This window comes from Bombina bombina, chromosome 1, assembly GCF_027579735.1.
Source record: "Bombina bombina isolate aBomBom1 chromosome 1, aBomBom1.pri, whole genome shotgun sequence".
NCBI classification, from domain to species: domain Eukaryota; kingdom Metazoa; phylum Chordata; class Amphibia; order Anura; family Bombinatoridae; genus Bombina; species Bombina bombina.
In genome coordinates this window covers 5,169,360-5,241,448 of record NC_069499.1, presented here as the reverse complement: position 1 = coordinate 5,241,448, position 72,089 = coordinate 5,169,360, and the positions used below count along the sequence as shown (strand labels likewise).

Here is a 72,089-nt window from a genome sequence, read left to right as displayed (position 1 = left end):
GACTAATGGATCAGAACTCTGAGCCCCTGGACTAATGGATCAGAACTCTGAGCCCCTGGACTAATGGATCAGAACTCTGAGCCCCTGGACTAATGGATCAGAACTCTGAGCCCCTGGACTAATGGATCAGAACTCTGAGCCCCTGGACTAATGGATCAGAACTCTGAGCCCCTGGACTAATGGATCAGAACTCTGAGCACCTGGACTAATGGATCAAACTCTGAGCCCCTGGACTAATGGATCAGAACTCTGAGCCCCTGGACTAATGGATCAGAACTCTGAGCCCCTGGACTAATGGATCAGAACTCTGAGCCCCTGGACTAATGGATCAGAACTCTGAGACCCTGGACTAATGGATCAGAACTCTGAGCCCCTGGACTAATGGATCAGAACTCTGAGCCCCTGGACTAATGGATCAGAACTCTGAGCCCCTGGACTAATGGATCAGAACTCTGAGCCCCTGGACTAATGGATCAGAACTCTGAGCCCCTGGACTAATGGATCAGAACTCTGAGCCCCTGGACTAATGGATCAGAACTCTGAGCCCCTGGACTAATGGATCAGAACTCTGAGCCCCTGGCTAATGAAAAACCAGGGAAAGGGACAGAAAAGCAAAAGGATGAACCTTTTATGTTTTTGTTGCTTTGTTCTATGTATTTGTATCACATGAAGCTAAGGATTAGATGACCCTGACCCAGACATCGGGCCTATTTGTGAAAGGTCTTGTGGACCTGGTCCGACAGACATCGCTGAATGCAGAGAGTAATACGCTCTCCGTATTCAGCATTGCGCCAGCAGCTCACAAGAGCTGCTGGTGTAACGCCGCCCCCTGCAGGCTCGCAGGGGGCAATCATTCCGATCGTACTCGATCGGGTTGAATTGCGGCGATGTCTGACCGCCTGCTCAGAGCAGGCGGACAGGTTATAGAGCAGCGATCTTTAGACCGCTGCTTCATAAATGCTGCTTCTGGCGAGTCTGCACGCTCACCAGAAACACGGGGCCTCATGCACCATTCAGAGCTTGATAGTTAGGCCCATTAGCTCTATTTAAGTAAAGCTACAATCAGCACCTGGCTGACATTTTCAATTCCTCCTTCCTATTTACCAAAGCTCCCCTTCTTGTATTGTATGTAGTGATGGCGCGAGCATAAAATTTTGCGTTCACGTATCGCGAATGCGAACTTCCGCAAAACTTCGCGAACGGGCGTACCGGGCAAACCGCCATTGACTTCAATAGGCAGGCGAACTTTAAAACCCACAGGGACTCTTTCTGGCCACAATAGTGATAGTTGTTTCAAGGGGACTAACACCTGGACTGTGGCATGCCGGAGGGGGACCCATGGCAAAACTCCCACGGAAAATTACATAGTTGTTCCTGACATAAAAAAGCAGACTGATGTTTCACAGTCCAAAAGTTTTTTTTTTGTTTTTGTTTAATGTACACTTACACTACCATTTAACAAGATATGAGTGGTGGCACTGGGCAAGTGGGCACAGTATACGCTGTGAGCCTGACACAAAAAAGCAGACTGATGTTTCACAGTCAAAAAAGGTTTTATTTTTTTAAATGTACACTTACACTACTATTAAACAAGATATGAGTGGTGGCACTGGGCAAGTGGGCACAGTATACGCTGTGAGCCTGAAACACACACTGACAGGCATGCAACTGCAATTAGATTACACTAGCAGACTGATGTTTCACAGTCAAAAATGTTTTTTTTTTTTACATTTACACTACTGTTACACCAGATATGAGTGGTGGCACTGGGCAAGTGGGCACAGTATACGCTGTAAGCCTGACACACACGCTGGCAAGCAGGCAACTGCAATTAGATTACACAAGCAGACTGATGTTTCACAGTCAAAAAAGTTTGTTTTTTTAAAATTTACACTACTGTTACACCAGATATGAGTGGTGGCACTGGGAAAACGGGCACAGTATACGCTGTGAGCCTGATACACATGCTGGCAGGCAGGCAACTGCAATTAGATTACACAGGGGGAAAAAAAAAAGCAGACTGATGTTCTAGCCCTAAAAAGGGCTTTTTGAGGTGCTGTCCTTACAGCAGAGATCAGATGAGTCCTTCAGGACTGTAGTGGACACTGAATACACTAGCCTAGCAATCAATTTCCCTATTAAATCACCAGCAGCTACACTGTCCCTCCTCTCACTAAGAATGCAGCTTCCGAATGAATCTAAAATGGATGCTGTCCAGGAGGTAGGAGGGTCTGGGAGGGAGGGTCTGCTGCTGATTGGCTGTAATGTGTCTTCTGACTGTGAGATACAGGGTCAAAGTATTACTCAATGACGACGAATAGGGGGCGGATCAAACATCACTATGTTCGCAGGGAACTATTCGCCGGAGAACTATTAGCGACATCACTAATTGTATGCAGCCCTGAATGAATGGAATAGGAAGAAGGGAGGCAGACTGCAACCGGTTGTAGGGTACATAAGAAGAGGTTCCAGGAAGTGAGGTCCTTTTGTTCTGGAACAGCAAGTGGTAAAGAAGCTCCCACCCTCCCTGAGAATCTCTTCTAGGGCTCAGTTCACGTTGGTGGAGAGCTTGCCTGTGTACAAGGGTAAGTTCTTTAAGTGGGTACCTCCTGGTGAATCAGGAGAGGCTTAAGTGGGTGTTTGGGGTAGCACTTAAGGTGTTACTGGGCAAGCACTGTGGGGTTTTAAAAAGATGTTCAGTGTTTATATCGATAATGTTGTTAATTATTATGTTGTAGCTAATAAAATAGCTGTGGCCTTTGTTACCAAAGTTATTTGTGTGGTTATCTTTTATTTGTTAATTTGAGGGGTGGAAAGTTTTGCCTAATTAGGGGGTCAACATTTTTCTATTTATTACATTTAAAGCTTAAGTTGAAAACTGTATTCCAGAATTCCAAGTAAAAAATGTTTCCAACATATCTATCTACACACTTACTTAAGATATAATTACCTATCAATACCCAAAAAACAATACTCCTAACTGCCCCTAACCAAATACATCTAACTCCACTCCTAACTGCCCCTAACCAAATACATCTAACTCCACTCCTAACTGCCCCTAACCAAACACATCTAACTATACTCATAACTGCCCCTAACCAAATACATCTAACTATACTTATAACTGCCCTTAACCAAATACATCTAACTCCACTCCTAACTGCCCCTAACCAAATACATCTAACTATATTCATAACTGCCCCTAACCAAATACATCTAACTCCACTCCTAACTGCCACTAACCAAATACATCTAACTATACTCATAACTGCCCCTAACCAAATACATCTAACTCCACTCCTAACTGACCCTAACCAAATACATCTAACTATACTCATAACTGCCCCTAACCAAATACATCTAACTATACTCATAACTGCCCCTAACCAAATACATCTAACTCCACTCCTAACTGACCCTAACCAAATACATCTAACTCCACTCCTAACTGCCCCTAACCAAATACATCTAACTCCACTCCTAACTGCCCCTAACCAAATACATCTAACTATATTCATAACTGCCCCTAACCAAATACATCTAACTCCACTCCTAACTGCCACTAACCAAATACATCTAACTATACTCATAACTGCCCCTAACCAAATACATCTAACTCCACTCCTAACTGACCCTAACCAAATACATCTAACTATACTCATAACTGCCCCTAACCAAATACATCTAACTATACTCATAACTGCCCCTAACCAAATACATCTAACTATACTCATAACTGCCCCTAACCAAATACATCTAACTCCACTCCTAACTGACCCTAACCAAATACATCTAACTATACTCATAACTGCCCCTAACCAAATACATCTAACTATACTCATAACTGCCCCTAACCAAATACATCTAACTCCACTCCTAACTGCCCCTAACCAAATACATCTAACTATACTCATAACTGCCCCTAACCAAATACATCTAACTCCACTCCTAACTGCCACTAACCAAATACATCTAACTATACTCATAACTGCCCCTAACCAAATACATCTAACTCCACTCCTAACTGCCCCTAACCAAATACATCTAACTATATTCATAACTGCCCCTAACCAAATACATCTAACTCCACTCCTAACTGCCACTAACCAAATACATCTAACTATACTCATAACTACCCCTAACCAAATACATCTAACTCCACTCCTAACTGACCCTAACCAAATACATCTAACTATACTCATAACTGCCCCTAACCAAATACATCTAACTATACTCATAACTGCCCCTAACCAAATACATCTAACTCCACTCCTAACTGACCCTAACCAAATACATCTAACTATACTCATAACTGCCCCTAACCAAATACATCTAACTCCACTCCTAACTGACCCTAACCAAATACATCTAACTATACTCATAACTGCCCCTAATCAAATACATCTAACTCCACTCCTAACTGACCCTAACCAAATACATCTAACTCCACTCCTAACTGCCCCTAACCAAATACATCTAACTCCACTCCTAACTGCCCCTAACAAACACATCTAACTCCACTCCTAACTGACCCTAACCAAATACATCTAACTCCACTCCTAACTGCCCCTAACAAACACATCTAACTCCACTCCTAACTGCCCCTAACAAAATACATCTAACTCCACTCCTAACTGCCCCTAACCAAATACATCTAACTATACTCATAACTGCCCCTAATCAAATACATCTAACTCCACTCCTAACTGCCCCTAACCAAATACATCTAACTCCACTCCTAACTGCCCCTAACAAATACATCTAACTCCACTCCTAACTGCTCCTAACAAATACATCTAACTATACTCCTAACTGACATGGGTCGTGAGCACTAGGTAACAATGTAACTACACACGGTACGTATGACATGGGTCGTGTGCAGTAGGTAATAATGTAACTATGTACGGTACGTATTACATGGGTCGTGAGCACTAGGTAACAATGTAACTACACACGGTACATATGACATGGGTCGTGTGCAGTAGGTAATAATGTAACTATGTACGGTACGTATGACATGGGTCGTGTGCAGTAGGTAATAATGTAACTATACACGGTACGTATGACATGGGTCGTGTGCAGTAGGTAATAATGTAACTATGTACGGTAGGTATGACATGGGTCGTGTGCAGTAGGTAATAATGTAACTATACACGGTACGTATGACATGGGTCGTGTGCAGTAGGTAATAATGTAACTATGTACGGTACGTATGACATGGGTCGTGTGCAGTAGGTAATAATGTAACTATACACGGTACGTATGACATGGGTCGTGTGCAGTAGGTAATAATGTAACTATGTACGGTAGGTATGACATGGGTCGTGTGCAGTAGGTAATAATGTAACTATACACGGTACGTATGACATGGGTCGTGTGCAGTAGGTAATAATATAACTATACACGGTACGTATTACATGGGTCGTGTGCAGTAGGTAATAATGTAACTATACACGGTACGTATGACATGGGTCGTGTGCAGTAGGTAATAATGTAACTATACACGGTACGTATGACATGGGTCGTGTGCAGTAGGTAATAATGTAACTATGTACGGTACGTATTACATGGGTCGTGAGCACTAGGTAACAATGTAACTACACACGGTACGTATGACATGGGTCGTGTGCAGTAGGTAATAATATAACTATGTATGGTACGTATGAGATGGGTCGTGTGCAGTAGGTAATAATGTAACTATGTACGGTACGTATGACATGGGTCGTGTGCAGTAGGTAATAATGTAACTATGTACGGTACGTATGACATGGGCCGTGTGCAGTAGGTAATAATGTAACTATGTACGGTACGTATGACATGGGTCGCGTGCAGTAGGTAATAATATAACTATGTACGGTATGTATGACATGGGTCGTATGCAGTAGGTAATAATGTAACTATACACGGTACGTATTACATGGGTCGTGTGCAGTAGGTAATAATGTAACTATGTACGGTACGTATGACATGGGTCGTGTGCAGTAGGTAATAATATAACTATGTACGGTACGTATGACATGGGCCGTGTGCAGTAGGTAATAATGTAACTATACACGGTACGTATGACATGGGTCGTGTGCAGTAGGTAATAATGTAACTATGTACGGTAGGTATGACATGGGTCGTGTGCAGTAGGTAATAATGTAACTATACACGGTACGTATGACATGGGTCGTGTGCAGTAGGTAATAATGTAACTATGTATGGTACGTATGACATGGGCCGTGTGCAGTAGGTAATAATGTAACTATACACGGTACGTATGACATGGGCCGTGTGCAGTAGGTAATAATGTAACTATGTATGGTACGTATGACATGGGTCGTGTGCAGTAGGTAATAATGTAACTATGTACGGTACGTATGACATGGGTCGTGTGCAATAGGTAATAATGTAACTATACACGGTACGTATGACATGGGCCGTGTGCAGTAGGTAATAATGTAACTATGTACGGTACGTATGACATGGGTCGTGTGCAGTAGGTAATAATGTAACTATGTACGGTACGTATGACATGGGCCGTGTGCAGTAGGTAATAATGTAACTATACACGGTACGTATGACATGGGTCGTGTGCAGTAGGTAATAATATAACTATGTATGGTACGTATGAGATGGGTCGTGTGCAGTAGGTAATAATGTAACTATACACGGTACGTATGACATGGGTCGTGTGCAGTAGGTAATAATGTAACTATGTATGGTACGTATGAGATGGGTCGTGTGCAGTAGGTAATAATGTAACTATGTACGGTACGTATGACATGGGTCGTGTGCAGTAGGTAATAATGTAACTATGTACGGTAGGTATGACATGGGTCGTGTGCAGTAGGTAATAATGTAACTATACACGGTACGTATTACATGGGTCGTGTGCAGTAGGTAATAATGTAACTATGTACGGTACGTATGACATGGGTCGTGTGCAGTAGGTAATAATATAACTATGTACGGTACGTATGACATGGGCCGTGTGCAGTAGGTAATAATGTAACTATACACGGTACGTATGACATGGGTCGTGTGCAGTAGGTAATAATGTAACTATGTATGGTACGTATGACATGGGTCGTGTGCAGTAGGTAATAATGTAACTATACACGGTACGTATGACATGGGTCGTGTGCAGTAGGTAATAATGTAACTATGTACGGTAGGTATGACATGGGTCGTGTGCAGTAGGTAATAATGTAACTATACACGGTACGTATGACATGGGTCGTGTGCAGTAGGTAATAATGTAACTATGTACGGTACGTATGACATGGGTCGTGTGCAGTAGGTAATAATGTAACTATACACGGTACGTATGACATGGGTCGTGTGCAGTAGGTAATAATGTAACTATGTACGGTAGGTATGACATGGGTCGTGTGCAGTAGGTAATAATGTAACTATACACGGTACGTATGACATGGGTCGTGTGCAGTAGGTAATAATATAACTATACACGGTACGTATTACATGGGTCGTGTGCAGTAGGTAATAATGTAACTATGTACGGTACGTATTACATGGGTCGTGAGCACTAGGTAACAATGTAACTACACACGGTACGTATGACATGGGTCGTGTGCAGTAGGTAATAATGTAACTATGTACGGTACGTATGACATGGGTCGTGTGCAGTAGGTAATAATGTAACTATGTACGGTACGTATGACATGGGCCGTGTGCAGTAGGTAATAATGTAACTATGTACGGTACGTATGACATGGGTCGCGTGCAGTAGGTAATAATATAACTATGTACGGTATGTATGACATGGGTCGTATGCAGTAGGTAATAATGTAACTATACACGGTACGTATTACATGGGTCGTGTGCAGTAGGTAATAATGTAACTATGTACGGTACGTATGACATGGGTCGTGTGCAGTAGGTAATAATATAACTATGTACGGTACGTATGACATGGGCCGTGTGCAGTAGGTAATAATGTAACTATACACGGTACGTATGACATGGGTCGTGTGCAGTAGGTAATAATGTAACTATGTATGGTACGTATGAGATGGGTCGTGTGCAGTAGGTAATAATGTAACTATGTACGGTACGTATGACATGGGTCGTGTGCAATAGGTAATAATGTAACTATACACGGTACGTATGACATGGGCCGTGTGCAGTAGGTAATAATGTAACTATACACGGTACGTATGACATGGGTCGTGTGCAGTAGGTAATAATGTAACTATGTATGGTACGTATGAGATGGGTCGTGTGCAGTAGGTAATAATGTAACTATGTACGGTACGTATGACATGGGTCGTGTGCAGTAGGTAATAATATAACTATGTACGGTACGTATGACATGGGCCGTGTGCAGTAGGTAATAATGTAACTATACACGGTACGTATGACATGGGTCGTGTGCAGTAGGTAATAATGTAACTATGTATGGTACGTATGAGATGGGTCGTGTGCAGTAGGTAATAATGTAACTATGTATGGTACGTATGACATGGGTCGCGTGCAGTAGGTAATAATGTAAATATACACGGTACGTATGACATGGGTCGTGTGCTGTAGGTAATAATGTAACTATGTACGGTACGTATGACATGGGTCGTGTGCAGTAGGTAATAATATAACTATACACGGTACGTATGACATGGGTCATGTGCAGTAGATAATAATGTAACTACACACGGTACGTATGACATGGGTCATGTGCAGTAGGTAATAATGTAACTATACACGGTACGTATGACATGGGTCGTATGCAGTAGGTAATAATGTAACTATGTACGGTACGTATGACATGGGTCGTGTGCAGTAGGTAATAATGTAACTATACACGGTACATATGACATGGGTCGTGTGCAGTAGGTAATAATGTAACTATGTACGGTACGTATGACATGGGTCATGTGCAGTAGGTAATAATGTAACTATACACGGTACGTATGACATGGGTCGTGTGCAGTAGGTAATAATGTAACTATGTACGGTACGTATGACATGGGTCGTGTGCAGTAGGTAATAATGTAACTATACACGGTACATATGACATGGGTCGTGTGCAGTAGGTAATAATGTAACTATGTACGGTACGTATGACATGGGTCGTGTGCAGTAGGTAATAATGTAACTATACACGGTACATATGACATGGGTCGTGTGCAGTAGGTAATAATGTAACTATGTACGGTACGTATGACATCGGTCGTGTGCAGTAGGTAATAATGTAACTATGTACGGTACGTATGACATGGGTCGTGTGCAGTAGGTAATAATGTAACTATGTACAGTACGTATGACATGGGTCACGTGCAGTAGGTAATAATATAACTATGTACGGTATGTATGACATGGGTCGTGTGCAGTAGGTAATAATATAACTATGTACGGTATGTATGACATGGGTCGTGTGCAGTAGGTAATAATGTAAATATACACGGTATGTATGACATGGGTCGTGTGCAGTAGGTAATAATATAACTATGTACGGTATGTATGACATGGGTCGCGTGCAGTAGGTAATAATATAACTATGTACGGTATGTATGACATGGGTCGTGTGCAGTAGGTAATAATGTAAATATACACGGTACGTATGACATGGGTCGTGTGCTGTAGGTAATAATGTAACTATGTACGGTACGTATGACATGGGTCGTGTGCAGTAGGTAATAATGTAACTATAGACGGTACGTATGACATGGGTCGCGTGCAGTAGGTAATAATATAACTATGTACGGTATGTATGACATGGGTCGTGTGCAGTAGGTAATAATGTAAATATACACGGTACGTATGACATGGGTCGTGTGCTGTAGGTAATAATGTAACTATGTACGGTACGTATGACATGGGTCATGTGCAGTAGGTAATAATGTAACTATACACGGTACGTATGACATGGGTCGTATGCAGTAGGTAATAATGTAACTATGTACGGTACGTATGACATGGGTCGTGTGCAGTAGGTAATAATGTAACTATACACAGTACGTATGACATGGGTCACGTGCAGTAGGTAACAATGTAACTATGTACTGTACGTTTGACATGGGTCGTGTGCAGTAGGTAATAATGTAACTATACACGGTACGTATGACATGGGTCGTATGCAGTAGGTAATAATGTAACTATGTACGGTACGTATGACATGGGTCATGTGCAGTAGGTAATAATGTAACTATACACGGTACGTATGACATGGGTCGTGTGCAGTAGGTAATAATGTAACTATGTACGGTACGTATGACATGGGTCGTGTGCAGTAGGTAATAATGTAACTATACACGGTACGTATGACATGGGTCGTGTGCAGTAGGTAATAATGTAACTATACACGGTACGTATGACATGGGTCGTGTGCAGTAGGTAATAATGTAACTATACACAGTACGTATGACATGGGTCACGTGCAGTAGGTAACAATGTAACTATGTACGGTACGTTTGACATGGGTCGTGTGCAGTAGGTAATAATGTAACTATACACGGTACGTATGACATGGGTCGTATGCAGTAGGTAATAATGTAACTATGTACGGTACGTATGACATGGGTCATGTGCAGTAGGTAATAATGTAACTATACACGGTACGTATGACATGGGTCGTGTGCAGTAGGTAATGATGTAACTATACACGGTACGTATGACATGGGTCGTGTGCAGTAGGTAATAATGTAACTACAGGGAGTGCAGAATTATTAGGCAAGTTGTATTTTTGAGGATTAATTTTATTATTAAACAACAACCATGTTCTCAATGAACCCAAAAAACTCATTAATATCAAAGCTGAATAGTTTTGGAAGTAGTTTTTAGTTTGTTTTTAGTTATAGCTATTTTAGGGGGATATCTTTGTGTGCAGGTGACTATTACTGTGCATAATTATTAGGCAACTTAACAAAAAACAAATATATACCCATTTCAATTATTTATTTTTACCAGTGAAACCAATATAACATCTCAACATTCACAAATATACATTTCTGACATTCAAAAACAAAACAAAAACAAATCAGTGACCAATATAGCCACCTTTCTTTGCAAGGACACTCAAAAGCCTGCCATCCATGGATTCTGTCAGTGTTTTGATCTGTTCACCATCAACATTGCGTGCAGCAACAACCACAGCCTCCCAGACACTGTTCAGAGAGGTGTACTGTTTTCCCTCCTTGTAAATCTCACATTTGATGATGGACCACAGGTTCTCAATGGGGTTCATATCAGGTGAACAAGGAGGCCATGTCATTAGATTTTCTTCTTTTATACCTTTCTTGCCAGCCACGCTGTGGAGTACTTGGACGCGTGTGATGGAGCATTGTCCTGCATGAAAATCATGTTTTTCTTGAAGGATGCAGACTTCTTCCTGTACTACTGCTTGAAGAAGGTGTCTTCCAGAAACTGGCAGTAGGACTGGGAGTTGAGCTTGACTCCATCCTCAACCCGAAAAGGACCCACAAGCTCATCTTTGATGATACCAGCCCAAACCAGTACTCCACCTCCACCTTGCTGGCGTCTGAGTCGGACTGGTGCTCTCTGCCCTTTACCAATCCAGCCACAGGCCCATCCATCTGGCCCATCAAGACTCACTCTCATTTCATCAGTCCATAAAACCTTAGAAAAATCAGTCTTGAGATATTTCTTGGCCCAGTCTTGACGTTTCAGCTTGTGTGTCTTGTTCAGTGGTGGTCGTCTTTCAGCCTTTCTTACCTTGGCCATGTCTCTGAGTATTGCACACCTTGTGCTTTTGGGCACTCCAGTGATGTTGCAGCTCTGAAATATGGCCAAACTGGTGGCAAGTGGCATCTTGGCAGCTGCACGCTTGACTTTTCTCAGTTCATGGGCAGTTATTTTGCGCCTTGGTTTTTCCACACGCTTCTTGCGACCCTGTTGACTATTTTGAATGAAACGCTTGATTGTTCGATGATCACGCTTCAGAAGCTTTGCATTTTTAAGAGTGCTGCATAATTCCCAAATATATTTCTGCCCCAATATATAACATAAACTTTCAAGATAGCTTTACCAATTTCTTGTTCGCCTAACATACAAAAGGTCCCAAGTTCGAGTCCAGTGGAGTCCCAAATATATATATACATATTATTAATCACATAATTCCTAACATATTTCTGCTCCAATATATAACATAAAAATAGCCCTTCAAGATAGCCTTATCAATTTCATGCTCGCTTAACATACAGAAGGTCCCAAGTTCAAGTCCAGTGGAGCCATAAAATAAAATATATATATACATATATATTTTTTACAATTTTTATATGTCACTTATTTATAGTAAGCATTTGTCACGAACATTTCTTTTTTAGTTTTATATTTATAAGAAAATTCCTTTTAGTTTGGTTTTAAAAATTAGAGTCATTTATTAAAAAGACCAAATAAGATTATCTTCTAGACATTGTGAGACATGTAGATCAATTTATATATTTTGTATCAATACTAATCCTTTTTGCAAGAAATTCAAACAAGACATAAAGGTAGCCTTTTGATTTTTCCATTGCCTAGCACACATTAGGTCCTGGGTTCGAATCCAACCAGGAGATGAGATATACATATACACACATGTTAATATATGTCCAGTTTACTATGAGATATTTTATTTTTTTCCAGTTATATTTGGTAATTGCGAATAGGGTTTTTTATATACTTTTTATTTAAGTGTTATCTGTGTGGTCACAATTGTTCAAACCAATTTATACAATGTATCAAAAGTTAAATGTTTTTGCAATTGCAACATTGTTAATAGAGTTGACCTTTTGTTTCAATTCCGGGTCACTGTGGGTTTAAATAGATCTCTATTGTTAACTATGATTATGCCTGATGAAACGGTCTGGAATAGACTGAGAAACGCGTTGCAAAATAAATACTGTTTGTTTTATACCACGACCCGGTATTTTTGCTTCTTTCCACGATCCACTTGTTTTTGAAACAGGACTTTTACCACGGAACCTTTCATACACTGACACTGTCGTTTTTGGAGAAAAGTCTCGGTGGCGTGAGTGCAGCAGGAGAACACCTATCAGCTTGCAGCTCACCTGGTCCGGCCATTGGCCCTGAAAAACGTGGGTGCTACTTTCTAGACGCCTATCTGGATTCCACAGGTCCTCTGGGTGAGACCTCCAGCGTACTGACTGCTGGAATTTGAATGTCAGCCTGCTTTATCGCACCTTATTCATTTAAGGTGCCACTTTCCTTGTGAGTAGTTTTTTGCACATCACTTTTATATTTGTTGTTTGAACGATTCACACTATGTTGGCGCCCCTTGTTTATCTTCCATTCTAGACACCCTGACCCATCGCACCGCGGGACACAAGAGGAGCACGCCAAACACCTGAACACATCACTGTTCACATATTAGGATTGGACACTTATTTTTTACATCACAGCAATTTTTGGGACATTGATAAGTACTTTTTTTATATATTTTACTAATCGCCACAAATATCATTGTTTATCTGTGATATCTGATTATTTCAATGTATCACTAATATTATACACAAATTGTCCTGAGCACTTGTTTTACACACAATTTATTTTCGTCATTATTATAATTTTTTACACATACCAAACACTGTGCTGTTTTTAAAAAAAGAAAAAAAGAAGAAAAGAGAAAAAAAAAAAAAAAAAAAAAAAAAAAAAAAATATATATTTTTTTTTTTTATTTTTTTTTTTTTTATTTTTTTTATTTTTTTTATTTTTTTTTTATTTTTTTTATTTTTTTATTTATGCATACGGGTACAAACCCAATCATAAAGTGGTAGGTCCCACTTTGATAACCTGTGTTCCAAGCGCATCCTCTTAAGTTTTTTCCTCCTCAGGAATTTCTTTTTATAATAATGTAACTATACACGGTACGTATGACATGGGTCGTATGCAGTAGGTAATAATGTAACTATGTACGGTACGTATGACATGGGTCATGTGCAGTAGGTAATAATGTAACTATACACGGTACGTATGACATGGGTCGTGTGCAGTAGGTAATAATGTAACTATGTACAGTACGTATGACATGGGTCGTGTGCAGTAGGTAATAATGTAACTATACACGGTACGTATGACATGGGTCGTGTGCAGTAGGTAATGATGTAACTATACACGGTACGTATGACATGGGTCGTGTGCAGTAGGTAATAATGTAACTACAGGGAGTGCAGAATTATTAGGCAAGTTGTATTTTTGAGGATTAATTTTATTATTGAACAACAAGCATGTTCTCAATGAACCCAAAAAACTCATTAATATCAAAGCTGAATAGTTTTGGAAGTAGTTTTTAGTTATAGCTATTTTAGGGGGATATCTTTGTGTGCAGGTGACTATTACTGTGCATAATTATTAGGCAACTTAACAAAAAACAAATATATACCCATTTCAATTATTTATTTTTACCAGTGAAACCAATATAACATCTCAACATTCACAAATATACATTTCTGACATTCAAAAACAAAACAAAAACAAATCAGTGACCAATATAGCCACCTTTCTTTGCAAGGACACTCAAAAGCCTGCCATCCATGGATTCTGTCAGTGTTTTGATCTGTTCACCATCAACATTGCGTGCAGCAACAACCACAGCCTCCCAGACACTGTTCAGAGAGGTGTACTGTTTTCCCTCCTTGTAAATCTCACATTTGATGATGGACCACAGGTTCTCAATGGGGTTCAGATCAGGTGAACAAGGAGGCCATGTCATTAGATTTTCTTCTTTTATACCTTTCTTGCCAGCCACGCTGTGGAGTACTTGGACGCGTGTGATGGAGCATTGTCCTGCATGAAAATCATGTTTTTCTTGAAGGATGCAGACTTCTTCCTGTACTACTGCTTGAAGAAGGTGTCTTCCAGAAACTGGCAGTAGGACTGGGAGTTGAGCTTGACTCCATCCTCAACCCGAAAAGGACCCACAAGCTCATCTTTGATGATACCAGCCCAAACCAGTACTCCACCTCCACCTTGCTGGGGTCTGAGTCGGACTGGAGCTCTCTGCCCTTTACCAATCCAGCCACAGGCCCATCCATCTGGCCCATCAAGACTCACTCTCATTTCATCAGTCCATAAAACCTTAGAAAAATCAGTCTTGAGATATTTCTTGGCCCAGTCTTGACGTTTCAGCTTGTGTGTCTTGTTCAGTGGTGGTCGTCTTTCAGCCTTTCTTACCTTGGCCATGTCTCTGAGTATTGCACACCTTGTGCTTTTGGGCACTCCAGTGATGTTGCAGCTCTGAAATATGGCCAAACTGGTGGCAAGTGGCATCTTGGCAGCTGCACGCTTGACTTTTCTCAGTTCATGGGCAGTTATTTTGCGCCTTGGTTTTTCCACACGCTTCTTGCGACCCTGTTGACTATTTTGAATGAAACGCTTGATTGTTCGATGATCACGCTTCAGAAGCTTTGCATTTTTAAGAGTGCTGCATCCCTCTGCAAGATATCTCACTATTTTTGACTTTTCTGAGCCTGTCAAGTCCTTCTTTTGACCCATTTTGCCAAAGGATGCACACCTGATATAGGGTGTTGATGTCATTAGACCACACCCCTTCTCATTACAGAGATGCACATCACCTAATATGCTTAATTGGTAGTAGGCTTTCGAGCCTATACAGCTTGGAGTAAGACAACATGCATAAAGAGGATGATGTGGTCAAAATACTCATTTGCCTAATAATTCTGCACTCCCTGTATACACGGTATGTATGACATGGGTCGTGTGCAGTAGGTAATAATGTAACTCCACTCCTAACTGCCCCTAACCAAATACATCTAACTCCACTTCTAACTGCCCCTAACAAATACATCTAACTCCACTCCTAACTTCCCCTAACAAATACATCCAACTATACTCCTAACTGCCCCTAACAAATACATCTAACTGCACTCCTAACTGCCCCTAACCAAGTACATCTAACTATACTCCTAACTGCCCCTAAAAATACATCTAACTCCACTCCTAACTGCTCCTAACAAATACATCTAACTATACTCCTAACTGACATGGGTCGTGAGCACTAGGTAACAATGTAACTACACACGGTATGGATGACATGGGTTGTGTGCAGTAGGTAATAATGTAACTATGTACGGTACGTATTACATGGGTCGTGAGCACTAGGTAACAATGTAACTACACACGGTACATATGACATGGGTCGTGCAGTAGGTAATAATGTAACTATGTACGGTACGTATGACATGGGTCGTGTGCAGTAGGTAATAATGTAACTACTCATGGTACGTATGACATGGGTCGTGAGCACTAGGTAACAATATAACTACCCACGGTACGTATGACATGGTCTTGAGCACTAGGTAACAATATAACTGCGCACGGTACGTATGACATGGGTCGTGAGCACTAGGTAACAATATAACTACCCACGGTACGTATGACATGGTCGTGAGCACTAGGTAACAATATAACTACCCACGGTACTTATGACATGGTCGTGAGCACTAGGTAACAATATAACTGCGCACGGTACGTATGACATGGGTCGTGAGCACTAGGTAACAATATAACTACCCACGGTACGTATGACATAGTCGTGAGCACTAGGTAACAATATAACTGCGCACGGGAAGTATGACATGGGTCGTGAGCACTAGGTAACAATATAACTACGCAAGGTACGTATGACATGGGTCGTGAGCACTAGGTAACAATATAACTACGCACGGTACGTATGACATGGGTCGTGAGCACTAGGTAACAATATAACTACGCACGGTATGTATGACATGGGTCGTGAGCACTAGGTAACAATATAACTACGCAAGGTACGTATGACATGGGTCGTGAGCACTAGGTAACAATATAACTACGCACGGTACGTATGACATGGGTCGTGAGCACTAGGTAACAATATAACTACGCACGGTATGTATGACATATACTCTCGCTAGCTGCGTATTTGCAAGTCTCTACAACTGCTCAGTAGATCACAGTATTTTATTTCTGACATTTCTTTTCTCTCTATGGTCAATACAAGAAAGATTGCAAGAGCAGCAGGAAACAGACAAACTATACAAATCTCCAGGGCTGTTAGTTTTTTATTCTTCAATAACTTTTTATGGTATTTATTTTATAAAAATTGCTGTATTCTTCATCAGCAGTAAAAGACATCTTGCACGTGAGTGTGTGACATAAAAAGCTTTTACAACTGGCTCTTTATAGCGGCTTCTGCTGTCCTGGAATGAAATCTGAATAATGCAGCTCTGTGTTCTTAGCAAATTGTTGTCAATCTATAATTTATTAATAAATAAAAAGCGTCCATCTGTTCTCTGTGCAGATTTTTGGGGAGAGGGAATGTGATTATTGAAATACTCAGCAGCCGTAAATTAAACGCTACAGCCGGAATTAATAGAGAGCGACACTATAAACCTTTGCTGGTTTCAGGGCACAGAATATTCAGCCTCATCCCCAGAGGGACATTTGGTTTATGCGACTTCTTATGTAGCCAGGAAATAAACCACAGGATCACAGTCTTTCATCTCTCACAGCTCCTTTACGCATCCTAGAGAAATAGCGTAATCCATAAATATTGTGCGCTCCAGAGCCTGCTCATGTAAAGGGGACTTGTCAGCCGGTAGCTATTTCATTAGCTCGCGACCAGCTGACAAGCATCTCAGGCCTTTAACTCTTTCAATTTGCTGCAATTTCTGATCTTCTACTTATGTGAAGGTGCAAACGACTGGTGCATTATGTCCGTACAGTGCAGAGAGGTAAAGGGAGCCACCACCATATTGTGTGATCTTCATATGCGCAGGAGCTCATGGTATGTCTATACATAAAGTGACCATACGTATTGGCTTTACCAGTACAGTGCAGAGAGGTAAAGGGAGCCACCACCATATTGTGTGATCTTCATATGCGCAGGAGCTCATGGTATGTCTATACATAAAGTGACCATACGTATTGGCTTTACCAGTACAGTGCAGAGAGTTATAGGGAGCCACCACCATATTGTGTGATCTTCATATGCGCAGGAGCTCATGGTAAGTCTATAGATAAAGTGACCATACGTATTGGCTTTACCAGTACAGTGCAGAGAGTTATAGGGAGCCACCACCATATTGTGTGATCTTCATATGCGCAGGAGCTCATGGTATGTCTATAGATAAAGTGACCATACGTATTGGCTTTACCAGTACAGTGCAGAGAGGTAAAGGGAGCCACCCCCATATTGTGTGATCTTCATATGCGCAGGAGCTCATGGTATGTCTATAGATAAAGTGACCAAACGTATTGGCTTTACCAGTACAGTGCAGAGAGTTATAGGAAACCACCACCATATTGTGTGATCTTCATATACGCAGGAGCTCATGGTATGTCTATACATAAAGTGACCATACGTATTGGCTTTACCAGTACAGTGCAGAGAGTTATAGGGAACCACCACCATATTGTGTGATCTTCATATGCGCAGGAGCTCATGGTATGTCTATACATAAAGTGACCATACGTATTGGCTTTACCAGTACAGTACAGAGAGGTAAAGGGAGCCACCACCATATTGTGTGATCTTCATATGCGCAGGAGCTCATGGTATGTCTATACATAAAGTGACCATACGTATTGGCTTTACCAGTACAGTGCAGAGAGTTATAGGGAGCCACCACCATATTGTGTGATCTTCATATGCGCAGGAGCTCATGGTAAGTCTATAGATAAAGTGACCATACGTATTGGCTTTACCAGTACAGTGCAGAGAGTTATAGGGAGCCACCACCATATTGTGTGATCTTCATATGCGCAGGAGCTCATGGTATGTCTATAGATAAAGTGACCATACGTATTGGCTTTACCAGTACAGTGCAGAGAGGTAAAGGGAGCCACCACCATATTGTGTGATCTTCATATGCGCAGGAGCTCATGGTATGTCTATACATAAAGTGACCATACGTATTGGCTTTACCAGTACAGTGCAGAGAGGTAAAGGGAGCCACCACCATATTGTGTGATCTTCATATGCGCAGGAGCTCATGGTATGTCTATACATAAAGTGACCATACGTATTGGCTTTACCAGTACAGTGCAGAGAGTTATAGGGAGCCACCACCATATTGTGTGATCTTCATATGCGCAGGAGCTCATGGTAAGTCTATAGATAAAGTGACCATACGTATTGGCTTTACCAGTACAGTGCAGAGAGTTATAGGGAGCCACCACCATATTGTGTGATCTTCATATGCGCAGGAGCTCATGGTATGTCTATAGATAAAGTGACCATACGTATTGGCTTTACCAGTACAGTGCAGAGAGGTAAAGGGAGCCACCCCCATATTGTGTGATCTTCATATGCGCAGGAGCTCATGGTATGTCTATAGATAAAGTGACCAAACGTATTGGCTTTACCAGTACAGTGCAGAGAGTTATAGGAAACCACCACCATATTGTGTGATCTTCATATACGCAGGAGCTCATGGTATGTCTATACATAAAGTGACCATACGTATTGGCTTTACCAGTACAGTGCAGAGAGTTATAGGGAACCACCACCATATTGTGTGATCTTCATATGCGCAGGAGCTCATGGTATGTCTATACATAAAGTGACCATACGTATTGGCTTTACCAGTACAGTACAGAGAGGTAAAGGGAGCCACCACCATATTGTGTGATCTTCATATGCGCAGGAGCTCATGGTATGTCTATACATAAAGTGACCATACGTATTGGCTTTACCAGTACAGTGCAGAGAGTTATAGGGAGCCACCACCATATTGTGTGATCTTCATATGCGCAGGAGCTCATGGTAAGTCTATAGATAAAGTGACCATACGTATTGGCTTTACCAGTACAGTGCAGAGAGTTATAGGGAGCCACCACCATATTGTGTGATCTTCATATGCGCAGGAGCTCATGGTATGTCTATAGATAAAGTGACCATACGTATTGGCTTTACCAGTACAGTGCAGAGAGGTAAAGGGAGCCACCACCATATTGTGTGATCTTCATATGCGCAGGAGCTCATGGTATGTCTATAGATAAAGTGACCAAACGTATTGGCTTTACCAGTACAGTGCAGAGAGTTATAGGGAACCACCACCATATTGTGTGATCTTCATATACGCAGGAGCTCATGGTATGTCTATACATAAAGTGACCATACGTATTGGCTTTACCAGTACAGTGCAGAGAGTTATAGGGAGCCACCACCATATTGTGTGATCTTCATATGCGCAGGAGCTCATGGTATGTCTATACATAAAGTGACCATACGTATTGGCTTTACCAGTACAGAGCAGAGAGTTATGGGGAGCCACCGCCATATTGTGTGATCTTCATATACGCAGGAGCTCATGGTATGTCTATACATAAAGTGACCATACGTATTGGCTTTACCAGTACAGTGCAGAGAGTTATAGGGAACCACCACCATATTGTGTGATCTTCATATGCGCAGGAGCTCATGGTTTGTCTATACATAAAGTGACCATACATATTGGCTTTACCAGTACAGTGCAGAGAGGTAAAGGGAGCCACCACCATATTGTGTGATCTTCATATGCGCAGGAGCTCATGGTATGTCTATACATAAAGTGACCATACGTATTGGCTTTACTAGTACAGTGCAGAGAGTTATAGGGAGCCACCACCATATTGTGTGATCTTCATATGCGCAGGAGCTCATGGTATGTCTATAGATAAAGTGACCATGCGTATTGGCTTTACCAGTACAGTGCAGAGAGTTATAGGGAGCCACCACCATATTGTGTGATCTTCATATACGCAGGAGCTCATGGTATGTCTATACATAAAGTGACCATACGTATTGGCTTTACCAGTACAGTGCAGAGAGGTAAAGGGAGCAACCACCATATTGTGTGACCTTCATTTGCGCAGGAGCTCATGGTATCTCTATACATAAAGTGACCATACGTATTGGCTTTACCAGTACAGTGCAGAGAGTTATAGGGAGCCACCACCATATTGTGTGATCTTCATATGCGCAGGAGCTCATGGTATGTCTATACATAAAGTGACCATACGTATTGGCTTTACCAGTACAGTGCAGAGAGGTAAAGGGAGCCACCACCATATTGTGTGATCTTCATATACGCAGGAGCTCATGGTATGTCTATACATAAAGTGACCATACGTATTGGCTTTACCAGTACAGTGCAGAGAGTTAGAGGGAGCCACCACCATATTGTGTGATCTTCATATGCGCAGGAGCTCATGGTATGTCTATAGATAAAGTGACCATACGTATTGGCTTTACCAGTACAGTGCAGAGAGGTAAAGGGAGCCAGCACCATATTGTGTGACCTTCGTATGCGCAGGAGCTCATGGTATGTCTATACATAAAGTGACCATACGTATTGGCTTTACCAGTACAGTGCAGAGAGTTATAGGGAGCCACCACCATATTGTGTGATCTTCATATGCGCAGGAGCTCATGGTATGTCTATAGATAAAGTGACCATACGTATTGGCTTTACCAGTACAGTGCAGAGAGTTATGGTGAGCCAGCACCATATTGTGTGATCTTCATATGCGCAGGAGCTCATGGTATGTCTATACATAAAGTGACCATACGTATTGGCTTTACCAGTACAGTGCAGAGAGTTATGGGGAGCCACCACCATATTGTGTGATCTTCATATACGCAGGAGCTCATGGTATGTCTATAGATAAAGTGACCATACGTATTGGCTTTACCAGTACAGTGCAGAGAGTTATAGGGAGCCACTACCATATTGTGTGATCTTCATATGCGCAGGAGCTCATGGTATGTCTATACATAAAGTGACCATACGTATTGGCTTTACCAGTACAGTGCAGAGAGTTATAGGGAGCCACCACCATATTGTGTGATCTTCATATGCGCAGGAGCTCATGGTATGTCTATAGATAAAGTGACCAAACGTATTGGCTTTACCAGTACAGTGCAGAGAGTTATAGGGAACCACCACCATATTGTGTGATCTTCATATGCGCAGGAGCTCATGGTATGTCTATAGATAAAGTGACCATACGTATTGGCTTTACCAGTACAGTGCAGAGAGTTATAGGGAGCCACCACCATATTGTGTGATCTTCATATACGCAGGAGCTCATGGTATGTCTATAGATAAAGTGACCATACATATTGGCTTTACCAGTACAGTGCAGAGAGGTAAAGGGAGCCACCACCATATTGTGTGATCTTCATATGCGCAGGAGCTCATGGTATGTCTATAGATAAAGTGACCATACGTATTGGCTTTACCAGTACAGTGCAGAGAGTTATAGGGAGCCACCACCATATTGTGTGATCTTCATATACGCAGGAGCTCATGGTATGTCTATAGATAAAGTGACCATACGTATTGGCTTTACCAGTACAGTGCAGAGAGTTATAGGGAGCCACCACCATATTGTGTGATCTTCATATACGCAGGAGCTCATGGTATGTCTATACATAAAGTGACCATACGTATTGGCTTTACCAGTACAGTGCAGAAAGTTATAGGGAACCACCACCATATTGTGTGATCTTCATATGCGCAGGAGCTCATGGTATGTCTATACATAAAGTGACCATACGTATTGGCTTTACCAGTACAGTGCAGAGAATTATAGGGAGCCACCACCATATTGTGTGATCTTCATATACGCAGGAGCTCATGGTATGTCTATAGATAAAGTGACCATACGTATTGGCTTTACCAGTATAGTGCAGAGAGTTGTGAGGAGCCACCACCATATTGTGTGATCTTCATATACGCAGGAGCTCATGGTATGTCTATACATAAAGTGACCATACGTATTGGCTTTACCAGTACAGTGCAGAGAGGTAAAGGGAGCCACCACCATATTGTGTGATCTTCATATGCGCAGGAGCTCATGGTATGTCTATACATAAAGTGACCATACGTATTGGCTTTACCAGTACAGTGCAGAGAGTTATAGGGAGCCACCACCATATTGTGTGATTTTCATATGTGCAGGAGCTCATGGTATGTCTATAGATAAAGTGACCATACGTATTGGCTTTACCAGTACAGTGCAGAGAGTTATGGGGAGCCACCACCATATTGTGTGATCTTCGAATGCGCAGGAGCTCATGGTATGTCTATACATAAAGTGACCATACGTATTGGCTTTACCAGTACAGTGCAGAGAGGTAAAGGGAGCCACCACCATATTGTGTGATCTTCATATGCGCAGGAGCTCATGGTATGTCTATACATAAAGTGACCATACGTATTGGCTTTACCAGTACAGTGCAGAGAGTTATAGGGAGCCACCACCATATTGTGTGATCTTCATATGCGCAGGAGCTCATGGTATGTCTATACATAAAGTGACCATACGTATTGGCTTTACCAGTACAGTGCAGAGAGTTATAGGGAGCCACCACCATATTGTGTGATCTTCATATGCGCAGGAGCTCATGGTATGTCTATACATAAAGTGACCATACGTATTGGCTTTACCAGTACAGTGCAGAGAGGTAAAGGGAGCCAGCACCATATTGTGTGACCTTCGTATGCGCAGGAGCTCATGGTATGTCTATACATAAAGTGACCATACGTATTGGCTTTACCAGTACAGTGCAGAGAGTTATAGGGAGCCACCACCATATTGTGTGATCTTCATATGCGCAGGAGCTCATGGTATGTCTATAGATAAAGTGACCATACGTATTGGCTTTACCAGTACAGTGCAGAGAGTTATGGGGAGCCAGCACCATATTGTGTGATCTTCATATGCGCAGGAGCTCATGGTATGTCTATACATAAAGTGACCATACGTATTGGCTTTACCAGTACAGTGCAGAGAGTTATGGGGAGCCACCACCATATTGTGTGATCTTCATATGCGCAGGAGCTCATGGTATGTCTATAGATAAAGTGACCATACGTATTGGCTTTACCAGTACAGTGCAGAGAGTTATGGGGAGCCACCACCATATTGTGTGATCTTCATATGCGCAGGAGCTCATGGTATGTCTATAGATAAAGTGACCATACGTATTGGCTTTACCAGTACGGTGCAGAGAGTTATGGGGAGCCAGCACCATATTGTGTGATCTTCATATGCGCAGGAGCTCATGGTATGTCTATAGATAAAGTGACCATACGTATTGGCTTTACCAGTACAGTGCAGAGAGTTATAGGGAGCCACCACCATATTGTGTGATCTTCATATACGCAGGAGCTCATGGTATGTCTATAGATAAAGTGACCATACGTATTGGCTTTACCAGTACAGTGCAGAGAGGTAAAGGGAGCCACCACCATATTGTGTGATCTTCATATGCGCAGGAGCTCATGGTATGTCTATAGATAAAGTGACCATACGTATTGGCTTTACCAGTACAGTGCAGAGAGTTATAGGGAGCCACCACCATATTGTGTGATCTTCATATACGCAGGAGCTCATGGTATGTCTATAGATAAAGTGACCATACGTATTGGCTTTACCAGTACAGTGCAGAGAGTTATAGGGAGCCACCACCATATTGTGTGATCTTCATATACGCAGGAGCTCATGGTATGTCTATACATAAAGTGACCATACGTTTTGGCTTTACCAGTACAGTGCAGAGAGTTATAGGGAGCCACCACCATATTGTGTGATCTTCATATGCGCAGGAGCTCATGGTATGTCTATACATAAAGTGACCATACGTATTGGCTTTACCAGTACAGTGCAGAGAGTTATAGGGAGCCACCACCATATTGTGTGATCTTCATATATGCAGGAGCTCATGGTATGTCTATAGATAAAGTGACCATATGTATTGGCTTTACCAGTACAGTGCAGAGAGTTATGGGGAGCCACCACCATATTGTGTGATCTTCATATACGCAGGACCTCATGGTATGTCTATAGATAAAGTGACCATACGTATTGGCTTTACCAGTACAGTGCAGAGAGTTATAGGGAACCACCACCATATTGTGTGATCTTCATATGCGCAGGAGCTCATGGTATGTCTATAGATAAAGTGACCATACGTATTGGCTTTACCAGTACAGTGCAGAGAGTTATGGGGAGCCAGCACCATATTGTGTGATCTTCATATGCGCAGGAGCTCATGGTATGTCTATAGATAAAGTGACCATATGTATTGGCTTTACCAGTACAGTGCAGAGAGTTATAGGGAGCCACCACCATATTGTGTGATCTTCATATGCGCAGGAGCTCATGGTATGTCTATACATAAAGTGACCATACGTATTGGCTTTACCAGTACAGTGCAGAGAGGTAAAGGGAGCCACCACCATATTGTGTGATCTTCATATGCGCAGGAGCTCATGGTATGTCTATACATAAAGTGACCATACGTATTGGCTTTACCAGTACAGTGCAGAGAGTTATGGGGAGCCACCACCATATTGTGTGATCTTCATATACGCAGGAGCTCATGGTATGTCTATAGATAAAGTGACCATACGTATTGGCTTTACCAGTACAGTGCAGAGAGTTATGGGGAGCCACCACCATATTGTGTGATTTTCATATGCGCAGGAGCTCATGGTATGTCTATAGATAAAGTGACCATACGTATTGGCTTTACCAGTACAGTGCAGAGAGTTATGGGGAGCCACCACCATATTGTGTGATCTTCATATACGCAGGAGCTCATGGTATGTCTATAGATAAAGTGACCATACGTATTTGCTTTACCAGTACAGTGCAGAGAGTTATGGGGAGCCACCACCATATTGTGTGATTTTCATATGCGCAGGAGCTCATGGTATGTCTATAGATAAAGTGACCATACGTATTGGCTTTACCAGTACAGTGCAGAGAGGTAAAGGGAGCCACCACCATATTGTGTGATCTTCATATGCGCAGGAGCTCATGGTATGTCTATACATAAAGTGACCATACGTATTGGCTTTACCAGTACATTGCAGAGAGTTATGGGGTGCCACCACCATATTGTGTGATCTTCATATACGCAGGAGCTCATGGTATGTCTATAGATAAAGTGACCATACGTATTGGCTTTACCAGTACAGTGCAGAGAGGTAAAGGGAGCCACCACCATATTGTGTGATTTTCATATGCGCAGGAGCTCATGGTATGTCTATAGATAAAGTGACCATACGTATTGGCTTTACCAGTACAGTGCAGAGAGTTATGGGGAGCCACCACCATATTGTGTGATCTTCAAATGCGCAGGAGCTCATGGTATGTCTATACATAAAGTGACCATACGTATTGGCTTTACCAGTACAGTGCAGAGAGTTATAGGGAGCCACCACCATATTGTGTGATCTTCATATGCGCAGGAGCTCATGGTATGTCTATACATAAAGTTACCATACGTATTGGCTTTACCAGTACAGTGCAGAGAGGTAAAGGGAGCCACCACCATATTGTGTGATTTTCATATGCGCAGGAGCTCATGGTATGTCTATACATAAAGTGACCATACGTATTGGCTTTACCAGTACAGTGCAGAGAGTTATAGGGAGCCACCACCATATTGTGTGATCTTCATATACGCAGGAGCTCATGGTATGTCTATACATAAAGTGACCATACGTATTGGCTTTACCAGTACAGTGCAGAGAGTTATAGGGAGCCACCACCATATTGTGTGATCTTCATATGCGCAGGAGCTCATGGTATGTCTATACATAAAGTGACCATACGTATTGGCTTTACCAGTACAGTGCAGAGAGTTATAGGGAGCCACCACCATATTGTGTGATCTTCATATGCGCAGGAGCTCATGGTATGTCTATACATAAAGTGACCATACGTATTGGCTTTACCAGTATAGTGCAGAGAGTTAAAGGGAGCCACCACCATATTGTGTGATCTTCATATGCGCAGGAGCTCATGGTATGTCTATACATAAAGTGACCATACGTATTGGCTTTACCAGTACAGTGCAGAGAGGTAAAGGGAGCCACCACCATATTGTGTGATCTTCATATGTGCAGGAGCTCATGGTATGTCTATACATAAAGTGACCAGTACAGTACTGGTTTTTTGGACATTGGTCTGGTTAGTCATGAGATGTAACCAGTACAGTTTAGGACTACAAAATCAAAAAATATTAATTTATCAAAAGTTTGAGTACATCAATCCTTGATAAACCAGCCTTAAATCAATTTTATTCATTTATCCTAGTTTTATTTTTATTTTACAAGACGGTTCCGATGTTGAATCTCGGCATTCAGCACACGCGCTCTCACTATATTGTGGTGACTTTTCGAAAATACTCCCGTGCATTACATACAGCCTGACCCTGGGAACTCAATGATGATGTCATCACACAGAGCCCGCTAAAATCTATCAATTCGGTGTTAGCTTCGGACTATAAAAGGCCCTCCGCAGCACAGGACAGGCACCAGTGATCTGGAGTCTTTGGACCGTGACACTGGCCCTCAGAGCTCAGCGCTATCTCGGTTACCCAATTACTTTGCCCCCTTGGACCAGGATCGATGCCTTCGCCCCTTTGGACCAGGACCGGGGGCTTCGCCCCTCTCAATCATGGACCGGTGACTTCACCCCCTCGGAACAAGACCAACATCCGACAAAGGGGCATATGTATCAAGCTCCGTATGGAGCTTGATGCCCCATGTTTCTGGCAAGCCTGCCAAAGAACGCTGCTCCATAACCTGTTGGCTGGCTCTGAGCAGGCGGACACATATCGCCGGAAATCAACCCGATCGAGTACGATCGGGTTGATTGACACCCCCCTGCTGGCGGCCGATTGGCCGCGAGTCTGCAGGGGGCGGCGTTGCACCAGCAGCTCTTGTGAGCTGTTGGTGCAATGCTGAATAGGGCGAGCAATACGATGTCTGTCGGACCTGATCTGCACTGTCGGATCAGGTCCGACAGACATTTATAACTAGGGGCCAATGTTTGTAATAATTGGGGGGTTTTTGGACACCCATGGCACCAAAACTATGAAAGTGCTTCTTCAATGAAGAGTTAAAATCAAAATATACATTCATTAAAGCAGTGCTAATAATAACAATAGTGAGGTGGAATGTGTAAAATGCAGAAGTGTATTTTCTATTGCAAACAGTCAAACATAAACGGGCCGTGTCTGCAGCAATTGCAAGTACGAGTGTGACATCATATTTTAAGAAAAATCTATTTGAAGATGCAGAAAGAAAACTATCTGCAGCACAGTAATGCATAATCACTCATTCCGATCAATGGATTGTACCTGCAAACTGATTAAAACGTGATTTGATGCAAGGTTTACATGTTCTAGAACAAAATGCGAGGCAATAGTTACCGATGTGCTGGTGTCTTATGCGAAACAGTTATTGCAAGAGGATTTAGATGCTGCAATTTTTATTTCTATTTATTCGGATGCATCCAACCACAAGGAAGCAAAGTTAATTCCCATAATAATAATAAGATTTTTTTCATTCCAGTCTGGAATGCACGTCAAAATTTTGGAAGGAAGAGATTTGCCAGGCGAAACATCTGACGTAGTTACTAATTATATTATGGAAGTGTTAAAAAAATATTGTTTAGATACCAAGGTACTTGGATTTTGTGCTGACAACACCAAGACCAACTTTGGAGGAATGTGAAAAAGTGGGAAAATAACATTTTTACCAAGCTGAAATCAAATTTGGGTGGAAGAGAGCTTTATAAACTGCAGCCGACTGTGCACCAATTGATGTGAAAACTTTCATCACCAAGATTTATTCCTACTTTTATATATACAGTGTATGTTAATGAATTGAAAGACTTTAGTGAATTCCTGGACATCGAATATAAGAAAGTCTTAAGATACAGTGCCACACAATGGTTGGTGTTATGACCCGCGATTGTCCTACAAATATATCCTGCCTTAAGATTATACTTTGTCTGAAATGAGAAGAGCCCCACAATTATCACAAATTGTTTTGATAATTCAGTCTTGTCTTTACGTTTTGCATAACGCGTCATCAATGTTCCACAACGCTATTTTAAAAATAGGACAGGAGATTTCTATTATAGAAACTTAGCAATATTTTGACTTAAAAACAAAATTAGCTGACAGAAAAGCAAACGTTTTCTTGCTGTTATAGGTGCGGCAGAATTTGAAGCAGCCTGAGGAAGAAGGCAAAGTGGTAGAATTTTATGTCACGTGAATTCAATATCTAGAGGAATGGGAAGGATCTATTAAGCTTACCGAAAAATGACATTGGATTTTTGTAAACACTAAACTCACCTATGATAACATTCAAGTTTCAGTGATCACATTCTTCAGTATTTTACTGAAATCAATTTAGTAGAAACCTGCTTTGTCCTGCGCTGCACTACAGATGAAAAAAATACTCACTGGAGACAAAATTCTGTATCGAAGAGATGGCTTGAAATATTCAACTACAAAAATATTGGCAAATTGGTAGAATATTGTCTCTGTTAACCAGGAACCGATGCACCTGCCGAACGTTTTTTCCTTTGACGAACAATATGTGGTCCAGTGATAAAACTCAAATACATGTTTAAGCTTTGAAATGTTTGCTAATTACTAAATATACTAAATATAATTTTAACCAAACTTGCATGGAATTTTATAAAAACATCCAGGAAAACAAATTATTATTAAAATCAATCCACTCTTTACACAAATATAAGAAGCAAACGGCTAGATTACGAGTTTTGCGGTATGAGTAAAAAAGCAGCGTTAAGGCTCATAACGCTGCTTTTTCACTACCGCTGGTATTACGAGCCTTGCAGGTTTAGGGGCACCGCACAGTTTTTTGGCCGTACCGCAAATTAACTTACGCAATTCTTTTTTCAATGGGACTTCCATAGCGCCGATATTACAAGCTTTTTCTGGGAGGCCAAAAAGTGAGCTGTACAGCCTATCCCACAAGATTTGTAACGCATTCTAAAGTCAGTAGTTATGAGTTTTACACTACAAAGCTGTAACATAAAACGCATAACTAAAGTGCTAAAAAGTACACTAACACCCATAAACTACCTATTAACCCCTAAACCGAGGCCCTCCCGCATCGCAAACACTAAAATACATTTTTTAACCCCTAATCTGCCGAACCGGACATCGTCGCCACTAGAATAAACATATTAACCCCTAAACTGCCGCACTCCTGCATCACAAACAGTAATTAAATATTATTAAACCCTAATCTGCCGCCCCTAACATCACCACCACCTACCTACATTTATTAACCCCTAATCTGCCGCCCCCAATGTCGCCGCCACTATACTAAAGTTATTAACCCAAAAACCTAAGTCTAACCCTATCCCTAACACCCCCTAACTTAAATACAATTAAAATAAATCTAAATAAAAATTCCTATCATTAACTAAATAATTACTATTTAAAACTAAATACTTACCTATAAAATAAACCCTAAGCTAACTAGAATATAACTAATAGTTACATTGTAGCTAGCTTACGCCTAGATTTAGAGTTCTGCCTTAGCCGTCAAAAGCAGCGTTAAGGGGTCCTAACGCTGGTTTTGGCCGGCCGCTGGTATTTAGAGTCAGGCAGGAAAGGGTCTACTGTTCACTTTCAAGCCGCGACTTTTCCATACCGCAGATCCCCTTACGCCAATTGCGTATCCTATCTTTTTAATGGGATCTTCCTAACGCTGGTGTTTAGAGTCTTGGCTGAAGTGAGCGGTAGACCCTCTACCGACAAGACTCCAACCGCAGAAAAAAGTCAGTAGTTAAGAGCTTTATGGGCTAACGCCGGTTTATAAAGCTCTTAACTACTGTGCTCTAAAGTACACTAACACCCATAAACTACCTATGTACCCCTAAACCGAGGCCCCCCCACATCGCTGCCACTATAATACATTTTTTTAACCCCTAATCTGCCGACCGCACCCCGCCACCACCTACATTATCCCTATGAACCCCTAATCTGCTGCCCCTAACATCGCCGACACCTACATAATATTTATTAACCCCTAATCTGCCCCCCCCCAACGTCGCCGCTACCTAACTACACTTATTAACCCCTACTCTGCTGACCGGACCTCGCTGCCACTATAATAAATGTATTAACCCCTAAACCGCCGCACTCCCGCCTCGCAAACCCTATAATAAATAGTATTAACCCCTAATCTGTCCTCCCTAACATCGCCGCCACCTAACTTCAAGTATTAACCCCTAATCTGCCGACCGGACCTCGCCGCTACTCTAATAAATGTATTAACCCCTAAAGCTAAGTCTAACCCTAACACCCCCCTAAATTAAATATAATTTTAATCTAACAAAATAAATTAAATCTTATTAACTAAAGTATTCCTATTTAAAACAAAAAACTTACCTGTAAAATAAACCCTAATATAGCTACAATATAACGAATAATTATATTGTAGCTATTTTAGGATTTATATTTATTTTACAGGCAACTTTGTATTTATTTTAACTAGGTACAATAGCTATTAAATAGTTATTTACTATTTAATAGCTACCTAGTTAAAATAATTACAAAATTACCTGTAAAATAAATCCTAACCTAAGTTACAATTAAACCTAACACTACACTATCAATAAATTAATTAAATAAATTACCTACAAAAAAAACAAAACACTAAATTACAAAAAATAAAAAAAGATTACAAGAATATTAGGCTAATTACACCTACTCTAAGCCCCCTAATAAAATAAAAAGGCCCCCCAAAATAATAAAGGTCCCTACCCTAATCTAAATTAAAAAGTAACCAGCTCTTTTACCAGCCCTTAAAAGGGCTTTTTGCGGGGCATGCCCCAAAGTAATCAGCTCTTTTGCCTGTAAAAAAAAATACAACCCCCCAACATTAAAACCCACCACCCACATACCCCTACTCTAACCCAAACCCCCCTTAAATAAACCTAACACTACCCCCCTGAAGATCTCCCTACCTTGAGTCGTCTTCACCCAGCCGGGCCAAAGTCTTCATCTGATGGGGCAGAAGAGGACATCCAGACCGGCAGAAGTCTTCATCCTATCCGGGCAGAAGAGGACATCCGGACCGGCAGACATCTTCATCCAAGCGGCATCTTCTATCTTCATCCATCCGACAAGGAGCGGCTCCATCTTTAAGACCTCCGGCACGGAACATCCTTCTTCCCCGACGACTACCCGACGAATGAAGGTTCCTTTAAGTGACGTCATCCAAGATGGCATCCCTCGAATTCCGATTGGCTGATAGGATTCTATCAGCCAATCGGAATTAAGGTAGGAAAAATCTGATTCGCTGATTGAATCAGCCAATCAGATTGAGCTTGCATCTGATTGGCTGATTCAATCAGATTTAATAGGTTTTTTAGTTAGGATTTTATTGGGGGGTTGGTTGTGTGGGTGGTGGGTTTTACTGTTGGGGGGTGTTGGTATTTTTTTTAACAGGTAAAAGAGCTGATTTCTTTGGGGCAATGTCCCGCAAAAGGTCCTTTTAAGGGCTATTGGTAGTTTATTGTAGGCTAGTTTTTTTTTTATTTTGATAGGGCTATTAGATTAGGTGAAATTAGTTTAAATATCTGATAATTTCTTTTTTTTTACTTTGTGTAATTTAGTGGGTTTTTTTGTAATTTAGGTAATTGTATTTAATTTAGGTAATTTATTTAATAGTAGTGTAGTGTTAGTGTAACTTAGGTTAGGTTTTATTTTACAGGTACTTTTGTATTTATTTTAGCTAGGTAGTTATTAAATAGTTAATAACTATTTAGTAACTATTCTACCTAGTTAAAATAAATACAAACTTGCCTGTAAAATAACAATAAACCCTAAGCTAGATACAATGTAACTATTAGTTATATTGTAGCTAGCATAGGGTTTATTTTATAGGTAAGTATTTAGTTTTAAATAGGAATTATTTAGGTAATGATAGTAATTTTTATTTAGATTTATTTTAATTATATTAAAGTTAGGGGTTGTTAGGGTTAGACTTAGGTTCAGGGGTTAATAAATTTAGTATAGTGGCGGCAATGTTGGGGGCGGCAGATTAGGGGTTAATAAATGTATGTAGGTCACGGTGATGTTAGGGGCGGTAGATTAGGGGTTAATATTTAACTAGTGTTTATAATGCGGGAGTGCTGTGTTTTAGGGGTTAATATGTTTATTCTAGTGACGGCGATTTAGGGGTTAATAAGTATAATGTAATACCAACTGAGTCCGGAGGATCGTATGTTACGTCACCAAATTCTACTTTTGCCGGTTTGTAGGGTTTGATAACTAAGGCGTATCAGGCTCGCCACAAATACACTGCGGAATTCCAGCGTATTTGCGGTTGACGGCTTGATAAATAGATGCCTATGTATACAATTATTTACTAATCTACCCATATCAAATATTTGGGGGGTTTTCTTCGCAAAATTACTTCCATAATATAAATAAAAGAAGTACAAGTTATTGTATTCTTTCACTCAAAGGCACATTCCGGTCAAAATTTAAATGCACATGAATGAATTACATTGTTGAATAGAAACATATTTGCAATATACATTTATTAGCAAAAATGCTTCTAGTAAAAGTAATCACTGCTTTAGGGGCATATTTATAACTGATCCGATATAGCTGATCGTGTCCGCTGCACATCGATAAATGCCGACAGCACACGCTCTCAGCATTTATCATTGCACCAGCGGTTCTTGTGATGCCGCCCCCTGCAGATTCTCAGCCAATCGGCCGCTAGCAGGGGGTGTCAATCAACCCAATCGTATTTGATCGGGTTGATTTCTGTCCGCCGCCTCAGAGAAGGCGAAAAAGTTATGGAGCAGCGGTCTTTACGTACGGAGCTTGATAAATATGCCCCTTAGTGTTAACATTTTTCTCTGCACGTGCACGTGAGGCATAGCTAGATATTCTCAGTGCACGAGCATTTGGCGCTTGAATCATGTCATTACCAGATGATAAAAGCACGTTGGGCTCTGTGAGCAAGTGCTGTGTATAAAATGCTGGCGCACGGTGCATACTTAAATACACTTTTGAAACAGCTATAGCTTTTATTAGAAGCATTTTGGCTAATACTGAAATGTATCAATGTGGATTTCAATATCGGCTGCAATGTCCCTTTAAAGAAAAAAAAAGCTAAGCCTACTCTGCGATATTTTTTCAACTTCAACAGCGACTATTCCTCATGCTGGCTGAGCTATTTTAAATGTCCTGGTTTTACATTTGAACAAAAGGGTCACCTAACTATACATAAATACAATGCATAGCAGAAGAACAAATAATGTCAGAGAAATGATTTAGACCGAAGTACTGTAACATTGTATTGCTGTTTCACTACTAAATAAGAAGATCCCATGGATTCTAATTGGATAATTCATCCTGTATTGTGGTGCAATACGTTTATGTTCACACTTTTAGGGTCTCCCCAGTGTCATCGGGTTCACTACTTCTCATAACATTTATTGTCATAAGGTTTTACTTATTGGCTAAAGACAATCATCGTGTCAGCCCTTTTACAGAAGGTAGGCAATGCCATCTGGTAGTCAGTATAGGTAATACTCATGCACATGGGAATTAGTCGCCCACACATTATACTTTTGAGACCACAAGGTCAGGGAATACAGAAATTCCTGGGTTCTACATAAGGATAGAGACCATTAAGGCTGTGAAACACTGCAAGCAGAGCAGCGCTCAGCATGTAGATGCGGCCGTGCATGCTCAGCGTGTAGATGCGGCCGTGCGTGCTCAGCGTGTAGATGCGGCCGTGCGTGCTCAGCGTGTAGATGCGGCCGTGCGTGCTCAGCGTGTAGATGCGGCCGTGCGTGCTCAGCGTGTAGATGCGGCCGTGCGTGCTCAGCGTGTAGATGCGGCCGTGCGTGCTCAGCGTGTAGATGCGGCCGTGCGTGCTCAGCGTGTAGATGCGGCCGTGCGTGCTCAGTGTGTAGATGCGGGCGTGCGTGCTCAGCGTGTAGATGCGGGCGTGCGTGCTCAGCGTGTAGATGCGGGCGTGCGTGCTCAGCGTGTAGATGCGGCCGTGCGTGCTCAGCGTGTAGATGCGGTCGTGCGTGCTCAGCGTGTAGATGCGGCCGTGCGTGCTCAGCGTGTAGATGCGGCCGTGCGTGCTCAGCGTGTAGATGCGGCCGTGCGTGCTCAGCGTGTAGATGCGGCCGTGCGTGCTCAGCGTGTAGATGCGGTCGTGCGTGCTCAGCGTGTAGATGCGGCCGTGCGTGCTCAGCGTGTAGATGCGGCCGTGAGTGCTCAGCGTGTAGATGCGGCCGTGCGTGCTCAGCGTGTAGATGCGGCCGTGCGTGCTCAGCGTGTAGATGCGGCCGTGCGTGCTCAGCGTGTAGATGCGGCCGTGCGTGCTCAGCGTGTAGATGCGGCCGTGCGTGCTCAGCGTGTAGATGCGGCCGTGCCTGCTCAGCGTGTAGATGCGGCCGTGCGTGCTCAGGGTGTAGATGCGGCCGTGCGTGCTCAGCGTGTAGATGCGGCCGTGCGTGCTCAGCGTGTAGATGCGGCCGTGCGTGCTCAGCGTGTAGATGCGGCCGTGCGTGCTCAGCGTGTAGATGCGGCCGTGCGTGCTCAGCGTGTAGATGCGGCCGTGCGTGCTCAGCGTGTAGATGCGGCCGTGCGTGCTCAGCGTGTAGATGCGGCCGTGCGTGCTCAGCGTGTAGATGCGGCCGTGCGTGCTCAGCGTGTAGATGCGGCCGTGCGTGCTCAGCGTGTAGATGCGGCCGTGCGTGCTCAGCGTGTAGATGCGGCCGTGCGTGCTCAGCGTGTAGATGCGGCCGTGCGTGCTCAGCGTGTAGATGCGGCCGTGCGTGCTCAGCGTGTCCTGCCTTTTCATCTCTGAGCAATCTGCTGCGTCAGGTCACGTAGCTGAGCGCTCAGAGATAACATGTGTGAACTTCAGAAGTGATGCAACGCGGTGCGAGGCAGCTGCTTCACCTCGCGCCGCATCGCTTGCGGTGTGTCACAGCCTTTACACTCCAGAAGAATGGCTTGACAAATCAAACTCAATTGAAGAGACCATTTAACAAGCAATATGTAGCTCAAAGCAGAACATCAGTCTATCAGTAAACAAACCATCAGCCTGGTGGTCCTACCTGGCCTCCTCCTGTGCCTTATTGCCAACCATATCTCCCGGGCACTGTGCTGATCTCCCTCCCTACATCCTGCAGTGATGTCACAGAGCAGAGCACACTGGGAAAGCACAGGCCTCTATAAAGAGCGCAAGGAGCTTCACAGACTGCTAGCGCCAATAGTAGGTTATACTAGGCTCCTACATCAGTGGTGGTCCTACCTGGCCTCCTCCTGTGCCTTATTGCCAACCATATCTCCCGGGCACTGTGCTGATCTCCCTCCCTACATCCTGCAGTGATGTCACAGAGCAGAGCACACTGGGAAAGCACAGGCCACTATAAAGAGCGCAAGGAGCTTCACAGACTGCTAGCGCCAATAGTAGGTTATACTAGACGCCCCCATCAGTGGTGGTGCATACTTGCCACGGGCACCTAGTGCAGGGAATAAAATATATTGGTGCTGGTGGTTTATAAAGGGGCAATGGCAAAGTCTTGTGCAGGGTACACTGCTGGCCAATCCTCAGCACTAACTGCCCAACTGGCTGTTCCTCCTTTAGCAAAACCTTCAGCATTAGGGGCTCTCAGGAGCATCCATCATTTGAAAGGTCAACTCTTAGGGCGCCATTTATTAAGCAGTGTAGGGTGCTTCAGAGGCCCCTTATTTCAGGCTCGCTTAAAATGGAAGTTAAGACCACTGCTCCAAAACTTGTTCACTACCTTTTAAGTGGTTGATTGAAATCAATCCGATCAAGATGATTGACAGCCCCTCCTAGTGGCCGATTGGCAGCCAGTGAGCAGGGGGCAGCACTGCACAAGCAGAAATGCTTGCTGTCGGCCTTTAACAAGGTCGAGCAGACATGATCACTACAGGTAATCATGTCCGCTCTACTATTAATTTTTGTTATTATTATTATTATTATACTTTATTTATGAAGCACCAAAATATTCTGCCGCACTGCCCATGGATACAATTCATTTAAATAAAATATAAAAAACTTGAGACAGGACATTTACAAACACATACAGGAGGAATCGAGGGCCCTATTCCCGTGGGAACTTACAATCTAGAAGGGTAGGAGGTTGAGAAACAGGAGGTGAGGACAGCAAGATTGAGAAAGATGTTAATGCAGAGTTAGATGAGGGAAATGTTAGGCAAGCGAAATTAGTTTATTACTGAGCTGGGTGGTCGGCTTCTCTGAACAGAAAAGTCGTCAGGGAGCATTTAAAGGAAGAAAGGTAAGGGCAAAGCCTGATAGCACGAGGGAGAGTGTTCCAGAGGGTAGGTGCTGTACGAGGGAGAGTGCTCCAGAGGGCAGGTGCTGCACGAGGGAGAGTGCTCCAGAGGGTAGGTGATACATGAGGGAGAGAGTTACAGAGGGTAGGTGCTGCACGAGGGAGAGAGTTACACAGAGTAGGTGATACATGAGGGAGAGAGTTACAGAGGGTAGGTGCTGCACGAGGGAGAGTGTTCCAGAGGGCAGGTGCTGCACGGGGGAGAGTGTTCCAGAGGGCAGGTGCTGCACGAGGGAGAGTGTTCCAGAGGGTAGGTGCTGCACGAGGGAGAGTGTTCCAGAGGGTAGGCGCTGCACGAGGGAGAGTGTTCCAGAGGGTAGGCGCTGCACGAGGGAGAGTGTTCCAGAGGGTAGGCGCTGCACGAGGGAGAGTGTTCCAGAGGGTAGGCGTTGCGCGAGGGAGAGTGTTCCAGAGGGTAGGCGCTGCACGAGGGAGAGTGTTCCAGAGGGTAGGCGCTGCACGAGGGAGAGTGTTCCAGAGGGTAGGCGCTGCGCGAGGGAGAGTGTTCCAGAGGGTAGGCGCTGCGCGAGGGAGAGTGTTCCAGAGGGTAGGCGCTACGCGAGGGAGAGTGTTCCAGAGGGTAGGTGCTGCACGAGGGAGAGTGTTCCAGAGGGTAGGCGCTGCACGAGGGAGAGTGTTCCAGAGGGTAGGCGCTGCACGAGGGAGAGTGTTCCAGAGGGTAGGCGCTGCACGAGGGAGAGTGTTCCAGAGGGTAGGCGTTGCGCGAGGGAGAGTGTTCCAGAGGGTAGGCGCTGCACGAGGGAGAGTGTTCCAGAGGGTAGGCGCTGCACGAGGGAGAGTGTTCCAGAGGGTAGGCGCTGCGCGAGGGAGAGTGTTCCAGAGGGTAGGCGCTGCGCGAGGGAGAGTGTTCCAGAGGGTAGGCGCTACGCGAGGGAGAGTGTTCCAGAGGGTAGGCGCTGTGCGAGGGAGAGTGTTCCAGAGGGTAGGCGCTGCGCGAGGGAGAGTGTTCCAGAGGGTAGGCGCTGCGCGAGGGAGAGTGTTCCAAAGGGTAGGCGCTGCGCGAGGGAGAGTGTTCCAGAGGGTAGGCGCTGCACGAGGGAGAGTGTTCCAGAGGGTAGCCGCTGCACGAGGGAGAGTGTTCCAGAGGATAGGCGCTGCACGAGGGAGAGTGTTCCAGAGGGTAGGCGCTGCACGAGGGAGAGTGTTCCAGAGGGTAGGCGCTGCACGAGGGAGAGTGTTCCAGAGGGTAGGCGCTGCACGAGGGATAGTCACGGATGCAGTCATTGTTGGATGTTAGTGGGCGGGCGGGAGTATACTTGTTGACTAGAGAGGATAGGTAGAAGGCGGCATTGGTGAGAGCTTTGTATGTATTAATAAAACTATCCCTTAGGGCTTCTTCACCAAAATTCTCCTGGACCCACATCCCACTGCGGTTGTCTTCCTTCATTCTGCAATGACATCAAGGGTTCACCATATATTCTGCCATATTTATCATGTGACTGGCTGCACACGACTACCTTGTTACTGTACTACTTTACCCTGATACAGGAATCGAAAGTCACAAATACGCGCAGGGTCCACAAGGCGTACAGACAAACGTATGCATTGTAAATTCAATAAATATCATTAGATGTTAAACGTAACAAATGTTATAAAAAACTGTATTATAATATTTATGGCTATTCTTCTTCCTCTAGAACACAAATGAGAGTCCTTTAAAACTGACGCTGTAAAATATAAAGATATAAATCTGTATTCTGAGAGCACGTGCACAAAGCTTATTCTGTGTTATAGCAAGTAATCCAGCGGGATTTAAATCTTACTCCCTGTGAGCTTTGCTAATGCAACTTGGAAAATAAATTGAGAACGCTAAAGGTTATGGTTGTGCAGAAATAAAGTATATACATTTGTAGTTTTTACAAGTTTTCCTATGGTTTGTTCTCAGACTCACCAGTGAGAAGAAAATGCATTTCTAGTGAAATTATGTAGCGGATAACAGGCAGGATACAAATTTACAGCACAGAGACTTCTTGTGGGTTTTATTTGAAACAAAGACTATAACAGATTGGTCTCTGGATACAAATGACGTGTAGAGCCTTTCTCACTCAGGTTAAGCCTAGAGGGCACATTCAGTGGGCTTCAAAGTCATCACAACGTGCAAGGGGATTTTCTGCAAATGCCATTGTTCTGTGAATATCTTTATATCTACACTACAGGACTAGTAATGCAAGGTAATGTAGCTGATGCCATACTTTTACAAATGCTTTGGGGCCTATTTATTAAAGGTCTTGCGGACCTGATCCGACAGTGCGAATCAGGTCCGCAAGACCTTGCTGAATGCGGAGAGCAATACTCTCCTCCGCATTTAACATTGCACCAGCAGCTCACAGGGTCTGAAGACTCGCCAGAAACACGGGACCACAAGCTCCGTTCGGTTTGATAAATGGGCCCCTTTGTATTTCATACATTAAGCATGTGACTGATATAGATGGCTTTTTATTCTATTCTCAATAAGAAAAATGTGAGAACAAAAAAATGGCCTCCAGATCTGTATACAACTTGTCTAAAAATATATACACAAAAGATGATGCTGAGACAGAGACAAGAATGAGACAAGAGGATGTTGTCTGAACCCTGCAGATCATAACACAACTCCGTATAAACAGAACACTGCAGATCATAACACAACTCCGTATAAACAGAACACTACAGATCATAACACAACTCCGTATAAACAGAACACTGCAGATCATAACACACCTCTGTATAAACAGAACACTGCAGATCATAACACAACTCTGTATAAACAGAACACTGCAGATCATAACACAACTCTGTATAAACAGAACACTGCAGATCATAACACAACTCTGTATAAACAGAACACTGCAGATCATAACACAACTCTGTATAAACAGAACACTGCAGATCATAACACAACTCTGTATAAACAGAACACTGCAGATCATAACACAACTCTGTATAAACAGAACACTGCAGATCATGACACACCTCTGTATAAACAGAACACTGCAGATCATAACACAACTCTGTATAAACAGAACACTGCAGACCATAACACAACTCCGTATAAACAGAACACTGCAGATCATAACACAACTCTGTATAAACAGAACACTGCAGATCATAACACAACTCTGTATAAACAGAGCACTGCAGATCATAACACACCTCTGTATAAACAGAACACTGCAGATCATAACACAACTCCGTATAAACAGAACACTGCAGATCATAACACAACTCTGTATAAACAGAGCACTGCAGATCATAACACACCTCTGTATAAACAGAACACTGCAGATCATAACACAACTCTGTATAAACAGAGCACTGCAGATCATAACACACCTCTGTATAAACAGAACACTGCAGATCATAACACAACTCTGTATAAACAGAACACTGCAGATCATAACACACCTCTGTATAAACAGAACACTGCAGATCATAACACACCTCTGTATAAACAGAACACTGCAGATCATAACACAACTCTGTATAAACAGAACACTGCAGATCATAACACAACTCTGTATAAACAGAGCACTGCAGATCATAACACACCTCTGTATAAACAGAACACTGCAGATCATAACACACCTCTATATAAACAGAACACTGCAGATCATAACACAACTCTGTATAAACAGAGCACTGCAGATCATAACACAACTCTGTATAAACAGAACACTGCAGATCATAACACAACTCTGTATAAACAGAACACTACAGATCATAACACAACTCCGTATAAACAGAACACTGCAGATCATAACACAACTCCGTATAAACAGAACACTGCAGATCATAACACAACTCCATATAAACAGAACACTGCAGATCATAACACAACTCTGTATAAACAGAACACTGCAGATCATAACACAACTCTGTATAAACAGAACACTGCAGATCATAACACAACTCTGTATAAACAGAACACTGCAGATCATAACACAACTCCATATAAACAGAACACTGCAGATCATAACACAACTCTGTATAAACAGAACACTGCAGATCATAACACACCTCTGTATAAACAGAACACTGCAGATCATAACACAACTCTGTATAAACAGAACACTGCAGATCATAACACACCTCTGTATAAACAGAACACTGCAGATCATAACACAACTCTGTATAAACAGAACACTGCAGATCATAACACAACTCTGTATAAACAGAACACTGCAGATCATAACACAACTCTGTATAAACAGAACACTGCAGATCATAACACACCTCTGTATAAACAGAACACTGCAGATCATAACACAACTCTGTATAAACAGAACACTGCAGATCATAACACACCTCTGTATAAACAGAACACTGCAGATCATAACACAACTCTGTATAAACAGAACACTGCAGATCATAACACAACTCTGTATAAACAGAACACTGCAGATCATAACACACCTCTGTATAAACAGAACACTGCAGATCATAACACAACTCTGTATAAAGAGAACACTGCAGATCATAACACAACTCTGTATAAACAGAACACTGCAGATCATAACACAACTCTGTATAAACAGAACACTGCAGATCATAACACAACTCTGTATAAACAGAACCCTGCAGATCATAACACAACTCTGTATAAACCGAACACTGCAGATCATAACACAACTCCGTATAAACAGAACACTGCAGAACATAACACAACTCTGTATAAACAGAACACTGCAGATCATAACACAACTCTGTATAAACAGAACACTGCAGATCATAACACAACTCTGTATAAACAGAACACTGCAGATCATCACACAACTCTGTATAAACAGAACACTGCAGATCATCACACAACTCTGTATAAACAGAACACTGCAGATCATAACACAACTCTGTATAAACAGAACACTGCAGATCATAACACAACTCTGTATAAACAGAACACTGCAGATCATCACACAACTCTGTATAAACAGAACACTGCAGATCATAACACAACTCTGTATAAACAGAACACTGCAGATCATAACACAACTCTATATAAACAGAACACTGCAGATCATAACACAACTCTGTATAAACAGAACACTGCAGATCATAACACAACTCTTAAGGGATTAAATGCCTACCGGTCGCTAGCCGTAGAAAAGAATATAAAAAACACTTACTCTATAATGAAATAAAAACACAACAACTTTATATGGGTAAAATTTTAACCGTCACAGGTTAAGCATTTATTAACTAACTAAGTAACTATGGTAACCAACAAGGTCAGATGGCGGCTGAACGAATTGCTATAATGACAACCCGGCACAGCAGAAGGTAAACATCCAAACGGAAACTGCAGCAGAGCGGGACCTCTGTTCATAGAAAAAATTGCTACTAAGGGGTTAATGAGATCACGTGACCCACCCACAAGGGGAAGGAGGGGCACCTCACGTGCACATGAGGCTATCCACCCCTCACACTTTTAGATTGGGCATCACTCCCCCTGTTCACCCTTTCCAAGGCAACAGGGCCGTTACCTCCCGCCACCAGATAGCATTAAAATGATAACTGTGCCGCCACCGATAAAGGACAAACACAACCCAACCGGACTTAAAGGAGGGTTACTATGGCCTTACGGATATCCTTTATAAAAATATCTAGGGCAACTGTCTCCAAATGTACCCTATCCTTCCTATAGTAATGGACCTTGTCGGCTGTTAGAGATTTGTGTTTAACCACGAATCCCCCATTACCTGTGACGGTTCTAGCAACTGAAGAGTTTATCTTCTTCCTAACTTTATAAGCGGCGCTGTGGGAAGACATGTGACGCCATTCCAACCTGGGAACTATATTGGACCAACCGACCAACACGTTCGGGATGCGAACTCTGATCCATGCAATATCTGCTTGCATGATTTTGATAAGCTCCAAGACAGGAATGGCGCCCAAATCATTGCCACCCAAATGAAGGATTATAACATGAGGTTTACCCCAGCGTACTAGGGCCTCTGAGATGCGTGATGGAAGCGCTGGCCAACACATCCCTCTCTCACCTAACCATCTAATTGACACTTGGGTGAAAGGAAAACCTAAATTCTGCCCCCCCGGAAGGGCCGAACTACGTATGGAGGCCCAATGAACATAGGAGTGCCCCACGATCCATATCCTTTTAGCGCCGCTGACAAGTCCTGTAAAGACACATGTGATTAGTACTGAAAACAAACACTACTAACTAACATATTATTCAACAACCGGTCGAATGTAACCCTTAAACTTATTGGAACGCCATCTACCCAGACGGCAAATGGCTTCCACGGAAGAACCCTGCAGCGCGGCATTAGTAGCTGCCCCTATGCGGAAAGAATGGGGAGCTATTTTCGACACGTCCAAACCTGCATGCGCAGCAGCCATCGCAAGTACCCTACGGAACTGGAACAAAGATAGAGAAGTCCGGTTCGCGTGGATTAACAAAGAACCCTGTTCCTCTGGCCTTTGTTCTAAAAACTAGTTCACCACCCTCACCGGGCAGCAGTGACCGCTAGACTGAGATATAGGTATCCATGCCCCTTTGCCTTCTTGATCAGTCTTGGATCTTGGCAAATAAATTAAAAGTGAATCTGCTCCAGCCCTGACGTGGCCAAACTGAAGGCCCTTATCAGTGCAGGATTTGGACGGCGCCACGAGCTCACTTATACGAAGCGCTGCCGAATAAGCTAATAAAAATGCGGCTCTGAATAACAAAAACTCATAATGCGTTGCGCAGATGTCCGGCAAAGCGTCTACCAGCCGCTCGAGCCGGTCATGCGTGATAGGCTCCCTAGAGTCCTTTTGTTGTGTTTGTAGCTTGCCCCAACCTTTAACAACTTGACAACAAATTTTGAACTACCCGGATCCGGCAAAGCAAGTGTACGGTAAAAGAATGACAAGGCAGCCAACCGAGAATGAACAGCCCCCTGCCGCGAACCCTTTCGCCAAAGACTCACCAGCCAATCACATACCGTGTCCTGAGACGCTTCAATCGCCTCCATATTCTGACATCGGCAAAATTCTTCCCATTCGCGCCAAAGCCTGACATAGGAGCGCCATGTCCTAGGGGCAAGGGACGCCCGCACTAGAGGGAGCAAGGATATCCAGGACGGAGAAGCTGCCAAAGGAAACCAGGACAAGGTAAGCCTTCTAATGCAGCATGAGGGGCCAAACGTCTGAACGTCACCCAATCAAACCTGGATAGTGCGTCTGCTAAGACATTATTAACCCCCGGGACGTGCCGCGCTTGAAACTGGATATTAAGTTCAAGACAGCGTAACACCAGATGCCTCAGCAAACAAACTACAACTGCAGATGTGGCCGAAAGACCTTTCACCGCATGGACGACACTGAGATTATCTGTCCAGAAATGAATCGTCCTGTTTGCGAATTTGTTGCCCCAAAGTTCAACCGCCAAAACGATAGGGAAAAGCTCCAAAAGGGTAAGGTTACGTGTTAAGCCCCTTGCCGACCATTCTGGCGGCCAAGGGCCTGCACTCCATTGCCCTCGGAAATACGCCCCATAACCCTTTGACCCTGCGGCGTCAGTAAATAAATGCAACAACTGACTGGAAATGGGCTCAGATCGCCATAATCGAATCCCATTGAATTCCTGAAGAAAGGTCTTCCAGACTCGCAGGTCAGCTCTCATGCCTTCTGAAATCCAAATTTTTTCAGAAGGTCTGAGTTTGCCCTTCAGCTTAGCCTCCAATCTTCGATTGAAAACTCTCCCCATGGGGATAACTCTGCCTGCAAAATTCAGAAGGCCAAGTAATGACTGTAGCTGCCTAAGCGTAATGGTTACCATGGAAACAGCCGCTTCAACCGCCTCAAGCATGTCCCGGACTTTGCCAGAAGGCAGCCTACAAATTCTGTTGACGGTATCGATTTCGATACCCAGGAACGTAATGCAAGTACCCGGGCCCTCAGTCTTGTCTTCAGCTAATTGGACACCGAATTGCAACATAAGGATTCTCATGGATTCCATCAGTTGCTGACATTCATTAGTTCCCGGACTCCCCACCAAGAGGAAATCGTCCAGATAGTGTGCAATGCGGTTATTAACTGCCTGTTGCTCTAAAACCCAGTGCAAAAATGTACTAAAGGTTTCAAACAAGGCGCAAGAGATTGCGCAGCCCATAGGCAAGCACCTATCTACGTAAAACCCCTTTTGAAATTTGCAACCCATCAAATAAAACGATGAAGGGTGCAAGGGCAGTAGGCGAAAGGCGGATTCAATATCCAGCTTTGCCAACAAGGCGCCCGCACCTACCCCCCGCACCAAGTCCAGAGCGCTATCAAAAGATTGATATCGCACTGAGCTGAGTTCCGGATCAATAGCATCATTGACTGAATAGCCCCTAGGGTGGGATAGGTGGTGTATTAGACAGAATTTTCCCAATTCCTTCTTGGGTACCACACCAAGTGGTGAAATGACCAGATTCGGCAAAGGGGGCAAGGAAAAAGGACCCACTACCCGGCCCATAGAAATTTCCTTATCCAGCTTGTCCCTAACAACCGAAGGGTGTTGGTAAGCTGATTTGAGGTTACGATAGCCTCTAGAACCTTTAATGGCTTTCGTCACAGGTATATGAAAACCTTCCGTAAAGCCTTGAAAAATTAAAGACGCTGCGCGCGAATCTGGGTACACCCTAAGCCATGGCTCAAGGGCGTGCACCTTCACCGGTGTTGGGGCCTTTAGCAACAAGAGAGAGCTTGTTCTGTGCTCTACCGGATGTTGAATCCTTCTTTCTGGCACACTCGCTCCCGGAGTGTGAGCCGGCACAGTATCTGCATACGTGCCTGAACGCACACGAATTACCTCTGTCGCATTTATTATCCTGAAATGCCCAGCAGGTACCTCCTCTGCGCTTTGTTTTGGAAGCACGAAAGGACTGAATGCTAGAGGGGGTGGAGGAGGAGGGTGACCCTTGCGGGCCAAGGCGTTGCCAAAGATGCAAGTCAGTTGTATCAAAGGTGAGAACAGGATTACCCGCCATCTTTTGCCTAAACTCCGCATCATAATCTCTCCAAGCCCCCTCAGCAAACTTCCTCTGAATCCAATGGATATTATCAGTGTATTTGAGGATAGCATGGCATTGGCTCGGGTATTTCTCCAGGTAGCAAGAGGAGAAAACTCTAAAGCAAATTAGCCACTCCTCAAAAGTTTCAGGACGCTTAAACCTATTAGGTCCAGTACCGTCCGCACTTTTCTCTCGCTGTCTACAAGCTTCAGCAGATAATTCAAATATATTCACATATTTGCCCTGCTGTATTTTTCTAATTGTTCTTGGCTTCAAATGACCATGCAAGGAGGGAGTGTAAGAGGGGAAGGAATCGCCGTGTAAGGCCACTTTCCTTTCCGGAATTAAGTTAATAGGCGGACGCTTGTCCCCCAAAATAGTGTTGTTCTGCAAAGATTCTGGAGGACCTATCGCAAGCTGCGCCTGCGCCATGCTCCCAACTGCGCCTGACTGCATTACCTGCCACATTTTCTTTACCATAGCAAACATGCGCTTTTGACCCTTACCCCTTAGCCCAAGTGAAGTGTCACTGTCACACTCTGATTCTGAAAGGGATGAGTCAACCTGGTCATGTCGGTCATGTATAAATGTAGAGGGCTTACCAGGAATGGCCACTGCGCCGTCCTGAGGCTCCATACCGGAAGTAGAAGGACCAGGAACAGCCCCGTCATCTCGCTTTAAGGAATTAGCCGTGCTTTCACGCTGCTGTGCATCCGTCTGCTCCTGAGGATTAACAGCCGAAGCCGAAGGCCTATCAACCTGGTTTGGTTCCATGCTTGGATCCACTTGTGATGCGTTCTGTAAAAAAGAAAAAAAGGTCGCGAGCACTACGGACACCGGCAAAGGGGGGGTTAATAGGGCCCAAACCTGACCTGGTATTTGCATGTAAGCTTGCCTGCCCTATTTCATTTGCCCTTCCATGCCCCACATTCACACTGCTACCTTGTAACTGAACCAATGAAGCAGAATTGTCCCCTATCTCATGTGACCGTGGTGCTGATATCACATTCAAAGCATCATTTGCAACACTTCGTACCCTCACATTCGAAACACTCATAGGATCAGCTTGTGCATTCACACTAGAATTCCCCAACTGCGCCACAGCGAGTGCATTCATATTGTGGCTCATAGGATCAGCCTGTGCATTCACACTAGAAATCCCTAACTGCGCCACAGCGTGTGCATTCATATTGTGAGCGTGCAAGCTAGATGCGCCACTGACTGTGTGTGATGGCGCACTACTTATCTGAGAATCTGCCCTACTTTGCTGAGAATCTGCCCTATTATGCTAAACTTCAACATTAACTTGTCCTTGAGCGTTATGTTGCTGCGCAGCATTAACCTGACCCTGAGCGTTATGTTGGCGTGCCACATTAAATTGTCCCTGAGCCTGGGCGTGCTGACCCTGCGGTTCAATTGCACTTATTAGCCCTCCTGGATGGTAACCTGGTTGATAATCTATCGCCCTGGTTCTCGCTAATATGCCCCTACCCAAGGGGTTTAACCTGTTAGCTCTCGTTGAAACCCCCCTTCTACTTTTAAGGCCTCTATGCATGACCCCGCTAATTGAATCCTGAGCCCCGATGCCAGTAAATTGCAATCTGGTATTAATGCGAGATGGCGCCTTCCTTTGCCGAACCTGAGGACCCCTTCGGCCCCATAACCAACCCCCGGCCGGCATCCTCTCATGATGTTCACCTTCACGGAGCTGCAGAGGATGCGACCGTCCCCTCGAAGTCCCGATGCTGAAACCGGAACCGGGAGTGGATGGGCGCGTGACCGGAACTTCCGGTTGCGCACTTACCATTGGACCCTGAGGACCCGCGGCCTGGCTTGGAGGACCGGACACCTTCGTCGCGTGGAGCTGGATCGGAGGACCCGCCGGAGGACTTGGAGGACCTGACGGAGGAGCCTGCATACCCGCCGGGGACATCGCCGCAACTAATGATGCCAGGATGGAAGACCCGCCGAGACTGCCGATGGAGGAATCGCGGACATCAGGGAGGATACCGTTGCTTCAGGTAAGCCCTACTGAGGTGTTAAGACAGGCTGAGGTGTTAAGACGGGCAAAACGGGGGCTTGTTGCGCCAGCGGCAAGACAACAGTAGCGGGCCCAGCTATTGAAAGGGCATGCTGCGCCGGCGTAATGGCCACAGAATCAGGCCCAGCTACCGAAGTAGGCAAAACGGGGGCTTGTTGGGCCGGCGGGAAGGCCAACTCAGAAGACCCGCCAGGCCGGGCCGGATTAGTATAAAGAGGGTTAACGGGAGGCACCAATAGAGAGGGGCCCTGCGCAATCGTTAAATCTGTCTCAGGGTTTGTAATTGCCCCGCGTATTGGGCCCCTATCTAACCTGGGCCTAGCTACTGGGGAAATTGCGTTTTCCACATAGGCCTCAACCGGTACATGTGGTGGTGCCGGAGGGGGACTGGAAGCCTGAGGCCTAGCCTGAGGGCCAGTTGTTTGGAGACAGGCTGATTGTTCATCCGGCCTAGCCATTGCCACTGATGCATAGGCTGAATCGTCTCCTTCGACCCCCTCACCTGCTGCATGGATATCTATCCTGCTAACTGTGTGACTCATAATGTTTGTCTGTGCTATACTAGTACTAGGCCTAATCTCAGTAGTATACTGTGTAGGTGGAATTATGTCATCTAGCTCTTCAATGTCATTCTGTGTACTTATCTGTTTTTTCTGTTTTCCAGATCCAGGTTTCTCAAACACCAACTCGTGGAAGCGTTGAGGAGGGAGTTTGGATCGTCTGGATCGCTGCATTGTTCACAGAAATTAAGAATTACCCTGAACAATAACAGAAAGAACTCATCTGCACCGGATTCCAGGAAGAAGAGGGCCAGGAAGCTGTTGATCCCCACTTTTAAGGTGAGTAGTGGGCCCCTCCCTTGCATGCAACATTGTTGCAACTAACCTCCCTAGCCAGCCCTCTTCTCCTATCTCTCCCTACGGCTTTAACCCTTAGCTTTGCTCCAGGCCCAATTGTGCCCTACACTGCCTGTATAAACAGAACACTGCAGATCATAACACAACTCCGTATAAACAGAACACTGCAGATCATAACACAACTCTGTATAAACAGAACACTGCAGATCATAACACAACTCTGTATAAACAGAACACTGCAGATCATAACACAACTCTGTATAAACAGAACACTGCAGATCATAACACAACTCCGTATAAACAGAACACTGCAGATCATAACACAACTCTGTATAAACAGAACACTGCAGATCATAACACACCTCTGTATAAACAGAACACTGCAGATCATAACACAACTCTGTATAAACAGAACACTGCAGATCATAACACAACTCTGTATAAACAGAACACTGCAGATCATAACACAACTCTGTATAAACAGAACACTGCAGACCATAACACACCTCTGTATAAACAGAACACTGCAGATCATAACACAACTCCGTATAAACAGAACACTGCAGATCATAACACAACTCTGTATAAACAGAACACTGCAGATCATAACACAACTCTGTATAAACAGAACACTGCAGATCATAACACAACTCTGTATAAACAGAACACTGCAGATCATAACACAACTCTGTATAAACAGAACACTGCAGATCATAACACACCTCTGTATAAACAGAACACTGCAGATTATAACACAACTCTGTATAAACAGAGCACTGCAGATCATAACACACCTCTGTATAAACAGAACACTGCAGATCATAACACACCTCTGTATAAACAGAACACTGCAGATCATAACACAACTCTGTATAAACAGAACACTGCAGATCATAACACACCTCTGTATAAACAGAACACTGCAGATCATAACACAACTCTGTATAAACAGAACACTGCAGATCATAACACACCTCTGTATAAACAGAACACTGCAGATCATAACACAACTCTGTATAAACAGAACACTGCAGATCATAACACAACTCTGTATAAAGAGAACACTGCAGATCATAACACAACTCTGTATAAACAGAACACTGCAGATCATAACACAACTCTGTATAAACAGAACACTGCAGATCATAACACAACTCTGTATAAACAGAACACTGCAGATCATAACACAACTCTGTATAAACAGAACACTGCAGATCATCACACAACTCCGTATAAACAGAACACTGCAGATCATAACACAACTCTGTATAAACAGAACACTGCAGATCATAACACAACTCTGTATAAACAGAGCACTGCAGATCATAACACAACTCTGTATAAACAGAACACTGCAGATCATAACACACCTCTGTATAAACATAACCCTGCAGATCATAACACAACTCTGTATAAACAGAGCACTGCAGATCATAACACACCTCTGTATAAACAGAACCCTGCAGATCATAACACACCTCTGTATAAACAGAGCACTGCAGATCATAACACAACTCTGTATAAACAGAACACTGCAGATCATAACACAACTCTGTATAAACAGAACACTGCAGATCATAACACAACTCTGTATAAACAGAGCACTGCAGATCATAACACAACTCTGTATAAACAGAACACTGCAGATCATAACACAACTCTGTATAAACAGAACACTGCAGATCATAACACAACTCTGTATAAACAGAACACTGCAGATCATAACACAACTCTGTATAAACAGAACACTGCAGATCATAACACAACTCTGTATAAACAGAACACTGCAGATCATAACACAACTCTGTATAAACAGAACACTGCAGATCATAACACAACTCTGTATAAACAGAACACTGCAGATCATAACACAACTCTGTATAAACAGAACACTGCAGATCATAACACAACTCTGTATAAACAGAACACTGCAGATCATAACACAACTCTGTATAAACAGAACACTGCAGATCATAACACACCTCTGTATAAACAGAACACTGCAGATCATAACACAACTCTGTATAAACAGAACACTGCAGATCATAACACAACTCTGTATAAACAGAACACTGCAGATCATAACACAACTCTGTATAAACAGAACACTGCAGATCATAACACAACTCTGTATAAACAGAACACTGCAGATCATAACACAACTCTGTATAAACAGAACACTGCAGATCATAACACAACTCTGTATAAACAGAACACTGCAGATCATAACACAACTCTGTATAAACAGAACACTGCAGATCATAACACAACTCTGTATAAACAGAACACTGCAGATCATAACACAACTCTGTATAAACAGAACACTGCAGATCATAACACAACTCTGTATAAACAGAACACTGCAGATCATAACACAACTCTGTATAAACAGAACACTGCAGATCATAACACAACTCTGTATAAACAGAACACTGCAGATCATAACACAACTCTGTATAAACAGAACACTGCAGATCATAACACAACTCTGTATAAACAGAACACTGCAGATCATAACACAACTCTGTATAAACAGAACACTGCAGATCATAACACAACTCTGTATAAACAGAACACTGCAGATCATAACACAACTCTGTATAAACAGAACACTGCAGATCATAACACAACTCTGTATAAACAGAACACTGCAGATCATAACACAACTCTGTATAAACAGAACACTGCAGATCATAACACAACTCTGTATAAACAGAACACTGCAGATCATAACACAACTCTGTATAAACAGAACACTGCAGATCATAACACAACTCTGTATAAACAGAACACTGCAGATCATAACACAACTCTGTATAAACAGAACACTGCAGATCATAACACACCTCTATGTAAACAGAACACTGCAGATCATAACACAACTCTGTATAAACAGAACACTGCAGATCATAACACAACTCCATATAAACAGAACACTGCAGATCATAACACAACTCTGTATAAACAGAGCACTGCAGATCATAACACAACTCTGTATAAACAGAACACTGCAGATCATAACACAACTCTGTATAAACAGAACACTGCAGATCATAACACAACTCTGTATAAACAGAACACTGCAGATCATAACACAACTCTGTATAAACAGAACACTGCAGATCATAACACAACTCTGTATAAACAGAACACTGCAGATCATAACACAACTCTGTATAAACAGAACACTGCAGATCATAACACAACTCTGTATAAACAGAACACTGCAGATCATAACACAACTCTGTATAAACAGAACACTGCAGATCATAACACAACTCTGTATAAACAGAACACTGCAGATCATAACACAACTCTGTATAAACAGAACACTGCAGATCATAACACAACTCAGTATAAACAGAACACTGCAGATCATAACACAACTCTGTATAAACAGAACACTGCAGATCATAACACAACTCTGTATAAACAGAACACTGCAGATCATAACACAACTCTGTATAAACAGAACACTGCAGATCATAACACACCTCTGTATAAACAGAACACTGCAGATCATAACACAACTCTGTATAAACAGAACACTGCAGATCATAACACAACTCTGTATAAACAGAACCCTGCAGATCATAACACAACTCTGTATAAACAGAACACTGCAGATCATAACACAACTCTGTATAAACAGAACACTGCAGATCATAACACAACTCTGTATAAACAGAACACTGCAGATCATAACACAACTCTGTATAAACAGAACACTGCAGATCATAACACAACTCTGTATAAACAGAACACTGCAGATCATAACACAACTCTGTATAAACCGAACACTGCAGATCATAACACAACTCTGTATAAACAGAATACTGCAGATCATAACACAACTCTGTATAAACAGAACACTGCAGATCATAACACAACTCTGTATAAACAGAACACTGCAGAACATAACACAACTCTGTATAAACAGAACACTGCAGAACATAACACAACTCTGTATAAACAGAACACTGCAGATCATAACACAACTCTGTATAAACAGAACACTGCAGATCATGACACACCTCTGTATAAACAGAACACTGCAGATCATAACACAACTCTGTATAAACAGAACACTGCAGATCATAACACAACTCTGTATAAACAGAACACTGCAGATCATAACACAACTCTGTATAAACAGAACACTGCAGATCATAACACAACTCTGTATAAACAGAACCCTGCAGATCATAACACAACTCTGTATAAACATAACCCTGCAGATCATAACACAACTCCGTATAAACAGAGCACTGCAGATCATAACACACCTCTGTATAAACATAACCCTGCAGATCATAACACAACTCTGTATAAACAGAACACTGCAGATCATAACACAACTCTGTATAAACAGAACACTGCAGATCATAACACAACTCTGTATAAACAGAACACTGCAGATCATAACACAACTCTGTATAAACAGAACACTGCAGATCATAACACAACTCTGTATAAACAGAACACTGCAGATCATAACACAACTCTGTATAAACAGAACACTGCAGATCATAACACAACTCTGTATAAACAGAACACTGCAGATCATAACACACCTCTGTATAAACAGAGCACTGCAGATCATAACACAACTCTGTATAAACAGAACCCTGCAGATCATAACACAACTCTGTATAAACAGAACACTGCAGACCATAACACACCTCTGTATAAACAGAACACTGCAGATCATAACACAACTCTGTATAAACAGAACACTGCAGATCATAACACAACTCTGTATAAACAGAACACTGCAGATCATAACACAACTCTGTATAAACAGAACACTGCAGATCATAACACAACTCTGTTTAAACAGAACACTGCAGATCATAACACAACTCTGCATAAACAGAACACTGCAGATCATAACACAACTCTGTATAAACAGAACACTGCAGATCATAACACAACTCTGTATAAACAGAGCACTGCAGATCATAACACAACTCTGTATAAACAGAACACTGCAGATCATAACACAACTCTGTATAAACAGAACACTGCAGATCATAACACAACTCTGTATAAACAGAACACTGCAGATCATAACACAACTCTGTATAAACAGAACACTGCAGATCATAACACAACTCTGTATAAACAGAACCCTGCAGATCATAACACAACTCTGTATAAACAGAACACTGCAGATCATAACACAACTCTGTATAAACAGAACACTGCAGATCATAACACAACTCTGTATAAACAGAACACTGCAGATCATAACACAACTCTGTATAAACAGAACACTGCAGATCATAACACAACTCTGTTTAAACAGAACACTGCAGATCATAACACAACTCTGCATAAACAGAACACTGCAGATCATAACACAACTCTGTATAAACAGAACACTGCAGATCATAACACAACTCTGTATAAACAGAGCACTGCAGATCATAACACAACTCTGTATAAACAGAACACTGCAGATCATAACACAACTCTGTATAAACAGAACACTGCAGATCATAACACAACTCTGTATAAACAGAACACTGCAGATCATAACACAACTCTGTATAAACAGAACACTGCAGATCATAACACAACTCTGTATAAACAGGCAGTGTAGGGCACAATTGGGCCTGGAGCAAAGCTAAGGGTTAAAGCTGAAGGGAGAGATAGGAGAAGAGGGCTGGCTAGGGAGGTTAGTTGCAACAATGTTGCATGCAAGGGAGGGGCCCACTACTCACCTTAAAAGTGGGGATCATCAGCTTCCTGGCCCTCTTCTTCCTGGAATCCGGTGCAGATGAGTTCTTTCTGTTATTGTTCAGGGTGATTTTTAATTTCTGTGAACAATGCAGCGATCCAGACGATCAAAACTCCCTCCACAGCGCTTCCACGAGTTGGTGTTTGAGAAACCTGGATCAGACAGACAGAAAAAACAGATAAGTGCACTAGATAGTATTGAAGAATTTGATAATATAATACCACCTACACAGTACACTAACAGGCTAGGCCTTGTGCTTAAAAAACACAGATTAGTCACACAGTTAGTAGGTTGAATATTCATGCAACTAGTGATGGAGATAATTCAGCCTATGTATCAGCTGCAATGGCTAGGCCTGATGTGACATCGGCCTGTCTCCATACTCAGGAACAATTGCCCTCACTGCAAATAGATGGCCATGAGGGTGATTTGGGGGTTGAATTGCATGGTTCTACTACTAGGCCTCAAGCCTTAGGTACTCCATCGGGCAGGCCACATGCACAGGCTGTGGCCTATTCGGAGGGCATGGCCTCCCCAACTTCCAGGCCTATTTCTGATAGCCCCCCAGCCATAAGCAATCATGATATGGCGCCCTCATACACGGCCCACGTGGCAACCCCAGGCCCTTCCACCTATTCGGGCCCTCAAACAGGTTCTTCTCTGGCCCCTCTGGTAGGCCATGACTTGCCCCCAGGCCCCGGTTTGGCTTTCGCTTCCCCCTCAGGCCGCATGGCTCAATTAGGCCGCATGTCGGAAACCAGGGCCTGTTTTGGGCCTTCAGTCCGGCCTGGGCGACTTAACTGGTTCACATATCCCCGTTTTGGGGGCCTTTAATCCGGCCTGTGCCTGGGCGATGTAGCGGTCTCAAATGTTCCCCCATCCGGCCCTTCTATGCTGTCCTCCGCACACCATCCGGTACCTTGTCTGCCCTTATTTGCTGCCCCCAGCCATCCGGTAATCTTACCTGAATCGGCGGTCTCATCTCTCATATCCGCAATCCCACCGTCGGCTGCGTCGGCTGTCTCCTCGATCCTGGCTTCCATCATGGAGGCGATGTCTCTGTCGGGTCCTCCAGCTCCTTTTCACGTGATGCCGGTGTCGGGTCCTCCAAGCCAGGCCGCAGGTCCTCCAAGCCGGGTAGTAAGTGCGCAACCGGAAGTTCCGGTCACGCGCCCCTCCATTTCCGGTTCCGGTTTCGTCGGCCACAGCAGCGTCGGGAGTCCAAGGGAGCGGCCGCATCCTCATCAGCTCCCGGAAGGTGAGCACCAGCAGAGGATGTCGGTCGGGGGAGGGTTAATAGGCCGCAAGGGAGTGCAAGTGCGGCGGCAGCGGGCATCTTCATGGGTCATTAGCAGGTTGGCGGCAGTAGGTAGAGGGCACCATGATGCCGGAAGATGCCTTATAATTACCGCAGGGTTCACCAGAGGCTTTAACACAAGGAGAGGTGTTACCGCTAGGGGTAATAGATTAACTCATTTGGGTAGAGGAATTCTATCAAGCGCTAACGCGCTAGGACAAGAGATAGGCAGTCAGTTAGGTGGGCAAATAAGTGCTATGGAATCACGCCAGATGCACGCCCAGGCTCCAGGACAATACAATGTCACGCTTGAACACGCCAAAGGGCAGATGCACACAGATAACAGGACAGCTCATACTCAATTTAGCGCAGCATCACATACAACCAGTAGCTGCACGAATCCTCAAAGTATGAATGTACAATCTGTGTCAAATGCAGGTATTGCAGGTATGAATGCACAATCTGTTTCACACACTAGGATTTCAGGCATGAATGTGCAATCTGTTTCTAAGGCAGGTAGGTCAGCTATGAATGTGCAATCTGTTCCAAATAGAGGTCTATGAATGTGGCAACATCCCAATTGCAAGTTGGTGGTGTCAATGCAGTGCATGGAACATTGGGTCATGATGCGGTTGGGAACCATAACATACAGAGTTCAGCTGGGGGAGGTGGTGTGTCAAGGAGGGTTTCTAGTGTTGCGAATGCCAGCATGAGTGACCAGAATGCATCAGGCTTGGGGTCTACTAACCCTCCCTTTACCGGTGTCCGTAGTGCTCGCGATCTCTTCTCTTTGTTGCAGACCGCAGCGCAGATGGAACCGCAACAGGTTGATATGCCTTCGGCTTCGTCTACTTCTACTTCAGCGAATCCTCCTGAACAGGCGGGTTCATCGTTACAGCGAGGAGCGTCTACCGACTCCAATCAACGGGAAGATGCTTCAAGGCCTGATCCTTCTGCTTCAGGTCCGGAGTCTCAGGACAATGCAGTTGCCGTCCCCGGTAAGTCCTCCACATTTACACATGACCGACATGACCTGGTTGACTCATCCCTTTCAGACTCTGAATGTGACAGCGACACCTCATTGGGGCTGAGGGGTAGGGGTCAGAAGCGCATGTTTGCAATGCTTAAGAAAATGTGGCAGGTAATACAGTCAGGTTCAGTTGGGAACATAGCACAGACGCAGCTGGCGATAGCTCCACCCGATTCCATGCAGGACAGCACTTCCCCAGCGGACCTACGTCCACCAATTAATTTCGTTTCGGACAGGAAAGTCGCCTTGCATGGCGATTCCTTACCATGTACACCCCCTCTTTGCACGGTCATTTGAAACCAAAGACCGTTAAAAAGATACAGCAGGGCTGAGGAAGAGTTCCGGAGGAGGAGCTTGTGCATGAGGCTGTGTTGCACAAGCCCTGTTCATCTCCTCCATGTAATTAGTCCTTGGCGGTAGACTACGCGCCAGGTGCCCCAGCAGTCGAGGGGAAACGTTGCACCCAGCCTGGATACCGTGGGGAGGAACTCTCATAGCGCTGTCTCATCCTTGCGCTACAAGATACCACACGGTGTGTTACACCCCACGAAGAACACCTGTGGAAAGGTCACACACAGGACAAGATTTTGATAAGGCAGTCCCCCCCTCCCACCGATGCTGCGAGAGGGGGGTAGATAGCCTGGAAATACCACAAACTCTATTGGCAGAATATTAATGTCTCCCCCCCCCCCCCAATTTGGGTTCTAGGCGGGGGTAAAGGATAACGATTTAAGCCCAGCTAGGCTTCATGAAAACCTTACCTCCTTCTTACTTTGGCTGGACTGACCCACCCGCTTCCCTGACGTACTGCGAGCTGAGATTCCCGATCCCCAGCTGAGCCCTCGGCGGCGCGGATACCTGTCGCAGGACTGTGAGCGCATACACGGAAGAGGCGGGGACCAAGCAATGCGCGACCAAACCTAACGGAGAGAAAGTGGCTGGTTGAACCGGAGCAGGATCTGCGATTCAGAGGAGGGCTGTCTGCCTAAAGTTGTGCCAGCTATCGGAACACGCTGACATCATCCCTACCACTTTACCGTGCAGCCGCACCAGGCGCGACTCTCTCTCTGCAAGAAAACAACTCCCAGAGAGTGGGGGCATAAGACGCCGCTCCAGCACTGTCTCAAGCAGCAGTGAGCAACACGGCACTCCAACTACCACAAGATAAGGATAACCGCAAGTATAATTTACTCTAAAAAGTACTCTCTGTGTCTTTTGCTGCATGAACTCTCTTAGACAAAACTTTATCTCGACATTTATGCTGGCTAACTTTCCTCTAACCTGGCTATAAATAAGCAAACTAAAGACTGCTTCATACTAACTATGCTTAACTATAAGTTGCTTGCTTAAACTATGCCTACAAACCAGACGTGACTTACTCCCTGCAAGGAAATAACTCTCAGCATAAGGGGGTACAAAACGCTGTTTTAGCACTACTCTAAGTTGCAGCTAACATTTGGACACCCCAGTCATTACAAGCTAAGTGATCCACAAGTCCATAGCTCAAATTTACCTTAAGTAAAAAGAATCGGCTGTGCCTATTGCCGACTTTCGCTTCATCAACTGCTTGTGACAAAGCACTATATCTGACACCAAGACTGATTAACTTTCTCCTAACTTTACTTTAAGTGTTATGCTGAGGACTGCTCCATACCAACAATGCTTGCTTAAAGTTTGCTTGTTCTATTACGCATTTCTGTTGATATAGTTAATCTATTACTAGAGGGGCAATATTAATACCAGCAGTTATTAACCCCCTCATGATAAAGCTTGCTGATTGCTCTCCAATATAACTAAATAATTATTACTGGTTGATTTTTTGCTGTGGGGATATTAACATTTAGTTTGAACTGGTAAAGTAACTAAAATATTAAAAGTTAAAATAAGCTAACAATACTCATAGGTGAGATACAAGGGTATCCTTTTGAGGAGTTCATTATATATTAACTTTAAAACACTCGGATTCCCTATCCCTAAAAGGTGCTGGTCTTATCACCTACTGGGTTTTATACAATTAAAAATACCCATAAACATAGAATTTATTTAAAGGAAAAGGAAAAGGGGAAGAGAGGAGAGGGAAGGGAAAGAAAAAGGGAAGAAAAGGAGAGGGTTATTGCTGTTATGTAAACTTGAACTTTTCTGCAGAGTGTTGAATGTAAAACTATGAACTAACATTACCTTGTATATGATTGTTATTGAGGTTTCCCCTAAGTAACCATTTCTGGTACTAAGTGAAAGAGAGCTTACATATAGTTCCTACAATTTAAACTCAGATTAGAAATGTTTAATTTACTTGATTGAATCTGCATGCAACACACTACTCTGAGAACCCTCCAATCGTAAAGATTAGAAAGAAAAAAACAGGTCAGACCCTTTATTGCTAAACCGAGCCTACCACGCTAAGTTGTAATTTTTTAAAGAGATAATCCTCTATCCCCTGGGACTGTGAACCCTGGTCTTAACACCATTCTTGATTAGACACCTTCTCACTTAGGGGGTCTTTCCCCCCCCCTTTTTTCACCTACCTCCCCTCTCACTTAGGGGGTCCTTCCCCTCACCCGCACTTTCTCACCTACCTCTCCACAAATATTTACCCTCACTCCCCCCTTTTTTTTTTTTTTTTTTTTTTTTTTCCCTTTCCTCTCACTACCACCCTAATAAGCACTTAATAAAGCACGCACGAGGGGGGGATCTCTCCTTGTCGATTGAAACACAGAAATTTTCTTTCCTAAATTACTCACTCACATATGGATAAATTTTTAAACTCACCGGCACACCTTAAAAATTTTTCACCAACCATGGCTTCCAGACCCAGAGACAAGAGAAATAAAAACACAACTGAAACTACAGTTGAATTACATCCAGAACCTGAACTTTCTGTAAAATCAAAAGAGTCTATTAGCTCCCAAATAATTGTTAAAGACATTTTAGAAGCCCTAAACCCCAAATTTGATTCCCTCAGAATGGAAATAAAGCAAGACTTGCATACACTCTCTATGGAGGTTAAGCAATTTTCAATAAGGATTCAAGAAGTAGAGCAAAGGGTCTCTGATCTTGAAGATCACTCAGATGCACAAGCTACTAAAGTACAGGCACACTCTTTAGCCCTGAAAGAGTTACAGAGTAAAATCGAGGACTTAGAAAATAGGTCTAGAAGAAACAATATCAGAATAATCGGAGTGGCAGAATCCTTCCAGAGTACAGACCTAATGAAGTTTGCAGCCGAAACTCTACCCCAACTTCTAAAGATCCCTCAAGAAATATTGCCCTTAACGGTAGAAAGAGCCCACAGATTGGGGAGACCTCCCCTGTCAGCGAGCGACAGATTAAGACCTAGACCTATAATTGTGAAATACCTAAACTTTCAGGATAAGGTCAAGGTCATACAATTTTCTCGTAAAAATGCTCCTATCTTACTAGATGGGAACAAAATCTTGGTATTCCAGGATTTTGCCTACGAAACCTCCCTGAGAAGAAGGGAGCTCTCCCCAATTTGTGGTAGAATGATCAAGGAGGGTCTCTCTGCTACGGTCATCTACCCAGCTAGGCTGAAAGTAGAATTCCAGGGTCAGGTGCACTTTTTTGAAGTTGCCGCAGAGGCAGAAAAATTTTATGCAGAAAAATGTGTTAAGTAATACGCACCATGATGTTAAATTAGATATGAGATTAAGATTGTATCTCCTGCCGATGTCGTCACCATATAAGAGTTTTTGGTATTTGATGGTTTTCTGTTTTTTTATTTATTTTTTTTGTTATCCTTCAGGCCCCAACATTGAAAAGCGATGGCAGTGGTGTTGGGGGTGCGGGGAGGCCCCTTCTCTCCTTCCCCTCCCCCCCCCCCCCCCCTTTTTTTTTTTTTTTTTTTTTTTTTTCTTCTTCTCTTCTCTCCCTTTAATTCTTAGAGGATATTATCACCCCAAAGGAGGGGAAGGCGAAGAAATTAAGAAAGGAAAAATGTAAAGAATGTCTAAAATAAAAAACTTGACTTTATCGTCCTGGAATGTTGGAGGGGTTTCAACTCCAATGAAACGGAAGATGATAATCTCTCAACTTAAGAAACTTAACTCTGACATCGCATTTATCCAGGAGACACATTTAAACGCGGAAGAAACCCTAAAGTTAAAATTCTCCTGGGTAGGTGAAGTGTTCTTCTCACCAAGCATAGGTAGAAAGAGAGGTGTAGCCATTCTCCTAGGGAAAAAAAACCCATATGAAATTCTGTCAGAATATATAGACCCAGAGGGTAGAATTTTGATCTTAAAACTAAGAATGGTTAATTATACTTTTACATTATGCAACCTATATGCTCCTAATAACTTTGACAGAAGTTTCTGGGAATTCCTACAAACTAAAATTTTGCAAATAGGAGAAGGTTACATAATCCTAGCAGGGGACTTCAACATGACCCCAAGAGCACAGATTGACAGGCTCAGGCAAAAACTCAATAATGGTTTGGCTAAAAGAGATAAGCTTGAAGGCAAAATGTTTAAAACCTTATTTAAAAATCTAGCTCTTAAAGACATCTGGAGAACTCAAAACCCGGATCGAAGGGAGTTTACATGTAAAGCTAAAAGTGTAAGATCTTTCTCTAGAATTGACCTATTCTTAGTCACTGAGAATGTGCTGAGAATTGGCACTATATCGAAAATATCACAAGTTACTATTTCAGACCATGCTCCAATAACACTAAAAGTACCATTAAACGAAAAAAAATCAGCTACACACCGTTTTTTTTTCCCTAAGTTTTTAATGAAAAACGCAAAATTTAGGGCATGGTTGACAACTAGAATGTCAGAATTCTTTACTATAAACACTGGCACTGTCAAGGATCCAAATATACTATGGGAAGCTGGTAAGGCGGTAATGAGAGGGGAAATTATTGCATACATGGCTGATTATAAGCGCAAGGCGACTCTGCGGGAGAATGAAGTACTGAGGGCACTCACTAATAGCTATAGTAAATATCTATCTCAACCAACATCAGTAAATTGGAAGAGGTACGCCCTTGCCAAGAGAGAGAGAGATAATTTTCTAATGCATGTTGCAATTCAAGAGGATTATAAAACTAGAGCCAAATTCTACAAGCATGGAAATAAGGCAGGAAAAGTATTAGCAAATTTAGTTAAGAACATACAAGGAAATTCTACTATTGATTCGATTTTAGAACAAGGAAATTTACTTCAAAATTCGAGAGAGATTATTGATGCCTTTTTCACTTATTATAGAGATCTTTATTCGTTTAGGGAATCAGATGAAGAAGCCTCAGAACTTTTTTGGGAAGGACTTGATCATCCGGTTTTAAACGAGGAAGCAGCAAGTGGAGTCAATGCCCCTATTTCTGAGCAGGAAATCATCTCGGCAATTCAAGAAGCCCGCCTGGATAAAGCACCTGGCCCAGACTTTCTCCCTAATGAGTTTTACAAACTCCTTGCTCCAATCATAACCCCCCACCTAAGAAAAGTATTCAATTATTTCTTTATAAATACTAAACCTATCCCTTTATCTTTTACAGCATCTATTACAACACTAATCTTGAAACCAGGGAAAGACCCCTTGAAAAAAGAGTCGTATAGACCTATCGCTTTACTTAATACGGACTACAAGTTATTGTCATCCATTTTAGCTAAAAGACTCCAAAAAGTAATGGGAGATCTCATTCATAAAGATCAGGCGGGTTTTTTGTCCAGGCGCAATCTAGCTGCTAAAGTTAGGGAATTATTCCTAGTCCTTGACTATTTTCATAATTGTTCTGAAGATCTGCCCCAAGACCAATCTGATATAGCAATTATCGCTTTAGACGCAGAAAAAGCGTTTGATTCTGTCTTCCATCAGCACATTAATAATACCTTATTACGTTTTGGTTTTAAGGATAATTTCCTTCTTTTTATTAATAATCTCTGTACTAAGTCTACAACTAGATTAACTATCAATAAACTTGAGTCTAACTTAATTAACCTTCAGAGGGGTACAAGGCAGGGGTGCCCGCTGTCACCTCTTTTATTCGATCTAGCGATCGAACCATTGGCCCTCAAAATCAGACAGATGATACAAGGGATAAGAATTGGTTCAGTAGAACCAAAAATTGCTCTATACGCCGATGACGTATTAATCTATATGTCTAATACAGCGATTAACATTCCAAGGTTAATCTCGATTACCAACTCATTTGGATCCTTTACAGGTTATAAGCTTAATATCTCTAAATCAGAGCTACTATGGGTCAGGAAAAATGAGACTTCAATTAGCACGATACCTTTTAAGGAAGTCCTGACTCATTTTAATTACCTAGGGATCCATATCTCAATCAATCCACAAGAGTGGTATACTCTTAACATTTCTCCCATCCTGGCTAGAATTAAAGAACATATGGTAAACTGGCAAAATCTTCCGATATCTCTATCAGGACGTATTGCTTTGTTCAAGATGGTCCTCCTTCCTAAAATTCTTTACCCTCTTCAAAATATCCCGGTGATCTTAAAAGTCAAAGACTGGAAAAGCTTAAACAGGGCATTGCGATATTTTATTTGGAAATGTAAAAGACCTCGAATTTCTCTAAATAAACTCTATCTACCTAAGAGGTATGGAGGAATGGCTCTCCCAGACCTAAGTAAATATAGCTTGGTTTTCCTTTCGCGTATCGCAATAGATTGGATCTTAAATAAGGACTATTTTACTAATAATAGTCTGGAGAAAAGTATTATATTCCCTTATAATCCTTCTGCTTTAATTCACTGCCCAATTCAATTAATTCCGAAAAAAGTGAGAGGTCTTCAATCAATATATATGGTTATACAAGCTTGGAAAAAATTAGGGCGCAAATTAAATATTGATCTAACTATTCCAAAATTCCAAGGATTATGTGGTAATCCAGAATTCCAGGAAGGTACTCAAACGTTAGTATTTCAAGTGTGGCAAAGAAAGGGTCTCCTTTTCCTGACTCAACTCATTGAACAAAGTACTCTATCGATTAAAACTTTTGAAAAGTTGAAACAGGAATTTGACATAAGCAACAAAGATTTTTTTGCTTACCTTCAAGCTAGACATTACCTTTTTTCACTTGTGGAGAAGTATGGATGGTCTTGGTCATGGGGGAAGTTAGATAATTGGCCCATCCTGGCTAAAAATGACTTATCCTCTATATCATGTTGGTATGATCTGTTGGTAAGTCAAGATGGAGAATCTAATCTCCAGCAGATAACACTAAAATGGAATTCACTTATACCAGATTTAGATATCGAGACAGAACAGGTGGGAAAATCCATAGCCACTGTAGCCCAGACTACACTATCCGCAAATTGGAGGGAATCACACATCAAGTTACTTTATAGAACATACTATACTCCACTCAAAGGGTTTAAGTGGCACAATTATGAATTTAACATATGTCCCAAATGCTCTCTTCCGGCTGCTGACATAGTCCATATGATATGGTCTTGCCCGAGAATTAGACAACTATGGAAAAAAGTAGAATTTTGGCTGACTAATGTGCTAAAGCTCTCAACTCTCTCTCTCTCAGTGGCAATGGTGGTATTTCTTATAGAACCTACAACAAACTTAGACCAAATAAAAATTAGGAATGGGGCTATTCTGGCAACAAGAAATTTAATCTTTGGAAAGTGGAGAGACTCCTCAATACCCAACATCCAGGAAATTAAAAACTATATGAAAAAGCAATGTATTATTGAACAAATAGATGTATCCCTAACTTCTGAGAGGGAGGTGGTTTCTTTTTTCCAAAAATGGTCGGCCTTTATTAAGATATTTACTCCAGAAGAAATAAATCAACTAATATATCCTTTCAGACATTCAGAAATAGTTCTATTAGGTCTCTGGTAATAACTAGACCCTGATCATTCCCTTCAAAACTCTCCCTCCTACTAAAATTTCTTTTTCCTTATTTCCTCAAATTGATTGTGGAGGGGGAAGAGAGAAGAAAAAATAATTTCCCCTCCCCCCTTTTTTTTTTTTTTTTTTTTTTTTTTTTTTCCCCGCACCCCCTTCCCCACTCCCAGGTCAAATAGGTCGCATTAGGCAGATATTTTTTTACCATTTAGCCTGAAGATATAGGATGTATAAGAATATTGACAAATAATAGAAAATAAGAGGCTTTATTTATTTTGTTTTTCTGTTAATCCAGACAAAAAGTTTGCAATGTCTTGGCATACCTCTGCTTGATCTTGCTTGATGATATACTAATGCATGTCAACCTATTCTTTTTCCTGTCTGTATTTCTTTTTTGTTTTACATTATTGTATAAGATTGTATTCTCACATTGTCATGCCTCAATAAAATAAAAAAAAAAAAAAAAAAAAAAAAAAGATACAGCAGGGCTAATATGTTAACATTTTTGAATTATCTGCTGAGGCATGTAGACAGAGGGAGAAAAGTGCCGATGGCACTGGACCTAAAAGGTTCAAACGTCCTGAAACATTTGAGGAGTGGTTAATCTGTTTCAGAGTTTTTCACTTCTTGTTACTTAGAGAAATACCCTGGCCAGTGTCATGCCATTCTTAAATACACTGACAATATGCACTGGATCCAGAGGAAGTTTGGTGATGGGTCATGGAGAGAGTACGATGCGGAATTCAGGTAGAAGATGGCTGGTAATCCAGTGCTCACCTTCGATACCACTGACACGCATCTTTGGCAGCGCCTTGGCTCTCATGGGTCCTTCTCCTCCTCCACCTCCTCTGGCAATCAGTCCTTTCCTGCTTCCAAAGCGAAGCGCAGGGGAGGTACCTGCTGGGCATTTCAAGATAGCAAATGCGACAGAGGTAACTCATGTGCATTCAGGCACGTGTGCAGATACTGTGCCAGGTCACACGCTGGGAGCGAATGTGCCAGAAAAAAGGATTCTGCGTCCGGTAGAGCACAGAACAAGTTTTTTCCAAGGCTTTACTGAAGGTTTTCATATACCAGTGACAAAAGCCATTAAGGGCTCTAGATGCTATCGTAACCTCAAATCAGCTTACCAATACCCAGCGGTTGTTAGGGACAAGCTGAATAAGGAAATCACAATGGGCCGCGTAGTGGGTCCTTTTCCTTTCCCCCCCCCCCCCCTTTTGCCGATTAGGGTCATTTCACCATTAGGTGTGGTACCTAAGAAGGAATTGGCCAAATTCCGTCTAATTCAGCACCTTTCCCACCTTCGGTCAACGATGCCATTGACCCAGAGCTTAGCTCAGTGCGATATCAATCTTTTGATAGCGCACTGGAATTGGTGCGGGGGGCTGGTGCGGGTGCCTTGTTGGCGAAATTGGATACTGAATCCGCCTTTCGCCTGTTGCCCTTGCACCCTTCATCATTTTATTTGATGGGTTGCAAGTTTCAAAAGGGGTTTTATGTGGATAGGTGCTTGCCCATGGGCTGTGCGATCTCTTGCGCATTATCTGAAACCTTCAGTACATTCTTGCACTGGGTTTTGGCCCAGCAGGCGGCATCACGTTCCTGGGTATCGAAATCGATACCATAGACAAACTTTGCGGGCTGCCTTCTGGTAAAGTCCAGGGCATGCTTGAGGCGGTTGAAGCGGCGTTTCCATGGTAACCATTACACTTAGGCAGTTACAGTCATTGCTCGGCCTTCTTAATTTTGCAGGCAGAGTTATCCCCATGGGGAGAGTCTTCAATCGGAGATTGGAGGCTAAGCTAAAGGGCAAACTCAGACCTTCTGAAAAAATTTGGGTTTCTGAAGGTATGAGAGCTGATCTGCGAATCTGGAAGACTTTTCTTCAGCATTTCAATGGGATTCGATTATGGCGATCCGAACTCATTTCCAGTCAGTTGTTGCACTTATTTACCGATGCCGCAGGTTCAAAGGGTTATGGAGCATATTTCAAGGGGGAATGGAGCGCAGGCACTTGGCCGCTAGACTGGTCAGCCTGGGGCCTAACACGTAACCTTACCCTCTTGGAGCTCTTCCCTATAGTTTTGGCTATCGAGCTGTGGGGCAACAAATTCGCAAACAGGACTGTTAACTTCTGGACAGATAATCTCAGTGTCGTCCACGCGGTGAATGGTCTTTCGGCCACATCTGCGGCTGTAGTTTATTTATTGAGACAGCTGGTGTTACGCTGTCTCGAACTTAATATCCAGTTTCAAGCACGTCATGTCTCGGGGGTCAATAATGTCTTAGCAGACGCGCTATCCAGGCTTGATTGGGTGCCGTTTCTCTGTCCCGGATATCCTTGCTTCCTCTTGTGCAGGCGTCACTTTTCCCCCAACACATGGCGCTCCTACGTCAGACTTTGGCACGACTGGGAAGAGTTTTGCCGACGTCAGAATGTGGAGGCTGCTGAGGCGTCTCAGGACACGCTTTGTGACTGGCTCGTGAGTCTTTGGTGCGTGGGCGCTCGGCAGGGAGCTGTTCATTCTCGGTTAGCGGCATTATCATTCTTTTACCGTACACTCGCTTTGCCGGATCCAGCTAACTCAAAATTTGTGCGTCAGGTTGTTAAAGGTTGGGGCACGCTGCAACCACAACAAAAGGACTCTAGGGAGCCTATCACGCACGACCGGCTCGAGCGGCTGGTGGACGCTTTGCCGCACATCTGCTCAACTCATTACGAGTTTTTATTATTCAGGGCTGCATTTGCACTAGCCTATTCGGCAGTGCTACGAATAAGCGAGCTCGTAGCGCCTTCTAAGTCCAGCACAGACAAAGGTCTACAATTTGGCCATGTCAGAGCCAGAACGGATTTACTGTTAGTTTATTTGCCGTGATCAAAGACTGATCAAGACGGCAAAGGTGCATGGATACGTATATCCCAGTCCGATGGTCACTGCTGCCCTGTGAGGGCAGTGAACCAGTTTCTAGAGCATAGGCCAGCGGAACAGGGCCCCCTGTTAATTCACGCTAATGGGACTTCACTCTCGTTCCAGTTTCGTAGAATACTAGCTAGGGCTGCTGCCCATGCAGGCTTAAATGTGTCTAGAATAGCTCCCCATTCGTTTCGCATAGGGGCAGCTACTAATGCTGCTTTGAAGGGTTCTTCAGTAGAAGCCATCTGCCGTCTGGGTAGATGGCGTTCTAATAAGTTTAAAGGTTATATTCGACCGGTTGTTGAATAATGTGTTTAGTTTCTAATCCAAGGTTGTTGATTAGTGTTATTTCAGTTGCTAATCCCATGTGTCTTTGCAGGACCTGTCAGCGGCGCCAAGAGGATCTGGATCGTGGGGCACTCCTATGTGCATTGGGCCTCCATCCGTAGTTCCGCCCTTCCGGGGGGACAGAATTTGGGCTTTCCTTTCACCCTAGATTCAATTAGATGGTTAGGGGAGAGAGGGATGTGTTGGCCCGCGCTTCCATCGCGTATTCCGGAGGCCCTAGTACGCTGGGGTAAACCTCATGTTATAATTCTCCATATAGGGGGCAATGATTTGGGCGCCATTCCGATCTTGGAGCTAATCAAGATCATGCAGGCGGATATCGCTTGGATCAGGGCTCGGATTCCGAATGTGTTGGTCGGTTGGTCCAACATAGTTCCCAGGCTGGAATGGCATCACATGTCTAGCCACAGCGCTGCTTACTAGGTCAGGAAGAAGATAAATTCCTCAGTTGCTAGAACCGTCATGGGTAATGGGGGATTCGTAGTTAAACACGAATCCCTTACAGCCGACAAGGTCCATTGTTATAGAATGGATAGGGTTCATTTAGAGACAGTTGCCCTAGATATTTTTATAAAGGACATTCGTAAGGCCATATTAACCCTCCTTTAAGTCCGGTTGGGTTGTGTTTGTCTTTTATTGGTTGGCGGCACAGTTATCATCTCAATGCTATCTGGTGGCGGGAGGTAACGGCCCTGTTGCCTTGGAAAGGGTGAACGGGGGGAGTGATGACCAGTCTAAAAGTGAGAGGGGTGGATAGCCTCAAGTGCATGTGAGGTGCCCCTCCTTCCCCTTGCGGGTGGGTCACGTGATCTCATTAACCCCTTAGTAGCAATTTTACTATGAGCAGAGGTCCCGCTCTGCTGCAGTTTCCGTTTGGGCCGTTTACCTTCTGCAGTGCTGGGTTGTCATTATAGCATTCGTTCAGCCGCCATCATAACCTTGTTGGTTTCCATGGTTACTTATTTAATTAATAAATGTTTAACCTGTGACGGTTAAAAATTTTACCCACAAAAAGTTGTTGTGTTTTTATTATAGAGTTAAGTTGTTATATGTACCCTTCTACGGCTAGCGACCGATAAGCATTTAATCCCTTAAGGCAGTGTAGGGCACAATTGGGCCTGGAGCAAAGCTAAGGGTTAAAGCTGAAGGGAGAGATAGGAGAAGAGGGCTGGCTAGGGAGGTTAGTTGCAACAATGTTGCATGCAAGGGAGGGGCCCACTACTCACCTTAAAAGTGGGGATCATCAGCTTCCTGGCCCTCTTCTTCCTGGAATCCGGTGCAGACGAGTTCTTTCCCCTCCCTCCCTTCCCTATTACAAGATGGCTTCCAAATTTATTTTATTGTGCTAGGCGCTAAGAATGCCTTCTCAGGCTAACTTAGTAGCCACATAGTCAATTGAGCATTTCCAAATTTAAATTTTTCCCCTAGTTGGCGACGGGTATGCCTATTCAGGCTAACTTTGTCAGCCTCTTTAGTTATTGGGCGTCTACCATATCCAGTCTACCTGGCTTTTGGCGGCTGAGTAGCGGATCCCCTTTTCTAGGGGGTAGTCCCTATTTTATACCCTCTCGGCGGGAGGTAACGGCCCTGTTGCCTTGGAAAGGGTGAACGGGGGGAGTGATGACCAGTCTAAAAGTGAGAGGGGTGGATAGCCTCAAGTGCATGTGAGGTGCCCCTCCTTCCTCTTGCGGGTGGGTCACGTGATCTCATTAACCCCTTAGTAGCAATTTTACTATGAGCAGAGGTCCCGCTCTGCTGCAGTTTCCGTTTGGGCCGTTTACCTTCTGCAGTGCTGGGTTGTCATTATAGCATTCGTTCAGCCGCCATCATAACCTTGTTGGTTTCCATGGTTACTTATTTAATTAATAAATGTTTAACCTGTGACGGTTAAAAATTTTACCCACAAAAAGTTGTTGTGTTTTTATTATAGAGTTAAGTTGTTATATGTACCCTTCTACGGCTAGCGACCGATAAGCATTTAATCCCTTAAGAGCACTGCAGATCATAACACACCTCTGTATAAACAGAACACTGCAGATCATAACACACCTCTGTATAAACAGAACACTGCAGATCATAACACAACACTGTATAAACAGAACACTGCAGATCATAACACAACTCTGTATAAACAGAACACTGCAGATCATAACACAACTCTGTATAAACAGAACACTGCAGATTATAACACACCTCTGTATAAACAGAACACTGCAGATCATAACACAACACTGTATAAACAGAACACTGCAGATCATAACACAACTCTGTATAAACAGAACACTGCAGATCATAACACAACTCTGTATAAACAGAACACTGCAGATCATAACACAACTCTGTATAAACAGAACACTGCAGATCATAACACAACTCTGTATAAACAGAACACTGCAGATCATCACACAACTCTGTATAAACAGAACACTGCAGATCATAACACAACTCTGTATAAACAGAACACTGCAGATCATAACACAACTCTGTATAAACAGAACACTGCAGATCATAACACAACTCTGTATAAACAGAACACTGCAGATCATAACACAACTCTGTATAAACAGAACACTGCAGATCATAACACAACTCTGTATAAACAGAACACTGCAGATCATAACACAACTCTGTATAAACAGAACACTGCAGATCATAACACAACTCTGTATAAACAGAACACTGCAGATCATAACACAACTCTGTATAAACAGAACACTGCAGATCATAACACAACTCTGTATAAACAGAACCACTGCAGATCATAACACAACTCTGTATAAACAGAACCACTGCCAGATCATAACACAACTCTGTATAAACAGAACACTGCAGATCATAACACACCTCTGTATAAACAGAACACTGCAGATCAAACACAACTCTGTATAAACAGAACACTGCAGATCATAACACAACTCCGTATAAACAGAACACTGCAGATCATAACACAACTCTGTATAAAACAGAACACTGCAGATCATAACACACTCTGTATAAACAGAACACTGCAGATCATAACACAACTCTGTATAAACAGAACACTGCAGATCATAACACAACACTCTGTATAACAAACACTGAACAACTGCAGATCATAACACAACTCTGTATAAACAGAAACACTGCAGATCATAACACAACTCCGTATAAACAGAACCCTGCAGATCATAACACAACTCTGTATAAACAGAACACTGCAGATCATAACACAACTCTGTATAAACAGAACACTGCAGATCATAACACAACTCTGTATAAACAGAACACTGCAGATCATAACACAACTCTGTATAAACAGAACACTGCAGATCATAACACAACTCTGTATAAACAGAACACTGCAGATCATAACACAACTCTGTATAAACAGAACACTGCAGATCATAACACAACTCTGTATAAACAGAACACTGCAGATCATAACACAACTCTGTATAAACAGAACACTGCAGATCATAACACAACTCTGTATAAACAGAACACTGCAGATCATAACACAACTCTGTATAAACAGAACACTGCAGATCATAACACAACTCTGTATAAACAGAACACTGCAGATCATAACACAACTCTGTATAAACAGAACACTGCAGATCATAACACAACTCTGTATAAACAGAACACTGCAGATCATAAACACTGCAGATCATAACACACTCTGTATAAACAGAACACTGCAGATCATAACACAACTCTGTATAAAACAGAACACTGCAGATCATAACACAACTCTGTATAAACAGAAACACTGCAGATCATAACACAACTCTGTATAAACAGAACACTGCAGATCATAACACAACTCTGTATAAACAGAACACTGCAGATCATAACACAACTCTGTATAACAGAACAC

The 72,089-nt window shown here is 43.0% G+C and overlaps 1 protein-coding gene across 1 annotated transcript; it reads left to right on the top strand.

Moving 5' to 3' along the window:
* The first annotated feature begins 56,686 nt into the window (after positions 1 to 56,686).
* On the top strand, positions 56,687 to 69,244 carry LOC128644485 (uncharacterized). The gene is made up of 2 exons (XM_053697071.1): positions 56,687 to 57,090; positions 68,262 to 69,244. Exons 1-2 carry the CDS (start codon positions 56,802 to 56,804, stop codon positions 68,651 to 68,653), a joined length of 681 nt encoding a protein of 226 aa, XP_053553046.1. The 5' UTR covers positions 56,687 to 56,801; the 3' UTR covers positions 68,654 to 69,244.
* The last annotated feature ends 2,845 nt before the right edge of the window (positions 69,245 to 72,089 follow it).

Coding starts and splice junctions, on each gene's coding strand:
- LOC128644485 (XM_053697071.1), top strand. CDS start 56,802: ATGAGTGACCAGAATGCATCAGGCTTGGGGTCTACTAACCCTCCCTTT. Junction 57,091..68,261: donor CAATGCAGTTGCCGTCCCCG/GTAAGTCCTCCA, acceptor GTGTCTTTGCAG/GACCTGTCAGCGGCGCCAAG.